At 35.5% G+C, this 72,089-nt stretch overlaps 2 protein-coding genes and 2 long non-coding RNA genes across 4 annotated transcripts; 1 reads left to right on the plus strand and 3 right to left on the minus strand.

Moving 5' to 3' along the window:
- Nucleotides 1-18,496: 18,496 nt before the first annotated feature.
- LOC110864328 (cytochrome P450 76T24-like) lies at nucleotides 18,497-22,049 on the minus strand. Its single transcript, XM_022113379.2, has 2 exons — nucleotides 21,144-22,049; nucleotides 18,497-19,283 (listed from the first exon to the last, which is right to left on the minus strand). Exons 1-2 carry the CDS (start codon nucleotides 22,017-22,019, stop codon nucleotides 18,672-18,674), a joined length of 1,488 nt encoding a protein of 495 aa, XP_021969071.1. The 5' UTR covers nucleotides 22,020-22,049; the 3' UTR covers nucleotides 18,497-18,671.
- A 6,477-nt stretch (nucleotides 22,050-28,526) lies between these two features.
- LOC110864327 (cytochrome P450 76T24-like) lies at nucleotides 28,527-44,243 on the minus strand. Its single transcript, XM_022113378.2, has 2 exons — nucleotides 43,339-44,243; nucleotides 28,527-29,313 (listed from the first exon to the last, which is right to left on the minus strand). The coding sequence occupies exons 1-2, from the start codon at nucleotides 44,212-44,214 to the stop codon at nucleotides 28,702-28,704; spliced, it is 1,488 nt and encodes a 495-aa protein (XP_021969070.1). The 5' UTR covers nucleotides 44,215-44,243; the 3' UTR covers nucleotides 28,527-28,701.
- Nucleotides 44,244-55,081: 10,838 nt separating this feature from the next.
- On the minus strand, nucleotides 55,082-56,518 carry LOC110945134. Its single transcript, XR_002595052.2, has 2 exons — nucleotides 56,313-56,518; nucleotides 55,082-55,288 (listed from the first exon to the last, which is right to left on the minus strand). It is a non-coding gene; the product is annotated as an uncharacterized LOC110945134 (long non-coding RNA).
- Nucleotides 56,519-61,343: 4,825 nt separating this feature from the next.
- Nucleotides 61,344-63,565, plus strand: LOC110866050. The gene is made up of 4 exons (XR_004859883.1): nucleotides 61,344-62,351; nucleotides 62,427-62,605; nucleotides 62,887-63,110; nucleotides 63,195-63,565. It is a non-coding gene; the product is annotated as an uncharacterized LOC110866050 (long non-coding RNA).
- Nucleotides 63,566-72,089: the final 8,524 nt, after the last annotated feature.

The following is a 72,089-nucleotide window of genomic DNA, read 5'->3' on the forward strand; positions in this document are numbered from 1 at the left end:
AAACCTCAGGCGGGCCGCGTGAGGTCCCTGATCTGCAGAAAGTTGGATGGTCGCGACCAGCCTCCATTTTTGAGCGGGATTTCGAGTTTAAACCGAGTTTAGGCTCTTGTAAACACCTCTAAACAACCCTAAACACCTCCCTATAAGTACCCAAGCTTCCCCAAGCACTTGGACACTTTCACCACTCTCAAACTTCACCAAAATACTCCCAAATTCAAGCACAAAGCTGCATTTTCGGGCAGATTGATACATCTACACTAAAAGTGGTATAACTTGCTCATTTCTTAACGAAATCACTTGATTCTTTTTCCTACATGCTTGGTTAATCATGTAGTTTGATTCCTTGACTTCTCCTTGGAGAAATCAGACCTGGAATTGCTCCGAAATTGACCAAAAACTTTCTGTTTTGTTTCATCTTATGCAAACTTCATCCAACTTGTGTTTAACACAACTCAAACCAATGTCCTAATGCTTACAACCCCTCTTATGGTTGGTTAGGCTTAAAAACATGGTTGAGACATCTAAATCAGAGGTTAAAACCTCATAAACTTTCTGTTTTTAATTAGGGTTTTACCCACAAGTAGTGTTCAAGTATGAAACTTGATGAATGTGTGATGGTTGGACTAGCTTGGGCTATCCTTCCTAAGAATCCACTCATTACTTGATGTTTTCCATAGATTAGTTGTTGTTACTTCCTTAATGCTTGTATGTTCATGACCCTCCTTGTTGTTTATAACAACAAGTGTAGTGGTGAACAATAGAGGTGCCTAAATGAAAGCTTGTTCTTCCTACCTCCTGTATGAACTCCATGTCACCAAGAGGTACCTAAATGGAGACATTAATCTCCTACCTCATGCTTGAATCGTAAGGCTTGTAAACTATAATATTTAAGCTATTCTATATACATATATACCTAAGTAACTAAACTTGATAATAACTTAATAGTTACTTGTCAAGAATATGTTACATCATCTATGACCATGCTCTTGTTACGACTCTAATGGACCTTTAAATCCATGAAATCATACCAACTCTTTCGAGTTCTAATAGTGTCAAGAACAAGGGTTATGTGTACAAGATGATTATTTTACTTATGCTATTTTCTATACCATTTAAACTCCGAATCTATAATCTTCCGTAAACGCCAAACTCACACACCTTGTTTGCCTCGTGTAGAAGGACAAGGTGCTCCGAACTAATTCATCCACCAACTTGCTCTCGGAACTTCAAGTCACGACTTGTAAACCGTGAGTATACTCGCATTTTTCCTCTTTTTACTTTTACCACTTTTGGGGTGTAACATGTTTACCTATTGAAACTTACACATGAACTTTTGTCTAAACACATGAACATTCCTATAACATGCTTGTATATGTGATGGCTTGATACTTTAAATTTGGGTGATTCTTATGTGTTGAACTTATCATTAACTTCGTACGAGCCAAACCTTGACATATGTAGCGCTATAGGATTAACGACCCGCCTCTACTGAAACTTTGGTTATGTCATGAGCAAGTTGCGTTTTCTTGGTTTGATATGTTAGACACATGCCATATTTAATGTTTATCTTGAATCGCATGCTTGCTATGAGGAATTGTTCACACTTTTATCTTATGCTATGTATGTACCAAACTTGTATACTCGCCTTTGCTTTTGCATTGAATTGTATTTTAAACATGTTACAGGTTGATGATGATGAAATGAAAGAGGTAGCACGATGCCTAGATACACACTTTAGACGTTAGGTTTAATATGTTGTATCGAATTTTGGTTATGTGGGTTTGTTATTTTGATTAAACTTGTTGTTATTTGGATCTGGTATTGATGACTACTTGAAGTTTGGAAATGAAATTTGGATTATTAAATTATTGTCACAAATAGCGTTATGATGTCTCGAGCAATCTTCACACTTCGTCTCATCCCGATGTTTCCGCCATTGGTTGGGGTGTGACAGCGGTACTTGGTATGGTATTTTAGTGGTTAAATTTGGTGTAGATGTGGGGATCTACACCAAAGAGGAGGTTGGCGAACTCGTCTTCACGGATAGCATTTTTTAGTTGCCCGACTATACAAGAAGCACATTTTGGGAACAGATAGGAGATGGAATATACAACCCGAGTCACACTAAGAGTACCAAAAAACGGGACCCGCTCATTCGCTACATACATCAGGAACTAAGCGGTACACTGTGTCAGAGGAAAGATAGCGGGGGCGTTGTTAATCTTCAGGAGCTCACTTGCCTTTACTGCATCCTGAACCAACAACCCCTCAACATCGCCTTCATGTTGTTGAAGAATATGGCAACAAATGCTAGAGCCACACATTCGACGCCTATATTCTTCAGTGGCTGGATCGCCCGGGTCTACAGGACCTATGTCGGACACACCCCACGAAGCTTCTCAAAAGGGGTTAGCGTCACCCAAGCCGACATCATGGTATGCCACAGCTTGAACCTCATCGCTGACTGCAACAACAGGCTTCTACGCTTCATGGAAAACAAAGGAAAAGATTGGAGCCCGAACGATCCGGATCAAGTCCTCACAATCGAAGACGACCCCAACCGTCCTCCACAATACTTCTATTGTTTCTCTCCATGATCTTCCTCCAAAGGGGGGAGCGACTTTCCTAACATGCATAATTTGTATAATCTCATGCATGAAACGCTCCAAGTCTTCAGAAACGCCTTCACCACAGGGCAAAGCCTCAACACTCGAGTTATAATTAAAATACTTCAAAATAGGGTTGTAAGCAAACCGAACGAACTCGAAAAAAACCTTGTTTATGTTCGCTCATTAAGGAAATAAATGTGTTCACGAACTGTTTATAAACACTTACCGAGCTAGCTTTTTGTTCGTGTTCATTCTTTAAGGAAATGAAAGTGTTCGTGTTCGTGTTCGTTTGGTAACGAACGCAAACGAATACAAACAAACGTTTATGAATAGAACAAACACAAACGAAGCTGGATGTGGTCGAGAAGAAGAAGCCAATGAAGGTTGTGTACCCTAATGGTTGAGAAGACGAAACCAGTGGTCCTCGAGAAGATAACGTCGACGATGAGAAATTTTGAAGGGTACAATTTGTGAAGGTTGTGACCCTTAAATTCTTAAAAGGTATGCAATATACAATAAACTAGTATTTATTAAATATTTTATTAATGTGAATTTTGAAGTTTTCAAATATAATAAAAGTTAAAAATCCTATTATCGTAAACAAATGAATATGTTACCAAACGTTCAAGATCATAAAGGAACAAACACGACCCCGATTCATGTTCGTTCATTTATCCAAACAAACGAATTAAATTTTCGTTCGTGTTCGTTCATTTATTAAACGAACGAACTTTTCGTCGAACGTTTACGAACTGTCGCTGAACGTTCGATTCATTTGCAACCCTAGTTCATATACTTAATTTAGCGATTTGGACACGTGGACGTTGGATCTTTGTTCAAACTAGGGTTAAGACTCGCCCGCGTTGCGGCGCGGCTACATCGTAAACATTGAATGGATTTATCCAAACGTTATATGATGTATTAACCATATGAAAACACACATTTCGACGTATCCAGTTGAGCTCAGTGTAACCTGTATAAGCATTGTGATTGGATCAAACATAAAGTAAATGGAATTCATATTGAACAATCATAACGTATTATATGTGACCCAACTCATACATAGAAAATGTAACGTGTATGAAGGAAAATATGCACATGTAATCGAAATGGATTAATTAGAGCTTTCGGAAAAAGGGGAGAAAGAGAAACCATAATTTGACTCCACTCGGTTCGAAAAAACACTTTATGAAACATACATAAAATAAATACGAAAACATATTATATTTGACCTGAATCATTTCCCAAAAAAGTTTAGCCGAAACGTAGAACAACTTGAATTTATACCAAAACGTACATAAAAATAAGCACGTAAAAATGGCTTCTTTAAAAGGAAACGTATTATATTTGACCTTACTCGTCTATAAAAAAAGTTTACGTCGGAATGTAGAACAAATCATATTTATACATACCCGTACATAAAATATGCACGTAAAAAATAGTTTTTAAATAAGGAAGTATAGGGGTAAACCGAAACAAAATATTAGTAAAAAAGTTAATAGGTTAAAAACGTTCGTAAAACCGTGCCAAGTAGCACCAATGCCCCAACGACATCAACTCTCAACATCGTAAAAATAAAATAGATAAAATGGTAAAAATTACACTGAACGAAAAGGAGACTAAAATCGTTGAACTACGCACACCCATTACAGTGTCTTAATGCGAAGAAATTAATCAGAAATGTAAAACGTACAAAATAATAACTTAGTCGATCTAGGACCCGCCCGTTGCGGGGAAGTTTTCAAAAGGGAAAAAATGGATGCGTTGTGACGTGTCTATCAAATATGAAAAAATAGAGCAAAAACGTTGAAACTCACATGCACACTACGACATGTTAACTCGCAAAATTTAGAACGAAACGTAAAACGAAAAACTTGCGAAAGACAAAAAAGTATGGGGGAACAAAGTTGTAAATAATAAAGTGTTGTGGTAAATTACAAAAGATAAAAAAGTTTGAGTTAAAAGTAAAAATTTCAATTTTAAATGGGTTAAAAAAAGTAAAAGAAAAAACTTTAAGGTTGAAAGTGGAAAATAAAGTTTTTTTTTTGAAAAAGACCCCAAGCGTAAGTTACAAGTCATAATGCACAAGAAAGTTGTTAATTTATATATGGAATAATAATTTTAAATGAGTTAAAAAAAGTAAAAGAAAAAACTTTAAGGTTAAAAGTGGAAAATAAATTTTTTTTTTTGAAAAAGACCCCAAGAATAAGTTACAAGTCATAATGCACAAGAAAATTGTTAATTTATATATATGGAATGGAATGGAATAATTGACTAGTTATTCTTCCATGAAACCGTATCAAACTCCAAAAGACTTTGACCTCTCATATAAAGAAAAAAAATAAAGACTTTGACCTCCAGTCTACGGGCGGCTATGACGAGACACGACTAACATTAAAGTCCATGTGAACAAAAAGAAATGGTGGACCCCTCAGGAAATTGAAAACCTAAACATGAAAACGAGTGTCTTGATCATAAGTGGAGTTATCTTTTTCCATGAATATGTTTTAGTGTTATTTATTAATCAGAAGCTATGTTTTTGCTGATTAATCTAGAAGGTAGCCTAAAATTGTTGTTGATTTTTTCGTTCCAGTTACCCTGTATACGACCCAGTTATACGACTTCTCCTTTATGTCATCAAGTAGTTTATGCCCGGACTTGCTCGCATCATTTGTAATTGTGTATGATCCAGTTATACGACTCCTTTATAAGTAGATTATGCACCGACTTGCTCGCATCATTAAAAATACACATCGATTATAACTAGATGATTGCAGGGACTCGAGCGACACTATTTGTTCGGTTCATTACAATACCATAAATGATATGGCAAACGAAAAAGAAAGATCAAAAAATAAAGTCGTAACATAACTAAAACGGTATCTACATGTGTATGGATATTCATATCTTTTTCATTTATCTCAATTTTAATCTTAATTTTCAGTAATTAAATAAAAATTATATAGGATTAGAACACCTACTAATTGCTCAAGTTTTAATTTGCACTATTTACCAAAAAAAAAAATTCTTAAGTTATCTAACAGGATTAGAAGATAGATCAATAAAAAAATATACCTCATATGTACACATGTTCGATTCATTAATTTTTTAAACCGAATTATAATTTATTATCTTAATGTTTTATTGAAAGCCCAATATGAAATATTGTAATCAACAATTCAATCCAACTAATTATTGGACGAGTAATTAACGACCAAATCCAACAAAATATTGAGCTTGATTGCTCACCAAAACACACAGGGAAAAACCTACAAAAAAACAATTGGAAAAATGGCACCCATCCTAACGTCGAACATGTGCCAACACTTTAATAGGAGCAGCTTACCGCTTCACCAGTAGTCTTTTTTGTGTAATCTTCTTCTGATTAGGATTGTACATCTGCTATAAAACAAACGAAAAAACAAAAACAAGAAAGCATCGGCCCCTAAACCAATCAGAGGGGACGCCGCATGTAATTAGCATAACCCCACTATTCAAAACCATATGTATTTTGTGTGTGTATATAATTGAAAAGGCAATTAGCTTTGGGGTAGGCTAAATATATCCCCTCTTATTACTTTTTATACACCCTTTCTATAAAATCACATTAAAACTTTTAATATTTACCCCCTATACAAATCATCATTTTAAAAAATATTCTTTTTGTTACAAAACAAATTCAAAAGTGTAAAAAAAGATTACTGACATTTTTTAAATATTTATTTTTAAATTTTTATTTAAATCATATTTTTTAAAAGTTTTCATATATTGTTTCTAAAGACATTTTCTCAATTAGTATTTTGATTATGTTTTTTTATTGAACATCTTTACAAATAAATAATAACATATTTTCTTATAAAAATAATAAAAAAGGTTTTGAACTTTCTTTTTGAAAAAAAAGTCTATATTATGTTTTTTCCTCGTCTACTTTGTATTTTAAAGGTCTTACTTTTATATTTTTTAATAATTTAGACGTGTTTATAAAATAATTAACAAGAGTGAATTTCAAGTTTTGTCCTTTATCTTTAGGCCACTTTGCAAGTTTTGTCCTTTATGTTTAAATTTGACGAGTTTTGTCCTTTATGTTTAAAAATCAAGCACGTTTTGTCCTTTATGCTTGATTTTTAAGGACAAAACGTGCTTGATTTTTTAAACATAAAGGACAAAACGTGTTTGATTTTTAAACATAAAGGGTAAAACGTACTTGATTTTTAAACATAAAGGACAAAACTCGTCAAATTTAAACATAAAGGACAAAACTTGCAAAGTGCCCTAAAGATAAAGGACAAAACTTGAAATTCACTCTAATTAACAATTTTTATTTATCAAAAAAGTAAAAAAAATTCTTTTAAAATAGCGTTTACAGCCCATCTATGTAAGTGAACAAATAAACAATAGATACTAAAATTATTTTTATCAAACTATAAATTAACAGTCTATATAAATTCAAATTTAATTAGTGTAAAGAATATGTTATAAACAAGCTAAAACCAGTTTAAGACTTGGATCGAAGTGAACACTTTTCTAAAGTAAAACAAATGGATAGTGTTGATTCACAAATATTTTTCTCTTCTTCATTTAAAAAATATATCAAACTGGTTGATTTCAAAAATATATGTGGATTTTTTTTGTAATCAAAAGTAGGTCATTTGAAACCAAAAGTCATGTAAAAGCATAAACTTAATTACGAATAATCATCGGTTTTCGACCACACATCAAATACCCACTTCAAGTAGTTCCAAAATAAAAAAAAACATTTTAAAATATTAAAAATAATAAATATAAGACATTTAAAATACAAACTAGACGATGAAAAAAATATAATGTAGACTTTTTTCAAAAATAAAATTCAAAACTCTTTTATTATTGTTTTTATATGAAAAACGTTATTAGTAATATGTAAAGATGTTCAATAAAAGAAAACATAATCAAAATACTATTTGAGAAAGTGTAAAAGATATCTGAAAACCTTTTAAAATATATGGTTTTTTAAATAAACATAAAAATAAACATTTTTTAAAAAAAACGTCTATAATATATTTTTACACTTTTAAATTTGTTTTGTAACAAAAAAGAATACTTTAAAAAAAAATATGACTTGTTTAGGAGATAAATATGACAAGTTTAAATGTGATTTTATGGAAAGAGGATATAAAAAATAACAAGTGGAGGTACGTTTAGTAGCCCCCTTAGCTTTTTGGTATCTTGGTTTGTTTAATGAATCCGCCTCTCCTAGAGGTTGAAGGTTTGCATATCGCTTTGAACATGACGTAGAATTAGGGATAGATTAGATGAGTGTCTAATTTGCTATTCTAAAACAACATAATGGTTATAACATTAACGTATGATATAATAATACTTTTAAATTACACATGTGTCCACTCTAGGACTAAAACCATCAACCACAAAAAGAGGCACAACTTTACTATACAGTGCTTCCCGACAAGCCTTTTTACTTAATAACTATTTACAAGAAAATTTGATGATGTATTTAAAACTCTTATCAATTTTTGTGGGAAATAATTTGGGTTTTTATTTAAAAACAATAATCAGAACTCTTTCTTAAGATCAATTTCTTTTGTCCAAATACTATAAGATGGATATCTTCTTCACTTTTTATATTTCTCTAATCACTCACAGCTTCTTCATTAACTTCATTTCCTTCTCCACTATGGCCTTAAGAGTATGCTAAAATCTTTCTTAACTCTACTAAGTGTCACATTACTCATTTTTCCCCGTTTCACTCCATCTCACTTTAAGAAAATAGTTTAATCCCATTAACTCTATCTAATCATATTTTTAGAGGTTTTTGGTTTAAAAACGAAAAAAATAATTAATTCAATATTTTAACATATGGTTAACATATTAACAAATAACTTTTTAACGCCCTTTAACACAAAGAGAGAGTGGTGTATAACGCCGGTTAACATGTCATGTCACTGTTAACACCTCAAACGTTAGGATACACCATATGGCCTAAACACTTTGTTATTATTAAGCATCTAAATGGTCCTTTTTATAGTAACTTTATGCTGGGGTGTTGAAACCGAGTTAAACACATATTAAGGTCGCTCCATCAACAAAAAAATGTCTTCATCGATGGTTATGCACAAATACACGTGATATCACTATCATGATGATGTTCGCAAGTAATCTTAAAAAAACACATTTTTAAAAAGTTCATACTTAGGACATATTTATGTTACTCTCAATATATATTGTTCACACATGGCTTTGTAACATCAAAATCACTATCCACCGGAGTGGGGCCATATCACATGTCGATGTGTGGTGTTAGGGCCGTTGATGAGAGGATGTGATTGGTGTGACCGTATTCCTTTTCTAATGAAAACATATCAAATATTAATATCATTGTATTGGAATTTGTTAAGATTTAAAGTGATGCTTATCGAACTCACCATCTAGACCGAATTGAAAAGATTTTATGGGCATGTTAACTAATGGAAAGTATGGAATTCAAAAGTGATCATTGCTTTGACCAATGGGTCCATATAAGGCCGTGGGGTATGGGACTTGGGTTGGGGCGTGGGTTGGGGTAAAACACCCAAGACACCACCCCGGGTGGGCTTGGGTTGGAGCGTGGCCCCTTGGGGCTTGGGTTTCAAGCCGGGCGTGGGGCGGGGGACCAAGGTGACATGGCGGTTTGTGAATGGGCAAAAGAAAAGATCCGTTTGGCTAGCCGTTGGCCAATGGCTATATTTAAAAAAAAAAAAATCTTCTATTTTTTCACTATAAAAATCACATTTTACTTCCATTTTTTACCACATTCAACCATATCTTCTATACATCTTCAATTCTCCTACTACAAAACGAAAAAATGCATCCTTACAACCGTCCTTTTGACCCGAGCAACCCGTATGGATTCCAAGAAAATAATCCTAGCCCACCACCCACTCGTCCAGTAGCTCGTCCGTTTTTCATACACTCTCCTATGCCCGACATAGCAGGTTATGCATCGTATATTGGGAATCGTTGATATACTAACTTCCCACACACCGAAGATTCAATACCTACCCCGTTTTCACAATCGCCCGTCGACCTTTCACCAACCTCCATCGACCTTTCACAAAACGAATCCGTTCCCGAAACTCAACCACCCAAAGAGGGTCCTTCCGCATCGAAACCATCAAAAAAAGAAGTCATAAGAAAAAAACCGAGGAGGATAAAGTAGTTGAAACCGCTAAAAGAAAACAACAAAAATGGAGCTACGCTGAAGAACTTGCATTGGCGAGGGCTTGGTGTGAACAATCTCAACATTCAACTTTAAGTATTCTTAACCTTTGTTTATATTAATGGAATGGTTATTTTTTATATAATTTTGTACTATATTAATATTTTTTTATTAAAATAGGAAATTCGCAACATCGAACCGCCCTGTGGGAATCGGTTAGTAGACTATTCCATGAAGAAATGGGTAGGGGGACTTATCGTGAAAACGATAGCTTATCCTCAAAGTGGAGCGAGATAAGCTCCCAACTTACAAAATTTAGTGGTTATTTAAATAAAGCAAAGCAAAACCCTAAAAGTGGTGAAACCGAAGCCGACGTTTTGGCAAATGTAGTAAATGCATTCAAATCAAATGTGGGGACCGACTTCCGTTTCATGCATTGTTGGGAGATTTGTAAATTCCATCCAAAGTGGGCGACTATCCCCATTGGTAGCGAAACTAACTCGTCCTCCAAAAGGTCAAGGGCCTCGTCCCAAGCCCAATCTGATGCACGAGATCAAGAGTTTGAGGACCTTTTGGATGATTCGCCAAGCCCAAACCAGCCTGAGCATGGAAGAAATGCCTCAAGAAGGCGTGCTCAAAAACAAACGGCGTCGCCTTTAGCTGGGAGTTCTGGCTCGCGTAGGGGAATATACAGCGACCAGTTGGATGACATTTCATGCAAGTTGGATACATTCAACGTATTCCAACAACAAAGGGCCGAAATACGAAGGAGCAAAGAAGCTAGAGATGCCGCTAGAGATGCCCTGAAACAAAGACGGGATGATTTGAAAATTTTATCCCAGCCAATTGATCACCTACAGGGTGACAAGTTAGAAATAGTTTTGGCGTTGAGAGAAGAGATAAAAAAACAAATATAAAAGTTAGGAATTTTTTTTTTTGTAATCTTCTTTTTTTGTAATTTTCTTTATTTAAAATTATTAAAAAAATTAAATTTGTGTTATTGGGTCTGCCCAGCGGGTCAGCCCACAAGCCCACCAAACCCACGCCCCCCAAACCCCCGCCCACCATACCGTGTGTTATTATGGGTTTCCCATGTCTGCCACCTCATTCCACATGTCAACCAATGCCCAACCCAAGCCCCAACCCCCGCCCCACCATACCCCATGATCTAATCATATATACATAAAATAGGAAATAATCTAGCCTAGAAATCAGCTAACTAGGAGGCTATTATTGAGTCTATCAAGCCTAAAACATCAGCAAACCAAACACACATAGAACTCGATATTCATTTTGTTTGGGAAAAGTGTGCATTGGAGCAGTTCAGGATCTACACAATCCTGACGATTTTCAGTACGCAGATATATTCACTAAATGACTACCGTATCAACTATTCACTCACTTCTGATCCAGTCTACTCTACGCATTCGTTCTTCTCCCGCTTAAACTGAGGGGGCATATCAAATATAAATATATCATTGTCTTTGAGTTTGTCAAGAAGTGTAGGCCTAATAGACTTCTTGATAATCTCATAGTTTGCTGATTTCTGGGCAAGATTGTTTCCTATTTTGTGTATATATGGATCCCTTGGTCAAGAGCAATGCACACTTTTGAATTCCATACTTCCCATCCGTTAACAAAACTAACCTAATTAAACAAAGTTTTATAGCCTATTAACCTTAATCGTTATAATTTGAGCTATGACTTATCTAAATCCAATGGTCATATACCCATTTAAACTAATTTGGCCAAATTTAAAACCTAATTAAAAATAACTAATAAAATAGTGTGACAATTAAAGAAAGGGTTATTGGATTTTATCACCCTTAACTATTGGCCATTGGCCGCTGCCACCTACAACTATCACTTTGACACCTACCATCCCCAACTTAACACTTAGTGTGTTCTGTCACCAGATCTCTAACTTTTGATCCTGTTACTATACTTTTGGGGGTGTCCTGAGATCCCTAAAACATTCCCAAGATCCCTATGACACCCCAAAAAGTGTAGTAACATGCTCAAAAGTTAGTGATCGGTTAACGCGTGGTGGCAGAACACACTAAGTGTTAAGTTAGGGGTGACGAGCGTCAAAGTGATAGTTGAGGGTGGCAGTGGCCAATAGCCAATAGTTGGGGGTGATAAAATCTAATAACCCTTAAAAAAAGTAAAAGAAACTTGCGAACTGCGAATTGCAATTAGGGACGATTCCAGTTCTACTGTTCTAGGTTATTCACTAATGTCTTCTTCATTCAGAGTATCTGAGAATTACCACCCAGACAGGAGTAAGGACGATTCCGTCTAGTCGTTCATCATTCACGGTGTAAGGACGGTAGCCGGGAAGACATTAGTAAGGACGTTCATTTAAGTATGTAAATAGATGGTTTTGCTATGATATTATGTTTTTTTATTGGTATTGCAATCATCTCCATATTATATATGTATATATATACATATATATTTATATTCTAGGGGTCTATTTTTTTCTACTCACACAAAGCATCCGAATTCTAAGAGACGACCCTGGTGCCACCTTTCACGATATCATAACCTTCTATAAACACATACTTGATCTAATTGCACTTCCCCAAGGAAAACATTGTGTTATTTGTTGAATCAAGACATAGTTTCGTTCATGGGCGAAGCTTAGGTAGGGCGGGAGGAGGCGGCCAATCCCCCGAACTTTTTGCTTAGTAGTAGAGAGTATGAAGTTTTCGTATAGAAATTTTTGGGTATATACATTTTCGAACCCCCGGTTTTATAGAAAATTTTAGGTCCGGTGACTTCCGCCCCCTTTGTCGGAAATCTCAAGCTTCGCCACTCATTTTGTTTCCCTCCCATTCAATCCAAATAGACTAATTGCTATTAGAATAAGTTTTCTCCACTTGAGTACATGCTCAGTGTTATTGTTATTGAGACACTTGAATACCTTGATAATCTGCAGCTAACGAGTCAAATGAAAAGGGCAGGGTATCTTATTGTGGCTACAGCCTGCTGGTCTATTTGGCTAGCACGAAACCAGCCAATATTCAAAGGAATAGTTTCGCAACTGTCAGAAATAATAGGCTAAATAAAGGCCCTATCTTTTTTACGGATTAACTCAAGGGTGGAATCAATTAAGCTGGACCGGAAGGAATGGAAATAGTTCAAGGTGGCCTGGGTATCTAAAGTGTAATTGAGTTTGTATGTTTTGAAGCTTTCTTTTCTAGTGTGTTATCTCATTTTCACGTACTTGTTTTAATATCTTGAGCAAGAACTTTTAATATATCGCCTTAAAAAAACAAAGAGTGAGTTGCAATTTACAAGCTTGCTGCTTTACACATGTTAAGTATATATCTATAAGGGGAGGCGGGGTGGGAACATTTTTTCCCGTGATAAACATGTTCAACGCGTGGAAGATTTGCACAAACCACCGCCACCCATAAAAGTTCATGCGTGAATGTAAATTTGCGTGATAAAATTAACGCCGTGATAAATGGAACATGTGAGTGGGTGTGAGGGTTTATTGTTGGGTGTTGTGAGCGATGGGCATTTCCACTAAAAAAGTTGTGAGTGATGGAATAATGGTTGATGATATGACGGAACTTGATTGGATATTGTGAGTAATGGAATTTTTGCAAGTGATAACCACCCCCTCCTCTAAGTCTGGCTAGATGAACGGACTTTATTTTTTAATAGAAAGAATAAATCATGGTTACCATATGTAGGTAGAGGATACTGTAAAAAGTGCTCAAAGTGTGAGAAGTGTATTATAACACTATATATAATACTATATAAACACCGTATAACAATATGCAACACCATATAATACCATATAACACTATGTAACACTATATATCATTATATAACAAATATAACACTATAGGTTGTCTGATAGCATGTCTATGATAGATGTATAGTGTTATATTTGTTATATAATGTTATATAGTGTTATATGGTATTATATGGTATTACATATTGTTATACGGTGTTTATATGGTGTTATATAGTATTATATATAGTGTTATAATACACTTCTTACACTTCTTATACTTTAGGCTCTTTTTACACTATCCTTACCCACCATATATATATATATATAGAGAGACATATAGTTGCTACGTAAATGTAAAAATATTATTAATTAGGTTGTTGCGTTTTACTATTATAAAATACTATTTGTGTTTGATAAGTCTTTTTTTTTTTAATAGTTCGTTATGTATATATCCATTTTTAGGTATTGCGCAATTTTCAAGAATGAGATACACTGTACGCGACGTTGTGTGATCCATCCATTACCAGGGTGGAAGGGATGAATATGAAATTAATACAGAATAAAATAAACAATACTATACGTGAAAATAAAAAATATATCAGTAACTTTGATTTACGTCATCCACAATTATATAAGAATTACTATTACATCTTCTTATATAATCAGTCTTTAAATTCCTTATAAATAATAAGAACTAAAAAGGTATGCTCATCTTCTCAAGCCAGGTTGTATTTATGACAATTAACATTAAGAGACCAGGATTAGAGAGATAGCGGTTGAGAAAGAAAGAGACTATTGAAGCGTGATACCTACCCGTCATGGATAGATAAACCGTGGAAATTCTTCTCATGTATTGAAAATATCACGGGTGATGGGCAAACCTAATATAGTGTGTTAGGTTAACCGGTCCTGCATAATTTTGTGTATATTACAGTGTATAAGATTTTTGCTCTTAGAAAATATCAATCTATACATGTTGTATTTGTAAAAAAAGAAAGTTAAATAAATGTAGGCTTAGCCGTGTCAGCTGCCTCGCAAATAGTGTAGGCTAAATTCTGGTCATCTCTCATCTGTCTCACTAAAAGTGTAGGCAAAACCCTGATCAACCGAGCCTACAAAGCTGATGTAGCAACTTCTGAATCGTGAATTTGAGGTTGACTACTTGTTGAAGGCTGAAAACAAATGTCTATATTATAAACCTTTTATTCAACTATGTCTATTAATTTTCGTAATCTTCTATTATGATTTTTATATCTTTTCCAAATTATTTATTTCTAACTATAGACTAGTGGGTTTTCCAGTGCTTCGCATCGAGTTTTTGGTGGGTATCGGTTCGGTTCAAAATGAAACTGAGACGATATGGACACTCAATATAACAATCGAAAGAAAAAAAAACAAATACATGGGCTAATACAACTCCGTCTTTGTCAAAACTTATACCGGTTATGAATAGTAAAAACTGAAAATGGTTTTACCAGTACCTTATTCGATCGGAATCAAATCGGTTCATCATGAAATCCGTAGAACATCGAGAAAAAAACGAATATGAGCGTCTATGTTATTTGTATGGTGTCGATTCGATTGGTCACGGAAAGGAAAACATCAATTACATATATAACTTATTTATAATTGGAAAAAAGATTATAATTCAACTAAAATAAAAGTATTCAATTTAAGTAAAAAATATTTTCAAGAATGAACAAAAACAAAACATTAAGACACTACTACTTGGTATTCATAACTCTTTGACAATTATTTGTTTATTCGCAGGAACATTGAGAAAAGTATAAAAACAAATACAGGTATGTATGTTGTTCGTATAGTATTGGTTCGATTCGTCACGGTAAGAAATGGTTACGAAAGTGAAACCACAGGGACTGAAATCGCAAATTTTAAACTAATGGACTAAAATAGTGATTTTTGACAAACTGTAGGAACGAAAACAGTAATAATAACTTATTTATAACTGAACCAAAAGATTATAATTATACTGAAATAAAAATATTTGGTTTAGGTAAAAGATATTTTCAAGGATGAACAAAAAAACAAAAAACTAAGACACCACTACTTGTTAATAACAATAATGTTTTTATGGTTATATTTTAATAAATTTAGAAAAAGAATCTAACGTCCATTAGTGTTAAGGATTAAATGTGTTGTGTCGGCATCACAATAAAAGTTAAACCTCTAGTTTTCAAAAACATTATCAAACTATTTTTTTAGCGGCAAGAAATGATGTGTCAATCATCGTGACACCGGTCGATGTGGTCAAGGTCAACTACTCGACCGCCAACAACCCCTTGGCTCTCCCAGATGCGTAGAAACCCGACCTCCACCCGCTCGAAGGCACGACAGTGGAATAATCGGTAAAACCTTGCCTCCCATCCGACAAACCGGCGCCACCCGTATTCGCCCTTCACCTGGATGCCGAAGAAAATAATGAGGAGAGTGAGAGTCGAACCTAGGTCACAAGAAACACCAAATCTTTCCCCAACCACTTCACCACTATCTCATTGGTTTCTCAAACTATTAAAAGGATGTGTTGGTGGATATACCCTTTTAATGTTTTGATTAATTTATTTTTACCAAGAATTTTTACATATTATCTATATGTCTTAAAAGACAAAGGCGGTGGCTTTTACGCCACCGACACCTAACATTTAAAAAGTGACAAAACCACCCCTAATTTTGAATTTTCATAATTATACCTCTTACATCTTTGTCACAAATCAAAACACTCCATACTTTGAGATTGCACACTTTCACCCCTTACATTTTTTAAATTTTAATGAAATGTCATATTCACCCATTTTAGCTTCTAACGTTTAAAGTTCCTCCGTATTTTCGTTCTTTTACTTGAAAAAAACCGATTTCCTAAGGTGCTTATTTTTATATACGTGTCGGTATCAATTCACGTTTCAACCTAAAGTTTTAGAAATAAGTAGGGTCAAATATAACATGCGTCTTTAGTTTCTAACGTTTCAAGTTCACACTGTATCTTCATTCTTTTACTTAAAAAAGAACGATTTCCTCACGTGTTTTTTATGTATGTATCAGTATAAATTCACGTTTGGACCTAAAGTTTTCGGAAATGATTCAGATCAATTAGAAAATGTTTATGTTCATGACACGTGCTTATTTTTATGTACGAAATCTAAAGTTTTCGGAAATAAGTCGGGTCAGATATAATACGTTTTAAGCTAATTTTTGTGTACGATTTAAGCTGGTCCATGTTTTGAAACGATTTCCTCATGTGCTTATTTTTATATACGTCGGGTTAGATATAATATGTTTTCATTTAAACTGGTCAATGTGTTGACGTAAATATAAAAAACGCTATTTCCACACGTGCTAATTTTTACGTACGATACCTAAAGTTTTTGAAAATGATACGGGTCAAATATAATACGTTTTCATACTTATTTTTATGTACGGTTAAGTTGGTCTATGTTTTGACGTGGATTAAAAAAAACCATTTACTCACGTGCCTATTTTTACGTACTTTTCGGGTTAAATTCACGTTTTGCCGTAAACGGTATAAATTCACTTTTTGACTTTTTTTTTTCAGAAACCAGTCGGGTCAATTATAATACGGTTTCAGTTGGTCTATATTTTGACGTAAGAATTATTGTAACTTTTCACACTTCTAAGTCTTTATACAAAAGTAACGGTGGTATAGTGGTTAGATCGAGCCTATTAAACGAACCAACTCGGGTTTAATTTCGTTTTTTATACGGTATAAATTCGATTTACTTCACTTATTAATCCAACTATAATGCTCATATAGGTTACATTAAGTTATATCGGATACGACGAAACACGTGGTTTTACATGGATAACGCATTACATAACGCTTTGACTAATCAATTCGACGTTTACGATGTGCCTGCGCCGCAACACGCGCGGGTCTTATTGATAGTTTTATTTTATTACTATAAATAATTTTGAGTATATTTTGTTTTTCTAGTTATAATTTTTAGATACAATGTTTTTTTTTTTAATTTCGAGTATGTCATTGTGAGGTAGCAATTTTTATTATTTCGATATAATTTGTTTTCCAAAACCGAGTTGTGAGTAGTAATGTTCAAGTAACCAATACACAGCCGTACATGTTATCAAAGCTACCTCGATGTACGTATTTTATCCGCGTTTCGATACAAGTTTTGTTCAAGATCAAACGGGTCAAATATAATTGATTTTTTTGTTCTTTACCGTGATGAACTGAACCGAAAACATTCAAACAACTTCGGTAACACTGACATTATTCGTTTTTTCATGGTTTCTATTATGAATTTCGTTGAAAAGGTGTATTTACGATTGATAATCTATTTTTGTTTTAAGAAATAGTGGGCATCGGTACCGGTTATGAACCGTACCGATACCGTCCCAACAATGGTATGACATCAATTCCGAATGAACAAAATCGAGAAACTATAAACATGTTATAAATATAATATTTGTCGTTTCTCACATTTGAATTCAAAAAATATTATGAGAAACTTTCGCTAATTATATAATATATGCACAAGTGTAAACTATGTGTTGGGAAAAATATAAATGTAAAAGCATATAACAAATAATTTAATTGTTTGCTTATCTATCTATTTATCTATCTAAATGTAAGACTCGTAAAGTTGAAAATATATGAACAATTAATCAAAATAAGTAATTTAAAGCTGTTTTTTTTGTTTTTGCAATAATTCAGTTTTCTGTAACGTTTACATATCTTATAACTTGTAACATATAAAAATAAAACTAGTATCATTGTAGCTTATATATCGTGTTACAATTACAACTAGTATCATTATACCTTTTATAGTAAATCTAGATGTCTTGGTTTAAAAGCATTACAGAATAATCAAATTATATAAAGTAATAAAACATTAGGGGAGACATAATTAAATAAAAAGCAAGTATTGTATATGTAGTACCATATAAAAGAGAGACGGATACAAACTTTGCCACTTATAAAATTTATAGAAAATACATATTCTAAAATAATATGTAAAGGATTACAAACTTAATATTATACTTATCATTTATTTTGTATATTGTTTCAGAATAAAAACAATGGTATTATTCGCACTTATTAACTAAAAGTGCATGTGATCTTCAAGCTCTATGCCTGTTGTGTGACTGGAACAGGAGTAGCAACGAGAGGTGTTGCTCTAAGCAATGTAAGGCCATAAATGTCGTCCATATCCATTTCTTCTGTAGCATGAGGTAAATTCCAGTCACAATGATACACAAATGTCGCCACCATTAAACTAACCACCCTCTGAGCTAAGGGTATCCCAGGACACATCCTTCGACCTGATCCAAAAGGTATAAACTCAAAATGTTGACCTTTGTATTCGAGCTCATTTTCTAGAAACCTCTCTGGCTTGAACGTCATCGGGTTTTCCCAATACTTAGGATCTCGCGCCATGGCCCATGCGTTCACCAGAATTTGTGTATTTTTTGGCACGATATATTCACCTAGTTTAACTTCGGTTTCAGTTTTATGAGGCACCAACAAAGGCACAGCCAAATGAAGTCGCATGGTTTCTTTGATGACGGCTTGTAGATAAGGCAGGTCAAGAAGTTTGACTTCTTGAATTTTTCCATTTTCTCCCACCGTTGTGGAGACTTCTTCGCGGACTCTTGAGAACATATCAGGGTTAAGCAATAGTTCTGTCATTGCCCATTCTATTGTGTTTGAACTAGTTTCTGTTCCCGCTAGAAGCAATTCCTGTAATTGTACAAAATATTGTTTATCAAAAGTTTTTCTTAGCATTAACTAATTTTTTAACTAATTTTTTATTATACTTTTAGTTCAGGACAATGTAGTGTAGCTCTTATGATTCTTAACTTTATTTCATATTTTATGTTAAACTTCTTTACGAAAGTCATACGATTTAAGCGTCTAGTTTATTTGTAGTCATGTCTCTTATAAAGTATGTGAATATCTTACGGAACATCTTTAATTTTAATGTTTTCTTACTAGAAATAATTTGTAAAATATGAAATGATCAGTCTCGTTTTTTTTTATGCAAATTGCAAAGGCTTTGAATTATTGATTGACAATACCATATCCATACCCATACCCATACCCATACCCATATGCAAATTGCAAAGGCTTTGAATTATTGATCGACAATGCCATTTCCATATCTATACCCATACCCAAATTCACACGTTTTCTTTTTAATTAATCGCATCCATTGTCGGCCGCCCGCATAATCCAAATATCTGTCTTGAATATTTATGTTTTTTTGTCTGTATTCGAGATTTATTCCATTCCTAGTTTAAAAACAATATAATATGCCTTAGTTATCGATGCTTTATCTATTTTATTTAACGGAATACTCAGGTGGTAAAGTGATATAGTTCTTAATTAACTGGTTATGGGTTCAAATCTTGTAAAAGGCAGATGTGATGATTTTAACTCTTGTCGACTTTGGTTGGTTTGGTGTGACCTACACCACAGGGCAACTTCTGGTCTCGTGTCCTTTCGTGAAAATGGTGTGAACCATCATCGCCCAATGGTGTACGTTTGATGCTTTTTTTTGTTTTTGATATTAAAGATTTGTTGGGAGTGCATTCTTTTCTCAAGGCTCCAAGAAGAAAAAGAAGGCGTTTCACGCGATTGTTCTCATCGCTTCGTGGTGCATATGGAACATACGAAATGATGTAATCTTCAAACGGAAAGAGGTGTCTCTGTCTAAAGTTATTAAAGACACTAAAACCTTAGGTTTTCTATGGGTGAAAGGCAGATCGAGAGATGGGGAGATAAACTGGGAAAGATGGAGGACTTTTGATGTTTTTTGATTGTTTTGTTCTTATTTGTTATCTTTCTTTCTGTTGTATTTTGGTGGATCTTTATTTGGTGTATGTTTTGTTTCTAGCACCTTCTAGTTTGGTTTAATACAATGTTTTTGGCTTGCTAGGAAAAACAAAAAATCTATTTCATTAATGCCATTCATAAAAAAATCTATTAGTTTTATTTAATGAAATTTTGCGTTCTATAAAATTTTCATTGAATATAGAATTTAGTAGAGTAATTTATCACTGTTTATTGAGTTTACAATTCTAGTATTTTTTTTATTTTTTTAATATAATATAAATAATTTAAAAAAATGTTAATTATTATTCTTAACCTCAGGAGATATTCTGGTGGTAAGTTGTGTAACACAATTTAAATGTTAGGAGTTCAAATTCTCAAGAAAGCATCTATGGTGTATTTATCCTAAAAAAAAATCGAAAAGTTGTTGTTAAAAAATACCATAATGTTATAAAAATATTATCAAGATCTTTAATCTGAGTTCAATGTATTAAAATTAATATTTGCATATTTAAAAAACATGTAATTAGTACATAAGAAATTGAATATCATGAATTACATCATGACCTAGCTAAACATTTATGAATTTATATGCTGGCCAGAAAAAAAAACAAAAATCAAAGCGTCAAAATTTAAAAAAAAAAAATATAAGATCAACCGTTTAAATAAAACAAAAATCAAAGCGTCAAAATTTTCTTTTTCAAAATGAAATTTTGTGCTTATGCATGCATGGTAATGAAATAGAGTAAACTAAAGAGAGTAACTTACCACAATTAGAATCCTGATATGTTTGAGAGTAAACTCAGCTTCATTACTCTCACTATAATCCAGCAATGAATCCAACATATCACCAAACCTCGGTAGTTTGGACTCTCGATTCTTTAACCTCTCGGTTATGAACCCTTCTGTCACCTTATCGAGCCAGCCATAAGCAGCCTTCCCATGCTTCCGTATGTTCTGAGGGTCCAAAGGCTTCAACACCTGAAATAAGTCTGCTATGTTGAACTTACCGGTCATTTTCATTACTGTCTTCACAGCTGTCTTAAACCCCCCGACATCATCCGACTCGTAGCTGGTCACGTTTTGCGACACGCAAGTGTTGGACATCTGGTTGAGCGCAACCGCGAATGACAACTTCCCTATGTCCACGCCCACCTTCTTGCGCCCGCACTCATGTAGAAACTCCAGCATGCCGTCCAACACGTTTTGTCGTAGATCGCGAAGGGTGTCGAGTTTGTGTTGGTGTGTGAGGTATGTGCCGAGGGCTTTTCTCATGGTTCGCCACACGTCGTTTGTTGGAATCCACGCCATTGCCACGTCATTGTCGGGCAAGGAGGCGGCCGCGTCGGGGACAAGACGACCAGAGCACGCCTCATCATTGCGTTGGAGGATTTCTCTAGCCGCGTCAGGTGTGGACGCCACCACGCAAGTGATGGTTCCCAATCGGATGGTCATAAGTGGACCGTGTTTCTTGGAGAGTTTGGCTAGGGACTCGTGGGGTTTCGGGCCAAGGTCGAGAAGGTTTCCGATGATCGGGAGGCCCGCAGGGCCCGGTGGTAGTCTCCGGTTACGATGGAGGCTGATGCCATGAAGGAGGAAGAAGATTAGGGTAATGGAAGAGAGAACTAGATAAAGAAGTTCCATTGTTCCCTATGTTTTTTGTTATGTGTTCAATATATCCTAAGGGTCTCTGTCTATTTATAGATGAACCAACATTTGAATGGGACAATATAGTAACAGAAAAAATATTTCAATTTAAAAAGGTTGGTCGTCGGCTATTAAATTAAAACAGAAAAAAATAGAAAATTGTGACACAAAAAATATTTCATTTAAAAATATTGTTCGTCAGCTATTAAATTAAAACAGAAAAAAAATAGAAAAGGGGTATTGAATTTTAATAATCCCAAGTTTCACTAATTGGCCGGTAATAATCCTAACTTCAAAAATTGCCTACAACAGTCTCAACTTGTAAGATGTTAGCCACCAATGATCCTTGTCTAACTGGGTTATAACCTTGTTGGGCTGGTGACCTGCAACTTATTCCGGCGACCCGTTTTACCCCTGAAACCACCAAACAAGACCACCACCAATCATCTCCAACCTCCTGTAATCTTCCCCGCTTCTCAAAAAGTTTAAAATTTCCACCATCTACGCAACTCCGGTGACCTGCAACTTATTCCGACGACCTTCTTTACCCCTGAAACCACCAAAGGAGACCACCACTTGTCATCTCCAACCTCTAGTGACCTTCTCCGCCGCTCAAAACTTCAAAAAACTAACTGGGTTATAACCCAGTTAGACAAGGATCATTGGTGGCCAAAATCTTACAAGTTGGGACTGTTGTAGGCAATTTTTGAAGTTGGGATTATTACCGGCCAATCAGTGAAACTTGGGATTATTAAAATCCAATACCCCAATAGAAAATTAATTAGGTTAGATCTAACCATTAGAAGAGTCAGTCAAGTCATGTAGATAGACCCAAGCTTAAGTAAAGTTGATCTCGTAAACCGAAGCCTTTCTATAAACAGCACGAGCCCGGATTTTATATATAAAGCTTGAAACAAGCCATATTTGTGAACTTTTAAACTAAACGAATCAATGGATGAAGTGAGGGACACGACTCGGATTATAAGGCTACACGGTATGGTAATGGTCCTCCCTTGAAGGATGGTCCGTCACGTAAGCGCCACGTAGGATGAGTATGAGGATGGGGCAAAGAGGATGAAGGTATGGAAATGAGGTATGTACCTAAAATGTATATGTATATATTTTTTGTATAGGTGTGTGAGAGAGGAGGGGGGAGTAATTTTTGTCTTCTTGTGAGCGTCCCCAACGTCCAGAAGAGGACACCAAGGACGAAGCCGGGAGGGGGCGGGATGGTGTTGGACCGACGCCGGACCGAGGACGGAGGAGGACGACCCTCCATACCGTCTAGCCTAATCAACATCACTTTTTACATGTAAAACCAATCAAAATTAGGTTGTTTTTATCTGAGACTTCATTAAAAGTTATAGTTAATTCAATTAAAACCCTATTCTAGTAGGCTTCAATTTAGTATTTTAGCTTTTAGTTGAAGATATAAATTTAAGTTAGTCGGGTCGCATATAATATGTTATTATTATACGGTATAAGATTTACTTTACGTTTTGATCTAACCGTAATACTATATAGGTAACATTGACTTCAATTGAAACGTTTTCATATGGTTATTTAAAAAAAAACTCAGACATAACGCTCGAACTAATCTGTGCAACATATACGATATACACGCACCACATCGAGTGCAAGTATTATTACTAGTCACTACTAGAAAAGTGTTCATTTTGCTACGGAAATTTTCTACGCAAAAAAATGCGTCGCAAATTCTGATAAATTTACTACGCATTTCCTACGGAAAAAAAATCTTGATTTTTTTGGGCAATTTGTGACACAATAGTGACAAATATACTAATTATAAGTATTGTGTCGTAAATGCGTAGCAACTTGCTACGCATTTCCGACGGAACCATAACTTGCTACACATTTATGACGAATTGTTTATTATTATACTTAGATTATATTTTGATGTTTAATCAACATTATTATTAATTATTGCGTAGGAAATGTGTAGCAACTTGTTACGCATTTGTGATGGAAAATTTATTGTGTAGGAAATGTGTAGCAACTTGCTACGCATTTGTGATGGAAAATTTATTACCATATTGTGTAGGAAACGTGTAGCAACTAGCTACGCATTTGTGATGGAAAATTTATTATGTAGGAAATGTATAGCTACTTGCTACGCATTTGTGATGGAAAATTTATTACCATATTGTGTAGGAAATGTGTAGCAACTAGCTACGCATTTGTGATGGAAAGTTTATTATGTAGGAAATGTATAGCTACTTGCTACGCATTTGTGATGGAAAATTTATTACCATATTGTGTAGGAAATGTGTAGCAACTAGCTACGCATTTGTGATGGAAAATTTATTGTGTAGGAACCGTTCATTTGAGATACTTCCAGATCGATTCAGGTTTAGTTAAAATAGATGACGTCAGCTTCATGATGGTTCCGGTTTTGTTTCGGCTCGGGTCACGGTTCGGTTCGGGTCAGATTTAACACGGGTCAATCTGTGTATACCCGTGTTATACATATGTATTGTTAACCTGGTCAATATCAAGCTTCTTCAACTCAGCCGGTCAAAGACGTGATGGAGGCATGTGGTAAATAAATCACTTTCAAATATAAATACGTGAGCCAATCAAAATGCTGTGACAATCGATAATTTACGGCTTTTAATTTCTCGCAAAACAAGCATTAGAACGATAAAAAACTGGATATAATTTATGTGCCACCATATTAAAAATATAACTTTTTTTATTATTTGGTATATAAAATCATTACATTTATTCAACCCGTGTAATACAATGGTAAAGATATATTTTTTTTATTATTTGGTATATAATATTACATTTATTCAACCCGTACAATATATATGGTTCTTATAGATATAACTTATTTTATTATTTAACATATAAAATTACATTTCTTCAACCCGTGTAATAAAGAAGGTTTTTAAAAAGATAATGTTTTATTATTTGGTATATAAAAGATGATTCGATTCAGACGAGAGAGAGAAGCAGGATAGAAGATGATTCGGTATATAAACGTAAAAACCGGTGCCAACTGCAACGCGGCGATATTTTTTATAACTAGTTTAAGATTTAAAATCTAATTACATCACGTATAGTTTACGAAAAATGTGATTTATAAAAAAAACTAGATATAATTTCTGTGCCACCATATTAATAATAATATTTTTTCATTAATTAACAAGTTAATAATAATATAAGTAATATATTCTCATTTTCTATTTTATGAAAAGGATAATGAAGACATAATTAACTAGCCAATCAAAAGCTTTAGTTAAGCTTCACATGGATCACCATCCAATGGCCATTGTTCACCATATATTTAATCTAACGGCTTAAAATCCTCTAGAAACAAAAGCATTAGTTAAAACCTAAATTCCTTTTAGTTGCAGCAGCACACCACAAACCCACACAAACAAACAAACCATCACCTCCTTGCACCTTGTTCCCCCACCCGAACTGAAAACAACCGGCCGCCACACTATGGTGGTGGCATACGGCGGCTGAAAAACACCGTAGAGAGGTAGAGTGTTGACGAAGGGGCTATACTACTCCCGGCTACGGTGACTCCGGTCACACACATCCACAGATTCCGGTGGTGGTCGGATGATGAGGATGTCAATGTTTGTTGGTGGTGAACAGTGGATTGTATTAAAGTATCAGGCTTCAAAAGGAGGTAGCCGTCACTGATGAACAATCAGACAAAGGTCTCAGTAACAAGTCACGTGGCTCCTAATCCTCATCTGTCACTCCACCAAACAAAACATTCATTCCATCCTTCAGACACATCACCTTGGGTATATGATAAACTTATATCTCTATAACTTTAAAATTTTATTATGACCATTATCCAAATGTTAAATATTTTAACTTTAAAGTCAACTTTATATCCATGTTTACATCTACAATCAGTGGCGTATTCAGAGACGGTGGTGGTCGGATGATGAGGATGTCGATGTTTGTTGGTGGTGAACAGTGGATTCAGATTTAGATTTCGATTTCGATTGGGAATGCGATTCAGATTTAGATTTAGATTTATGTTTGTAAATTTGTGAATGCAATTTAGATTTATGTTTGTAAATTTGTGAATGCGATTCCGATTTAGATTTCGATTGGGAATGCGATTCAGATTTGTTTGTAAATTTGTATAAATTTATGATTAATGTTATTGAATTTTTTTAGTTTTTAGTTTTATTTGCTTTTGTATCCGATCTCTCAGATGTTTTATAAATAGAATAAAACTAGAAAAAACATTAAATTTCGTGACAATTGTGTAGCAAAAATAAAAAATTAACTTTCGTTAAATGGGTAGAAAAATGCGTAGGAAATGTGTAGCAATTTGTGACAGCCCTTTTTTGTCAGAAATGAGTAGGAAAATGCGTAGAAAATGCGTAAAGAAACCAGTTTCCTACGAGTGGTTTAACTACATATGCATTTCGTCACAAATTCGTAGAAAATTAAATTTCGTGACAATTGTGTAGCAAAAATTAAAAATTAACTTCCGTTAAATGGGTAGGAAAATGCGTAGAAAATGTGTAGCAATTTGTGACAACCCTTTTCTGTCAGAAATGGGTAGGAAAATGCGTAGAAAATGCGTAAGAAACTAGTTTCCTACGAGTGGTTTTCCTACATATGCAGTTCGTCACAAATTCGTAGAAAATCGCGAGTTGTGACGCATTTCCTACGAAAAATGGTGTCAGAAATTTTAATTTTTCTAGTAGTGAGTTATGTATAAATAAACTGTCATTGATTGTACTTTTGTGTATCTTCTTTCTTTCTTTTTGTTCTTGTTTTGTGTAGTTTTTCTTTTCTCAAGTTACAATCTAGCCCGCATAGTTTATATGAGTTAAGTTCACGTAAAAATAAAATAAACGTATGAAACGTACGAATTGAAAGAAAAGTCAAAAAAGTGGCGGTGTCATTTTGGTAATTATCAGCAACTTCAAAATTACTCTAGTAGAGTAAATTTGTAAATATTCATGTAGAGTAATTTTGGTCGTGTAGGGTAATTATCAAAATTGTAGGGTAATTAACAAAATTACACTACCCCCCCCCACAAAAAAAAAAAACATAAAAAAACCTAAACCATTGTAAATGTTTATGTAGAGTAATTTTGGTCGTGTATGGTAATTATCAAAATTGTAGGGTAATTATCAAAATTACACTAACCACCCCCCATCCCCCAAAAACCTAAAACCCCCCCACCCCCCCCCCCCAAAAAAAAAAACATAAAAAAACCTAAACAACCCCCCCCCCCCCAACTAAAAGCTAAAAACTAAACCATAAAGCTAAACACCATAACTAAATGGTAACAAAATTACTCTAACAAGACATTTTCCAAAATTACTCTACAGAAGTCAAAATTCTCTACTAGAGTAATTTGATAATTACCCTACATTTCCCAAAATTACTCTACACATGCTCAAAATTACTCTACAGATGCTCAAAATTACTCTACAAGACACTTTTTGCTTTTTCCCCAGTAATTTAGAAGTTGCTGATAATTACCAAAATGACACCGCCACGTTTTGCTTTTTCCCTCGATGCGTACGTTTCGTACATTAATATTATTTTTATTTGATCCTTTACCTACTTTATATAGCATATAGTTTTGGCCTAATAGTTTTATTTTCATTTTATACTTTTCGTTCGTTAGTTTTTTTAGAATAGGTATTATCAGAACCGGTAACACAATTCATTTTATCGTTTCCGATCAATATAAACACGACTTTATTTTGAGTTTCAACATCCAACTTTTGTGTAATGAAACCATCGTGATGAACTGAACCGAAACCATTCGAACAACTTCGGAAACACTGACATTATTCGTTTTTTCATGATTTCTATTATGAATTTCGTTGAAAAGGTGTATTTACGATTGATAATTAATCTATTTTTGTTTTAAGATATAGTGGGCATCCGTACCGGTTATGAACCATACCGATACCGTCCCAACAATGGTATGACATCAATTCCGAATGAACAAAATCGAGAAACTATAAACATGTTATAAATATAATATTTGTCTCTTCTCACATTTGAATTCAAAAAATATTATGAGAAACTTTCGCTAATTATATAATATATGCACAAGTGTAAACTATGTGTTGGGAAAAATATAAATGTAAAAAGCATATAAAAAATAATTTAATTGTTTGCTTATCTATCTATTTATCTATCAAAATGTAAGACTCGTAAAGTTGAAAATATATGAACAATTAATCAAACTAAGTAATTTAAAGTTGTTCTTTTTGTTCTTGCAATAATTCGGTTTTCTATAACGTTTACATATCTTGTAACTTATAACATATAAAAACAAAACTAGTATCATTGTAACTTATATATCGTGTTACAATTACAACTAGTATCATTATACGTTTTATAGTAAATCTAGATGTCTTAGTTTATAAGCATTACAGAATAATCAAATTATATAAACATGTGTAGTAATAAAACAATAGGGGAGACATAATTAAATAAAAAGCAAGTAATATATATAGTATCATATAAAAGAGAGACGGATACAAACTTTACCACGTATAAAATTTATAGAAAATACATATTCTAAAATATAATGTAAAGGATTACAAACTTAATATCATACTTATCATTTATTTTGTATATTGTTTCAGAATAAAAACAATGGTATTATTCGCACTTATTAACTACAAGTGCATGTGAACTTCAAGCTCTATGCCTGTTGTGTGACTGGAACAGGAGTAGCAACGAGAGGTGTTGCTCTAAGCAATGTAAGGCCATAAATGTCGTCCATATCCATTTCTTCTGTAGCATGAGGTAAATTCCAATCACAATGATACACAAATGTCGCCAACATTAAACTAACCACCCTCTGAGCTAAGGGTATCCCAGGACACATCCTTCGACCTGATCCAAAAGGTATAAACTCAAAATGTTGACCTTTGTATTCGAGCTCATTTTCTAGAAACCTCTCTGGCTTGAACGTCATCGGGTTTTCCCAATACTTAGGATCTCGCGCCATGGCCCATGCGTTCACCAGAATTTGTGTATTTTTTGGCACGATATATTCGCCTAGTTTAACTTCGATTTCAGTTTTATGAGGCACCAACAAAGGCACAGCCAAATGAAGTCGCATGGTTTCTTTGATGACGGCTTGTAGATAAGGCAGGTCAAGAAGTTTGGCTTCTTGAATTTTTCCATTTTCTCCCACCGTTGTGGAGACTTCTTCGCGTACTCTTGAGAACATATCAGGGTTAAGCAATAGTTCTGTCATTGCCCATTCTGTTGTATTTGAACTAGTTTCTGTTCCCGCTAGAAACAATTCCTGTAATTGTACAAAATGTTGTTTATCAAAAGTTTTTCTTAGAATTAACTAATTTTAGAAATAATTTTATATCACACTTTTAGTTCAGGACAATGTAGTGTAGCTCTTAAGATTCTTAACTTTATTTCATATTTTATGTCAAACTTCTTTACGAAAGTCATACGATTTAGGCGTCTAGTTTATTTGTAGTCATGTCTCTTATAAAGTATGTGAATATCTTACGGAACATCTTTAATTTAATGTTTTCTTACTAGAAATAAGAGTTAAATGCCATTTTAGACCATATGGTTTGGGTTATTTTGTCAGATTAGTCCAAATGTTTCATTTTTCCCTCAATGGGTCCAAAAAGATTTCACCGTTGCCATTTTAGTCCAATAGGTTAACTTCATCCTTTTTTTCTGTTAACCAGAATGACAATTCGGTTATTTTATATGTAATTGTGATAACTAGAAAAGCAATTCTGCCATATAAAATGACCTAATCGCCCATCTCGTTAATAGAAATAATGGATGAAGTTAACCTAGTGAACTAAAATGGCAACAATGAAACCTTTTTGAACCCACAGGCAAAAAATGAAACATTTGGACTAAACTGACAAAATTGCCCAAACTACAGGAACTAAAATGACATTTAACTCTAGAAATAATTTGTAAAATATGAAATGATCAGTCTCGTGTTTTTATGCAAATTGCAAAGGCTTTGAATTATTGATTGATAATACCATATCCATACCCATACCCATATGCAAATTGCAAAGGCTTTGAATTATTGATCGACAATGCCATTTCCATATCTATACCCATACCCAAATTCACACGTTTTCTTTTTTATTAATCGCATCCGTTGTCGGCCGCCCAAATATCTGTCTTGAATATTTATGTTTTTTTGTTTGTATTCGAGATTTATTCCATCCCTAGTTTAAAAAAAATATAATATGCCTTAGTTAGCGATGCTTTATCTATTTTATTTAACGGAATACTCGGTGGTAAAGTGATATAGTTCCTAATTAACTGGTTATGGGTTCAAATCTTGTAAAAGGCAGGTGTGATGATTTTAACTCTTGTCGACTTTGATTGGTTTGGCGTGACGCAATATTCCAGTACCATCTCTGATGTGTGTTTTTTTTGTGGAGACTGCCCCTAAACCACATAGCAACTTCTGGTCTCGTGTCCTTTCGCGAACATGGTGTGGACCATCATCGCCCAATGGTGTACGTTTGATGCTTTTTTTTTTTGTTTTTGACATTATAGATTTGTTGGGAGTGCATTTTTTCTCAAGGCTCCAAGAAGAAAAAGAAGGCGTTTCACGCGATTGTTCTCATCGCTTCGTGGTGCATATGGAGCATGCGAAATGATGTAATCTTCAAACGGAAAGAGGTGTCTCTGTCAAAAGTTATTGAAGACGCTAAAACCTTGGTTTTCTATGGGTGAAAGGCAGATCGAGAGATGGGGAGATAACCTGGGAATGATGCAGGACTTTTGATGTTTTTTAATTGTTTTGTTCTTAGTTGCTGTCTTTCTTGCTGTTGTATTTTGGTGGATCTTTATTTGATACAATTTTTTGTTGGCTTGTTAAAAAAAAAAAACAAAAAATCTATTTCATTGAATACAAAATTTAGAAGAAAAAAAATCTCTTTAATTGAATACAGAATTTAGAAGAGTAATTTATCAGCCCAACTGTTTACTGAGTTTACAATTCTTATATTTTTTTAATCTAGACTATATAATATAAATAATTTATAAAAATGTCAAATATTATTCTTAACCTCAAGGAGATATTCTGGTGATAAGTTGTGTAACACAATTTAAATGTTAGGAGTTAAAATTCTGAAGAATGTGTATTTATCTTAAAAAATCTAAAAATTGTTGTTAAAAATGTTGGTGCACTTGTGTCTGTACTTTGTCTGTATTCGGTCTGATATAAACGATGTCCTGATTTGTATTGTAAGTTGACCAAGTCAACCATCCTCAGGTTTGACTTGGACAACAGTTGAAAGATGTTCTGATCGAAGGATAGCCTCGAAGGATACACCTGATCCTTCGAGGTGATCGAAAGATATGGTTCGACCATGGTTCGACCATTAGACCTCGAAGGATGATCCTTCGAGGTCCATGCTGATCTTTCGTGTAACATGTGGTCGACAGATGATCCTTCGGACCATCTGTCGAATCCTTCGATCCAGACCTGCTGAGCTGGGTATATATACCGATGCATGTGTTGAGTGTGAGAGGGTTCTGGAGTTCTGCCATTTTCACACACCCGAGAGATAGAAGCTTAGAGAGCATTCTGCCCAGAACTCACACACACACTTAGAGAGTTTATAGAACACTTCTATAAACATTGAGCTTGTAACCGAACCTTCATTTGCATTAATACGACTAGTGTTAATCGGTGAATCTTTGTGTGTTTGTTTCTCTACTTGCTACTAACTCGGTTTGCTTGCTAGCTTGGATTCCGCACTCGCTAGTAGGTTTGTATAACAAGGTTTAGGTTCGTAATCCTCCGCGAAACAGGGACATACAAGTGGTATCAGAGCTAAGGCTCTTAACCTTGTTTAAAACCGAGTTTTTACAAGTTGTGGTGTGTTGAAACACTTGGTTTTGCACCTGTTTTTACCAAGTTTCTTGCTTTTTCTTTAAGTAAAAACGTGTCTAAACTAACCGGGAGTGTTCAAGTTTTGGTTGGGTAACATAAAAATTGGTTTTTAGAAAACTTTGTGTTTTCCGGTGGTATTCCGGTGTGTTTCCGGTGACTGGCTTAAGGATAAGGTTATCCTTTTTGGGCAATCTTTCAAAAGTTGGTGGGAAAGTTGATCTGACATCCCCTTTTGCCGAAAGTTTGACCTTACCAACCTGTCACCTTTTTCACCAACCTTTCACATCAAAGTCAGTTGTGTCAGAGCCTCTCGAAAGATATCTTTCGACATCGAAAGATCATCCTTCGATATCTTTCGATCAAGGAGGGCTCGAAAGATTTATATCCTTCGACCCATCCTTCGAAGTCTGAAACATATCCTTCGACAGAGGAATCTTTTCGAAAGACTAGTGTCCGAAAGATTAGGATCCTTCGTATTGGTGAATCTTTCGAGATCTGTTGTTCGAAAGATAAGGATTTGGCTCGAAAGATAAGGATCTTTCAAAGGGAATCTTTCGAGTTCTTGAATCTTTCGAAATCATTGTTCGAGAGTCAACAGTAATCTTTCGAGTACTGTTGATCCTTCGAACAAGGTTATATCTTTCGATTGAGGTTTGTTTATTGTTAACAAGTTTCTGTGATTTCAGATCTTTCGACCAGGATCTTTCGGTTGTGTTATCTTTCGGATCTTTCTTACTTAGCATTTATTTTGCTTATCTATCATGAATCCGAGTTGGTGGGGAAGTCCGGCTCCAGACAGTGGAAAATACATGAATACCAGTCAATCTCCATCATGGGCCGAATCTCCAGTTTCTACATCCTCACAAGCAAATGCCACTCCAGCTGGTCAATGGGCGTTTGTTTCAAATCAAACTCCGAGTATTCAAAGTCTTCTACTAAGCGAAAGTGAAACCGGAAGTTTAAACAGGCCTCCAAAGTTGATGCATCTTCATGAATATCCGGGATGGGTTGATCGTTTCCATACATATATTCTTGGTCAAAATACAGAGTTGTGGTTACGGTTCATTACGGAATTCGATCAAACTATCGAGGTTGCTGCTTCTTCGACAGCTACATTTGCCGACAAGAGAATCCATTCTTTTGGAATTTTGAAGCCGGGTTTTTCGACAGCTACATTTGCCGATCTTCCTGATGAACAAAAGAAGACGTATGACTTAGAAAAGAAAGCATACGCTATCCTCACTCAAGCACTGAGCAAGGATATTTATCATCAGTTCGTCAGTTTCAAGACTACGAAGAAGTTGTGGGATGCATTGAAGACAAGAGGAGTGGGTAATGAAGCCACACGTCAACTACGACGAGATCTACTGAAGAAAGAATTTGATGGCTTCACATGTATGGATAAGGAGTCCTTAGGAGATATGACAAGCCGTTTCTATCACCTACTTACTGAGCTGACCAACTTTGAAGTCACAACGACTCCAACAGAGGTGGTAAAGAAGTTTGCCGATGCATTGCCTCCTCAATGGAACAACTTCCTGGAAATCTTGAAGTACAACGGAACGTTGAGAACTACCAATATCAACGATTTCGTGCAGCTTCTGGAGAACAAGGATCAGGAAGAAACGTTGAAGGCAAAGAGAGTTGCAGTGCCACAGAATCCAGAGATGTATTATGGCACCTCCACTACTTCATCTGCAAAAGCTGGATCACATGCTCCACTTCAAACGGCGTTTGTCACAAGCACGGATATGTATGGCAATCCAGTGCAAGTTCCTGTAAAGCCGCCTCCAACCACAGATCTGTATGGAAATCCAATACAACCACCTCATCCTCCTCCTGCTCAACAACCTCAATATGCGTGTTATGGAGGAACATCATCTGCTGCAGGTCAACAATCAAAGTCAAGTACAGTACAGCTCGACACGTCAAGCTTCTCTAAAATCAGTGTAGAAGTAGCTAAGGAACACATGGAGCTGCTTAACACTGTAGTGAGCGCGTACTGTGGGTTGATAGAAGGTCAGATTGGAAACATTAATCTGACACAAGAAGATTACAGGCAGATTGATAAGGAGGAGATGGACTTGATGGACATCAAGTGGGCCTTTGCGAGTGCTGTGAGAAGAGCAAAGGATTGGATGGAAAGTACTGGAAGAACCAGCTTGGAAAGTAAGCGAGACACCAAGTATGGGTTCGATAAGCAAGCTGTTAAGTGCTTCAACTGTGGTGAACGGGGCCACTTTAAACGGGAATGTACAAAGCCAGCCCAGCACGGGAATCAAAACCCCTTCAGGAACCAAGGCAACCAGCAGAACAGAAACAATGATCGTACATTGGTGCCTGTCAACAACCAAACCAACCGAGCACTTGCAGTTCAGGTGGATGAAGGTTGTGACTGGTCAATCCAGTTGGGTGGTGATGCTCCTGATGGAACAGCATGTTTTGCTCAGATTGTGAAGGAGCTGGTTCACACCAATGGTGGAGAATCTTCTGCCAGTGGTGATGAATCGTCTGAAGATGAAGACTCCTCTGGATACAGCAGGAGTGTTGATGAAGAATCATCCAACTCTGGTGATGATCATGTGGGTGAGACATCTAATGTTTCAGATGATATTGACATTGATGAACTCTTGGGGGAAGCTGTAGCAGAAACTCAAAGAAGATCTATTCTGGTGGATCAAGCTGCTTACTCTTCGTCTTCTCTCCATTCAGCCTTTATGGCTAATGTCGACGGTTCATCAAGTCAGGTATGTGTCGATGAACCCACTGCTGTTAATTGTGATGAATGTGCTAGGTTGCATGCTAGATGTGCTGATCTTGAGAAAAGTATGTCTGAGTTGCAAGGCAAACATGATGCTTTACAAGCTAGTTTGTTTGACTTGCAAGACAAACATACTACTGTGAATGAGAATTTGAGTGACTTGCAAAGTAAGCATGACGCTTTGCAAGAAAAATATGATGTGACCTTTCTCCACAATCAGAAGTTGACTGTGGATCTCTCTAAATGCACAGAAGCCAACATGTTTTATGAAAACCATGAAAAAGAATTTAAGTCAGTAATTGAAACATTAAAGAAGGATAAAACTGAACTGACTAAAATGGTTTCAAGAAAACAAACTGATATTAATTTGTATATATCTCGCCTTGAGAGTATGCAAAAAGAGATGGCTTGTGTGAAAACCGAAAGTGATGCGATCCAACTCAAGCTAGACAGTTATTTGAGTTCTAGCTATGTGTTAGATCACATCATTGACGTTCAGAAGGAAAAGAGAGATGTCACATGCATTGGCTACAAGAAGTGTCCACCACCAGTGAGACATAATTATGATGCCATGCCTGATGAAGAGGACAGGGTTTTCTTTGAACCTACTGTGCCTCTAGATGTTAAGGAGTTTGCTGCAGGACTCGGATACCAAAAGGAAGTATCCTCAGATTCAGATGTGTCAGCAGATACATTTGTGAGTGCTGAACAGAATCAAGATCCTCCAGTTGTGATTGAGGATGCTGATTCGTCTGATGATGAATCTGATGATACTGTCCCAGCAAAGTCTGATGCGGTAGTCAAAAATGAGGACATACCTCTTGAGAATCACATTCTATGTGATCCCCCTGTCAAACCCGCTAAGACTGTTGCAACTGAGTCCTCATCTGCAGGAGAGCCGGAGAGTGTGAATTTGCTGTACACTCTAGTTGGTGATGATAAAATTTACTCAGACAAAGATTTTCCCATTAAGAATGTTAATCAATCCTTAATCTGCAAAGTCTTTGAGAATTCGACAAGTAAGTTCTTGGGAAAGGCAGGACCTAAAGTTACAGTCACACAGTGTCCTCCAATCCCAAAGGCTGAAGTTCGAAAGCAATTTGGCAACAAGAAATTGCCAACAGTGCCAACTCAGCAAAATCACACCAAACCCAAAGGTAAAGTACCGGCTCCAGTGCAAAAGAAGCCGAATCAACAGAAGAAGCAGAATGTTAACTTTGTGAAATCGACGGGAACAGACAAAATTGAAAAGTTTGAAAATCAATCTAACTTAGATTTTGTCAAGAAAGCTATTGTCGAGAAAAGAAATGAACCAAGCAGTTCTAAGCCTAGTACCTCGGGTTCACAAAGTTCAACATCATCGGCTAGACGATCACATGATTCTTCGGGGTTTGTAGAACGAAGATCATGTTTTGAGTGTGGTACCATTGGGCACATTATTAGAAACTGCCCATATCTTCATAAGCAGAAAGGAAAGGTTGATGATCCCCGTGGTAAGACTGACCGTAAGCCATCTGTTTCCACAAAACAAGATCCCCGACTTGTAAAAGAAAGGGAAAAGAAACAGAAACGGCAACAGGTCAAGAAAATTGAAAAAGCGATTAAAACCGATGTGGTTCATAAACAATCTGTTGTTGTAAAACCAGAAAATTCTAAAACTTCAAATCATCAAGAAGTTAAAATTTTAAAGAAAAACACTGGTGAAACCAAACAGACTTGGAAACCAAAAACGGTTGTTGAATCAGGGGGACCATCACAATTCACCAACCATCAAAGACAAGAAGTTATTGTCATTGATGAAAATGGAAGACCCAAGACCACAATGGCTTGGGTCCCCATCTCCAACTAATTCATTTGAGTTCATGTGCAGGGTGCTTCAGGAGGAACTATCAGTAGTCATTGGATTGTTGATAGTGGGGCATCCAGGCACATGACAGGCGACATGAAGCTTCTCTACGACGTTAAATCTATTAGAGGAGGTTATGTTGCTTTTGCTGGAGATAAAGGTGGATACATAACGGGAGAAGGAATGATATCTAACGGGATTGTCAGCTTTGACAAGATCAATTTTGTGCAACAACTTGATCACAATCTTCTCAGTGTTTCTCAAATTTGTGACAAGAAATTTTCAGTACACTTTGATGCTAATGGATGTTATGTGCTGAAACCCGGCTTCAAAATTCCAAAAGAATGGATTCTCTTGTCGGCTCCAAGGATAAATGATTTGTACGTCCTTGATATGAGCCAGGCTATTACTACGTCTGCACAAGCAACTTGTTTCGTTTCCAAAGCCACAGAAAAAGACACTATCTCTTGGCACAGACGAATGGGTCACATTCACTTACGCAAAATGAATCATTTGGTTTCAAATGAATTGGTGAATGGTGTTCCCCTCAAAAATTTCCATCTTCAAGACATCTGTGTTTCGTGCCAGAAAGGAAAGCAAACAAAGAAGAAGCACCCTACAAAGAAGATCAACACAGTGGCAGTTCCTCTTGAACGTTTGCACATGGATTTGTTCGGTCCTGTCAAGCACAAGAGTATTCGGGGTGATCAATACTGCCTCGTGGTTACTGATGATTATTCAAGATTTTCTTGGGTTGCGTTCATGGCACACAAGAGTGAAACCTTCGGCATTATCAAAAACTTGATCATTCAGATTGAGAATTTATATAAGTTGAAGGTTAGGCGGATACGTAGCGACAATGGTACTGAATTTAAAAATCATTCCATGACGGAGTTCTGCACTTCAAAAGGTATTCTTCATGAGTTTAGTGCAGCTTATACTCCTCAACAGAATGGTGTCGCTGAACGTAAGAACCGCACATTGATCGAGACTGCTAGGACAATGTTGGTAGAGTCACAGTTACCCATTCCATTCTGGACTGAAGCTGTGGCCTCTGCATGTTACACATTGAACAGAGTCCTTACAGTCAAAAGACACAACAAGACCTGCTTTGAGCTTCTTCAAAAACGGAAACCAGATTTGTCTTATCTCGAACCGTTTGGAGCTCCATGCACAATCATCGATCCTAATGGAAAGTTTGGAGCAAGAGCAATTGATGGATACTTTCTTGGGTATGCCACCCCTAACTTACGAGTCTGGAATCTAGAGACTAAAAGGGTTGAAGAATGGTCTGAGGTCAGAGTACAAAGGCACACCTTGCCAGTCAAAAATCCGGGTCAACCTTGGATGTTTGAGTACGATGACTTTTTCAATTCGATCAATGTTGAAGTCGCTGAAGAAAATGCTGCGGCTAGGATGTTTTTCGAGAGTGACAATGCAACAGTTTCACCGGTGGTTCGTCCAATTCTTGTGAATCAAGAACCATCGTCTTCGGTGAACAACAATACTCTCAACAATGAGGATTTTCATGATGCAAACGAATTGAACGAATCTTCAGAGGATGATGAATTTCTAGATGCAGATCAAGAATCTCCTACAACAGCAGTTCATGGTACTTCAGAGGGTACTCCTCCAGTAGATGCTCATAGAACAGCTGAGGCTACTGCATCATCCTCTTCGTCAATTCCGGGTCTTGAATTGGTTGTTGATCTTAATCTTAACAACCTGGGTATAAATGTTCCAGTTCCAGACAATCCAGAAACAAGGATTCATAATACCCATCCTCAACAAAACATCATTGGAAATGTGCAAAGTGGCGTACAAACAAGAAACATGTTGCGAAACAACAACAATGCAGGCTTGTATGCAGCCATTCGAGAATCCGGGCAACAAAACGACTGGTCCTTCGCGTGTTATGTCTCACAAGAAGAACCAAGAACGTGGAAAGAAGCCTTGAAAGATAATGCTTGGGTTGAAGCAATGCAGGAAGAACTGCAACAATTCCAGAAGCTGGGTGTCTGGAAACTTGTAGAGAAACCTGCTGGATACAAGAAGATTGGTACCCGTTGGGTTTTCAAATGCAAAAAGGATGACCGCGGAGTTGTTATCCGAAACAAAGCTCGTTTAGTCGTTCAAGGTTTTCGTCAGATTGAAGGGATCGACTACAACGAAGTCTATGCACCAGTGGCACGTCTCGAAGCAATTCGAATCTTTCTAGCCTATGCGTCCTTCAAAGGATTCAAGGTTTATCAGATGGACGTGAAAAGTGCATTTTTACATGGTGTGGTTGAAGAAGAGGTGTACGTCGAACAGCCTCCAGGCTTTGAAGATCCTATCCATCCCGATCGGGTTTGTTTGCTCAACAAAGCTCTTTATGGTCTTCATCAAGCACCACGAGCTTGGTATGCAACCTTATCTCACTATCTGCTGGAGAACGGTTTTCGTAGAGGTCTTATCGACTGTACTCTCTTCATCAAAGAACAAGATGGAGATCTTCTTCTGGTACAGGTATACGTTGATGACATTATTTTTGGTTCTACTAATGATGTCTTGTGTAGGGAATTCGAGCGCATTATGCAGGATAAATTCGAGATGAGTGCTATGGGGGAGATGACTTTCTTCTTGGGCCTACAAGTACAACAAACGGAGTCTGGGATATTCATCCATCAGACTAAATATGTTGGTGACATCTTGAGCCGGTTCCAGATGTCTGATGCAACGCCCATTGGTACCCCATTGCCAACTAATCACGGAATTACTCCAGACTTGAAGGGAGAAGCTGTTAGCCCTTCAATCTATCGCGCCATGATCGGATCTCTTATGTACCTCACAGCATCAAGGCCAGACATAATGTACCCAACGTGCCTGCTTGCCAGATATCAAGTTAATCCGAAGGCCTCACATCTCGCTGCTGTTAAAAGGATTTTTCGTTATTTGAAGGCGTACCCTGACACCGGTCTGTGGTACCCTAGGGATAATAACTTTGAATTGGTAGCTTTCAGTGATTCTGATTTTGGCGGATGCAAAATCGACGGCAAATCCACAACGGCTGGATGTCAGTTTTTGGGAAATCGCCTAGTTACATGGCAGTGCAAGAAGCAGACGTGTGTAGCTACATCAACATGCGAAGCTGAATACATTGCTGCCTCCAGTTGTTGCTCCCAAGTTCTTTGGATCCAACAACAAATGCGGGACTACGGTTTTGAATTCCTAACTACTCCTATTTACGTTGATAATTCTGCTGCTTTAGATATCACTAGAAATCCTGTGCAGCATTCAAAGACCAAACACATCGAAATCAAATATCACTTCATACGTGATTGCTTTGAGAAAAGGCTAATCGATGTTGTTAAGGTCCACACCGATGACCAACGTGCCGACTTATTTACCAAAGCTTTTGACAAATCAAGATTTGACTTTTTATTATTGGTAAACGGCATTAAGGTCAAGCAAGAGTAAAACCAACATCGGAAAATCATTTTTGTAAATATCTTTGTGTGTTCTTTAAATTTATCTTAGTTTGTTGATTTTAGGGGGAGTAAATCCAAAATTCTGAAAATCCAAAAACATCGAAAAATTTCAAAAACACAAAAACAATAGAAAAACAAAAATGAGTTTCCTGGCGAGCAAAAGAGAAAATGATAGTACATCAGTGGTCTATCCAAACCTCTTTAAACCTTAAATGAAAAACGATAAGCAGCTCTATATAAGATGTATCGGTAGGCTCACAATCATTTTAAAGTGTGCAGGGTGATATAAATCTTAATCGACTGAAGACCAGGTGGGAACCATTCATTGGCATATGGTCTTAGTACCGAAATTTCGTTTGATAGATTGCCGAGGTTCTGAGATATTCGGTCTTTATGCTGCTTATCATCTGGGTATCATGGTTGTATCTTTTACCGAAAAATAACGGGGACGCAAGTCTAGATCTTCCATGATACTATACATACGTGTACATATTGCATACTGCATTCGACCTCAATAAGTGATAAACAATCACATGTCCAAATAAAATAAGTGATAAAATATCACATTTTTCCGGGTGTCAAGTTCGTCTCTCTGCTGTACGGAAGTACTGACCTGTTCACGGACTTGCACCTGTGCCCTCATGCATACGAAAATCAAGTTCCTCCTCAATAAGTGATTATATCACATAGGACTTGTTTTCAAATCAAAATAAGTGAGTATCTCACAATTTATACGGTCAAACAGATGATAATCGGTATACTCACCGGTAAGATGAACTCTCGTGCATACCTTGATACGGGAATGTGTCGTGATGTGGATGAACACCGGTCGGTAAGTATAAATCATACCTTAACGTATCCTCTAAACATGATTACATCTGATAAGTTGAGCTTAAGTGGACAACAATACCGATAATTGTTATAGGATGCTTATCTTAATGTTAACTAACTGAACAACAAGAGTGTTTTGGCATGACCGTACACTGATATGATTCTCTTACCCTCGAAACTCGCAAAAAGAATGTTTGTATATATTTATTTATTTACTGTTTAACTTTTATTATTTCTTTTAAACAGTTTCGTCGTTTGGTGCATATCAGCACGACATTAGCGGTGATGTCGTTTGATAACACTCAAAGGATTTTAAATTGTTGTCTTTTAATTTCAAAAATACCAAAAAGATTTTAGGCGTGTTTTAATATAAACTTTATAAAAGCCAAAAAGATTTTATTTCTGCTTTATTTTCGATCGTACGATGTTGGAGCTCAAGTCTTCGTTACCTGAAACCTGACTGAAAACCGAACTGACTAAATCTTCATAAACGGTCAAAATTTGCAGATTTTGAAAGTTAGAATTTAAAATTGATAAATTTATTAAACTTTCAAACTGTCGGACGGTGTTTGATTTTGACATGGTCACTCGTGTGTCATTTGTTTATACTATTCCAAGCAGTTGTTCTCATTACGCGTTTAGATTTCTTGCATGTGCAGATTCTAAAGGCTAGGAGAACATGGTCGATGACAAGCCTTGGAATGAAGACACGACGAGAAGGCGCTCAAAAGATGAAGATGATCGAGTTGCCGCTGGCCATCATCAACACCACAAGGATCTTACTTCATAAAGTTAAAGTATTTCACGAGCATAACTCAAGGGGGAGCTTATGTTAAGGGGGAGTTTGTCAACACACTTCCTACATGATACGGGTAGTTTGTTGATACACTTTCTACTTTCAAGACGTGAAGACTTTGAAGACCCTCCGACATTGAAGACATGATAGGACATCAGAGTCTTGAAGACTTGAAGACCAAAGACCGTCGAAGTTCCAGACAAGTCTACACTTTTAGAAGAACAAGACAAAGATTAGAGATCAAAGACAAAGCTACAGCCAAGGGGGAGTTTGTTGGTGCACTTGTGTCTGTACTTTGTCTGTATTCGGTCTGATATAAACGATGTCCTGATTTGTATTGTAAGTTGACCAAGTCAACCATCCTCAGGTTTGACTTGGACAACAGTTGAAAGATGTTCTGATCGAAGGATAGCCTCGAAGGATACACCTGATCCTTCGAGGTGATCGAAAGATATGGTTCGACCATGGTTCGACCATTAGACCTCGAAGGATGATCCTTCGAGGTCCATGCTGATCTTTCGTGTAACATGTGGTCGACAGATGATCCTTCGGACCATCTGTCGAATCCTTCGATCCAGACCTGCTGAGCTGGGTATATATACCGATGCATGTGTTGAGTGTGAGAGGGTTCTGGAGTTCTGCCATTTTCACACACCCGAGAGATAGAAGCTTAGAGAGCATTCTGCCCAGAACTCACACACACACTTAGAGAGTTTATAGAACACTTCTATAAACATTGAGCTTGTAACCGAACCTTCATTTGCATTAATACGACTAGTGTTAATCGGTGAATCTTTGTGTGTTTGTTTCTCTACTTGCTACTAACTCGGTTTGCTTGCTAGCTTGGATTCCGCACTCGCTAGTAGGTTTGTATAACAAGGTTTAGGTTCGTAATCCTCCGCGAAACAGGGACATACAAAAAAATACCATAATATTATAAAAATATTATCAAGATCTTTAATCTGAGTTAAATGTATTAAAATTTATGTTTGCATTTAAAAAAAAAAAAAGATATAATTAGTACATAACAAATTGAATATCATGAACTTCATCATGACCAAGCTAAACATCGAAGAATTTATATGCTGGCCCATAAAATAAAACAAAAATCAAAGCGTCAAAATTTTAATAAAAAATTAGATCATCGGTTTAAGTTACTAACTTTTATTATAACTTTATAAATTATATGTATCTATACAAGATTTAGCTTATTTAACTCCAAAAAAAAATAATTTTATATATAAATTTGGAAAACAATATACTATAACAAAATTAAAGTATTTTATAAAGATATACATTGATGTAATTATAAGTTGTAAAAACTTGGTTTTTAGTGGGGATAGGTTGAGAAAACAATTAATTTAACCGAGTAATAATATATCCATAAAACAGTATCTAGACAAAAATATAGATTTTTAAAATCATAATCATTAGATACACTAAGATTTATCTACGTGGCCGGGTAATAGTCGTATATTTTTTGTCAATATTATTAATTAGTTCTCTAGAAGTTATTAGATTGTACCAAATAAAATTATTAACTATTTGTCTAAAGATATATCATCAACTTTGGATAAATGTATAGTTGAAATGTAAAAGATTTGAACATACGATCTCGGAGCATTTATAACTCTACATGATTGTTTGAGATTTTTCTTTTTTAAAATGAAATTTTGTGCTTATGCATGGTAATGAAATAGAGTAAAACCTAAAGAGAGTAACTTACCACAAGTAGAATCTTGATATGTTTGAGAGTAAACTCAGCTTCATTACTCTCACTATAATCCAGCAATGAATCCAACATATCACCAAACCTCGGAAGTTTCGACTCTCGATTCTTTAACCTCTCGGTTATGAACCCTTCTGTCACCTTATCGAGCCAACCATAAGCAGCCTTCCCATGCTTCCGTATGTTCTGAGGGTCCAAAGGCTTCAACACCGGAAATAAGTCTGCTATGTTGAACTTACCGGTCATTTTCATTACTGTCTTCACAGCTGTCTTAAACCCCCCGACATCATCCGACTCGTAGCTGGTCACGTTTTGCGACACGCAAGTGTTGGACATCTGGTTGAGCGCAACCGCGAATGACAACTTCCCTATGTCCACGCCCACCTTCTTGCGCCCGCACTCATGTAGAAACTCCAGCATGCCGTCCAACACGTTTTGTCGTAGATCGCGAAGGGTGTCGAGTTTGTGTTGGTGTGTGAGGTATGTGCCGAGGGCTTTTCTCATGGTTCGCCACACGTCGTTTGTTGGAATCCACGCCATTGCCACGTCATTGTCGGGCAAGGAGGCGGCCGCGTCGGGGACAAGACGACCAGAGCACGCCTCATCATTGCGTTGGAGGATTTCTCTAGCCGCGTCAGGTGTGGACGCCACCACGCAAGTGATGGTTCCCAATCGGATGGTCATAAGTGGACCGTGTTTCTTGGAGAGTTTGGCTAGGGACTCGTGGGGTTTCGGGCCAAGGTCGAGAAGGTTTCCGATGATCGGGAGGCCCGCAGGGCCCGGTGGTAGTCTCCGGTTACGGTGGAGGCTGATGCCATGAAGGAGGAAGAAGATTAGGGTAATGGAAGAGAGAACTAGATATAGAAGTTCCATTGTTCCCTATGTTTTTTGTTATGTGTTCAATATATCCTAAGGGTCTCTGTCTATTTATAGATGAACCAACATTTGAATGGGACAATATAGTAACAGAAAATATATTTCATTTAAAAAGACTGGTCGTCGGCTATTAAATTAAAACAGCAAAAAATAGAAAATAGTGACGGAAAAAATATTTCATTTAGAAAGATTGTTCGTCGGCTATTAAATTAATAAAACAGAAAAAAAATAGAAAATTAATTAGGTTAGATCTAACCATTAGAAGAGTCAGTCAAGTCATGTAGATAGACCCAAGCTTAAGTAAAGTTAATCTCGTAAACCGAAGCCTTTCTATAAACCAGCACGAGCCCGGATTTTATATATAAAGCTTGAAACTAAGCCATATTTGTGAACTTTTAAACTAAACGAATCAATGGATGAAGTGAGGAACACGACTCGGATTATAATCAACATCACTTTTTACATGTAAAACCAATTAAAATTAGGTCGTTTTTATCTGACCCTTCATCAAAAGTTATAGTTAATTCAATTAAAACCGTATTCTAGTTTTTAGTTGAAGATATAAATTTAAGTTAGTCGGGTTGCATATAATATTTTTTCTGTTTTAATTATACGATATAAGATTTACTTTACGTTTTGATCTAATTGTAATACTATATACGTAGGTAACATTGACTTCAATTGAAACGTTTTCATATGGTTATTTAAAAAAAACTCGGACATAACGCTCGGACTAATCTGTTCAACATTTATGATGTAACTGCGTCGTAACGTATACAGGTTTTATTAGTAGTTATATATAAATAAACTATGTCATTGATTGTGCTTTTGTGTATCTTGTTTCTTTCTTTTTGTTCTTGTTTTGTGTAGTTTTTCTTTTCTCAAGTTACAATCTAGCCCGTATACTTTATATAGCATACAGTTTTGGCCTAATAGTTTTATTTTCATTTTATACTTTTCGTTCGTTAGTTTTTTTAAAATAGGTATTATCAGAACCGGTAACACAATTCATTTTATCGTTTCCGATCAATATAAACATGACTTTAGTTTGAGTTTCAACATCCAACTTTTGTGTAATGAAACCATCGTAACACTTTTTTTTAGTCCTAGAAACCGAGCCTTACAAATCGTAATATCCCCCCACAACGCAGTTTTTTCTCCAACGAACCTAACATGCGTATATATATATGTATGTATATGTATATGTGTGTATAAAGAAGAAAGAGGAGGACCGGCACAACCGTCGGAGGGGTGATGGAGAGGACGGGGGCGGCCCGAGTGGGGCGGTGTGCCGAAACAGCGCCGCTCCTGAACGGCCCAGAACGTTCCCACACCGTGCAGCCTTATGTATTACCTACGAAACGTGATAAAAGATACTGACCGTTGACGTGTTATTCTTCACACCAAACCCTTCTTTTAGTTTGGCACAAAAACATCTCACGTTTGGTCAAAATGACCGACCATAAATAGTTTTTCTTTCTGACCGACCATAAACCAGTGGCGGATTCATGCATAGAGTTGGGTGGGCCTGTGCCCACCGTCCAGATCCAGCCCACACTACATATTTACAGGTAAAAAAGATAAACACGAAAAGAAGAATCAAGAAAGTGTTAATCGGATTTTCAGATGATATTGGAGACGGCACAGAAGATGCAAAAGTAGAGAAGATACAATTCAGTAAGGTTTATTTTGGCCATTAGTCGATTTAAATCCAACACTTTCATTGAATTTACATAAACTCCCCTTTAAATTTGTTCACTTTTCACTAAAAAGGACATTTCTTTCGTACCTTGCCACATAATCTGTAATTATTTTATTACTTTATCTAATGTGAGATTTAGTAATAATATACATTATTTTGAGTTTTATCACAAGTTCTGTAAGTACATTTTTATCGATAAAAGTCACAAATTAAATTAATTCCACTTTAACATTGTTAAAAGTAGTAGCTAAACTTGGTGACAAAATTTAACACAATTTTAATATCATTTAATTATTAACTAGTGGTAGTCTGCCGCCGCGTTGTGGCGGAAATTCGATATAACTCACTCGGAATTGAATTGGTTCATTACCATATTGGCATGGTACCGATACATGCTAGAAATCAAATGATACTATGATATTAAATTTATTGTTCATGTTGTTGGATATATGTATGTCCGGCCTTAATTAAAGTCAACGTAACTAACTCGGTACGATCCGAAGAGTTACACGTTGGTACACGAATCGTATATGTTCACGAGTAGGTAGATTATTATTTATGAAATAATAATAGTTTAAACCTGAGGGACTTAATATTAATTAGCTTATTATTAAGAGGATTATAATTGTATAATCTTAAAGGGCCTTAATGTAAGATTGAGTTTTATAAAAAGATGTTTAAGGTGGAAACCTTAGACACACTTTTATAAAAACACAAAACCCTAGCCACCCTCCTAAGCTTGGCCGCCATCCTCTTGCCGACAACCAAGCATCGCCGCCGCCTCCTTCTTGGCCGGTTCTACTCTCGGGTATCTTGTGCTCGGTTGTGAACTTCCTACTAGCGAGGATTCGTTGTAACCCGCGTGTTACAATTCCGGTGTAGTCGTCAAAGGTTGATTACTAAAACCCTCTATGGTTGTTTATTCCGTTTACTTGTTTATACGCGTATAACCTTGATCCAGATTGGGAATATTTATTAATCGGATTAATAAATCAAATTTATATAATCGGCTTTTGGTAAATTATATAAACCGCTTCCACTAATATTTTGATACCATGATTCCCAACAGTGGTATCAGAGCCACGGTTACACGCGTATAGATGGTAAAGTTACAATTTTGATCTATGTTTTATTTATCAAAAATTATTTGTTTTGACAAAAGATCAAAAGCTTTTGGTTGTCTATGGATTGTGATGTGAATCGAGCCCTAGGTTATGACCTTTGTCATGGTTGTGTTGGTTATGGTTTTATTTTGATTTGTATTTTTTTTTCGGATATTGGATCCGATGTAATAGTATTTTTTATTTGTATTTTGTTGCGGATATTGGATCCGATGTAATAGATAGGATTAGAATAGATTTGGTTTTATTGTATTTTCAAATTTATTATTGTAATCCTTCGAGTACAAGATCAAGATCAAGATAAATGGCGAACAGGTACCATGAAGATAGAGATCGCGGGTCAAGTGGGAGCTTTCAAAAAATTAGCTTTTGAAACCCTTTTTGACTAGTTCGTTTCGTTTCTGGCTAAAACGAAACGGCCAACCTATTAGGGGCTCGATTCGTTTTTTTATTGTGTTTTGTGGTTGTGTTTTATTTATTGTAAATAATCTAGATAACCCAAAATAAATAAAATTTTCACAATCAAGACAACGGTTTTATTAAAACAAGTTTTATAAAACTGAAAAGTATAATTAATAAAAGGTTTTTATTAATATTTAAAACAAGATCATTCGCGATAAAACGACCGACATAGTTTAATAGGGTATTTAAAACTATATCGTGCGAGCGTGGAAAGGAGTTTCTATTATCATGAATTATATAAAATCGGATTTTATAAACTATTGTGTAACTCGCCTCATGCTACGAGTTATTCAAAATATTTTTGGTAAATATTAAAATAAATCCCAAATTTTAAATTGATGTTTTATGCCACCCTTAACGAGTTAACACTTCATTCTAAATCGAATCCAAATGTTAGTGCTATACCCTGCATCTGGGCGTCCATCATGAAAGAAGGTAATCATCGCATTTCCTGTGTAACATAGGCCAGAGTTACAGTTAACAGTAAAGGACAAAACATCGCTTGTTCATCAAGTGGGCATAGTTGGAGTTAAACATACATCGTTTTAAGCGATAACCCCAAATGGAGAGTTGTGTAGTGGACATAATTAACAATCGTTGTTTACCTACATAATCATACCAGTGGATAGTGCTTAAGCCAATTCACTGTCATATGATGAATTGGGATCTCATCTTAATTAAAATTTTGTTTTTGGGTCATAAAATTAAATTAAGATATTAAAAACATAAAATACTAATTAATTAATTTTGAATTTTGTAGATGTCAACTGAAAACAATTCCTCCCAATTCTCTCTCAAGTCCATCTTAGAGAAGGACAAACTGAACCACTCCAACTTCATGGACTGGCACTGCAACTTGAAAATTGTTCTCAAGGCGGAGAACAAACTATATGTTCTTGAAACGCCAGTCCCTGATGAACCCATCAATCAGCAAACTGTTGCATATAGAAACTATGCAAAGCACTTTGATGATTCTATGAAAGTCTCATGTTTAATGTTAGCATCCATGCTTCCTGAACTTCAAAGGACCATGGATGACAAGATGGCATATGAGATGAATGAGCACCTGGTTTAAATGTTCCAACAGAAGGCTCGTCATGAGAGGTTTGATGTGATGAGATCACTCATAACCACTCGTATGCAAGAGGGTACATCAGTTAGCGCTCATGTGCTAAAAATGAAGGCATATGTTGATCACTTGGCTGGTCTGGAATCCCCCTTGAGTGATGAATTAGCTGGGGATATCATCCTCAACTCATTTCCTAAGTCATATGATCAGTTCACTATGAACTACAATATGAATGGGATGGAGAAGACACTTGCAGAGCTGCATCAGATGCTCAAAACTGCTGAGGTGAATATACCCAGCAAGACTGCACCAGTGTGGATGATCAAGAAAGGTCATGTTAAGAAACCTAACACCAAGAAAAGTGGCAATCAGGGCAAAGGTAAATTAGTTGCAAACAAGAAGCCTCAGAAGGATGCCAAGTGTTTTCATTGTAATGAAATTGGGCACTGGAAGAGGAACTGTGCTAAGTATTTAGCTGAACTGAAGCAAGCCAAGGCTTCAGGAGGAGAGTCCTCAGGTATATATGTTATTGAAATCTTTTCTTCTTCTGGCAAAACATGGGTGTTTGACACAGGTGTGGTTTTCACATTTGTCATGCTTTGCAGGGACTAAGAAAGATTAAGAAGCTGAAACAAGGCGACTTGGAGGTCCATGTTGGCAATGGACAAAGAGTTGCTGTGAAGGCGATTGGAGAATATGTTCTTTTACTTCCTTCTGGTTTAGAACTTGTTTTGAACAATGTTTATTTTATTCCTAATGTTACTAGAAATATTGTTTCGGTTTCTGCTTTGCATGGACAAGGTTTCAATTATCATTTTAATGGTGAATTTATTTCTGCTTATTTTAATGATGTATTTTACTTTGATGCAAAACCAAACAATGGAATCTATGAGATAGAAATCCAAAACAATAACATATTATGCAACATCTCCCATAAACGTAATAAGTTGGACTTTAACGATACGTATATGTGGCATTGTAGACTTGGTCACATAAGCGAGAACTGTGTTAAACAACTTAAAACCGCATGAATCTTAGATTCTAAGGGTTCGGAAACGTTTGGCAAATGCGAATCATGCTTAAGTGGAAAGTTAACAAAAGCACCTTTTTCAAATGTTGGAGAAAGAGCTAATGATCTGTTGGGACTTGTACATACAGATGTATGTGGTCCATTCAGAACAATGTCAAGACATGGAGAAAGATACTTTGTTACATTCACTGATGATTTCAGTAGATATGGTTATGTTTATCTTATGAAGCATAAACATGAGGCATTTGAAAAGTTCAAGGAGTACTAAAACGAAGTAGAGAATCAGCTAAATAGAACTATTAAGATGCTTCGATCAGATCGAGGCGGTGAATATCTTAGTCAGGAGTTCATCGACCATCTAAAGGATTGTGGAATAGTTTCACAGCTCACTCCACCTGGAACACCACAACATAATGGTGTGTCTGAACGGAGAAATCGAACTCTATTAGATATGGTTCGATCAATGATGTGTCGAACAACCCTCCCACGCTCCTTTTGGAGTTATGCTCTGGAAACTGCCGCAAAACTTGTGAATATAGCTCCAACGAAGAAGGTTGACAAAACGCCTTATGAGATATGGCATGGAAAGAAACCAAGAGTATCATATCTCAAGGTCTGGGGATGTAACACTTATGTCACTCTAGAATCTTCGGATAAACTAGATCCCAGAGGCGAAAAGGTGGTTTTCGTCGGATAAGCTAAAAGGATCGGTTACCTTTTCTACCACCCCAGTGAAAATAAGATTTTCACTAAACGCAGAGGCACTTTCTTGGAGGAAGAGCTTCTGGCATGAGGGATTAGAGAAAACCATGTGAATCTTGAAGAAATTCGAGAATCACAAGTGACTGAACCAGTTGTTCAGACAGAACTAGAAGTAACTGATCTAGTTGTTGAAGTTGAGCCTGAGAGGACTCAAGAAACAACAGAAACACCAAGTGTTCGAAGAAGTATTAGGGATCATCGTGCCCCTGAAAGGTATGACGATATCTTCATGATTGATGAAGCTGAACCTGCTACTTACAAAGCTGCAATGTTGGATTCAGAATCCAAGAAATGGCAAGAAGCCATGAATGCAGAGATGCAATCCATGTATGATAACCAAGTCTGGGATTTGGTTGATCTTCCTACCGAAGGTTGGACTGTAGGAAACAAATGGATCTTCAAGAAAAAGACCGATATGGATGGAAATGTGCAAACCTACAAAGCAAGGCTCGTAGCGAAAGGGTTCACTCAGACTCAAGGAATTGATTATGAGGAAACTTTCTCGCCAGTAGCCATGCTTAAGTCTATTAGAATTCTACTTGCCATTGCTGCATATTATGACTATGAGATATGGCAAATGGATGTCAAGACCACGTTCCTTAATGGACACTAACTTGAAGATGTCTATATGGTTCAACCTAAAGGTTTTGTCGATCCAAATAATCCTAATAAGGTGTGCAAGCTAAATAAATCCATCTATGGATTGAAGCAAGCATCTCGCAGCTGGAATCTTCGTTTTGATCAGAAAATTAAAGAGTTTGGCTTCATTAAAAACGAAGATGAACCGTGTGTTTACAAGAAATCTAGTGGGAGCTATATCACTTTTCTAATTCTGTATGTAGATGACATACTAAACATTGGAAACAATATCCTTATGCTAAAAGATGTTAAGGTTTGGTTGGGAAAATTTTTCGCAATGAAAGATCTTGGTGAAGCCGCTTATATTCTAGGAATAAAGATTTATAGAGATAGATCAAAGCGGTTATTAGGTTTAAGTCAAAGTACATATATTGATAAGGTCATACGACACTTTTCAATGCAAGACTCAAAAAGGGGGCTCTTGCCCATGGCACATGGAACCATTCTTAATGGCAAGCAGTGTGCTAAGACCGAAGAGGAAAAGAAGAAAATGGAAAGAGTTCCATATGCTTCTGCTATCGGTTCCATCATGTACGCCATGTTATGTACCAGACCTGATGTCTCGTATGCTCTTAGCATGACGAGTAGATATCAACAGAATCCAGGAGAGAGTCATTGGGCTACAGTGAAGAACATTCTCAAGTACTTAAGAAGGACTAATGATATGTTCTTAATATATGGAGGACTGGATGAGGAGCTATCAGTTAAGTGTTATACTGATGCAAGTTTCCAGACTGATCGTGGTGATTCAAGATCACAGACGGGATATGTTTTCATTCTGAATGGTGGGGCTGTTACTTGGAAGAGCTCGAAGCAAAGTGTGGTTGCTCAATCCACCTGTGAATCAGAATACAATGCTGCATCGGATGCTGCTAAGGAGGCTGCCTGGATGAAGAAGTTCATTGCTAATCTCGACGTTGTGCCTAGCATAAAGAAACCAATCGAGATGTTGTGTGACAATACTGGTGCCATTGCTCTTGCAAAGGAACCAAGGTCGCATCAAACCACAAGGCATATACTTAGAAAATTCCACTATATTAGAGAGATAATAGAGCATGGAGACATCGTAATAAGCAAAGTTCATACGGATCTAAATCTGGCTGACCCCTTTACTAAGCCTCTACCTCAAGCTAAACATGAGGAGCATGCTGAAAAAATAGGGCTTAGATTTGCTAGACAGTGGGCATGATCTGTAGTTAGTATTGGTGTTTTAATTTTGAACTACAACAGTTACATTGAAATAGTTATTTGATTTATTGGTTAAATGCAAGTTTAATTATTTTGTAACTGTGTTCGTTATTTGTATGTTTATATCCTTGAATAAGTGTATTCTAAAATATCCGTAGTCGATCATATTACAATGGAATGAATTTGAATGTAAGACTATTGTGAATTGAGATGATTGTATTCATGAGATGAATAACTCAAGAGTTTGAGAATCAAAATTCACAGATATCACTAGGGAATGATATTGGATGTGACTCGCTTCAAAATGATCTCCATGGATCTAAGTCATGAGATGTTTTGATATTGATATGTTCAATCTGTCCTTTTTCCTTAGGCACATATTAAACTACATTGATCAAGGACAATCTTTGATGTTATCTAACACTGTCCTGAAACATGGGTAGTAATCCGGGTAGCGTTGGGAGGAATCCAAGGTTAAGTGGGAGTTGTATGATGCTGATGGAATTCTGTACTTCTATGGGATTAGAAGTTAGACATTATGGCACCCTCGTTAACTCAAACTGGAATAAACGCGTGGCCACGCTCGGACTAAAAATAGTTCGTAAGACCACTTTGAATTAAAGACGAGAATAGAGAATGGTTGATCACTATATAAGAATGAATGATCCATGTCTTATGATCAACGAATGTTCTATACAGAAGGGACTTATTGATAGAATTATCAGGGCTATAGTATTTGGTTAAGTAAAGTGTTACTTGAACGCAAAGAACTAGTTGACGACTGTAAAGTGTCATGCCGTGTTAATAGCAGTGCGATGCAACTAGGCGTCCAACTCTGCACACGTTGACTCATTTAATTAAAATCGTCCAAGTGGGAGATTGTTGGATATATGTATGTCCGACCTTAATTAAAGTCAACGTAACTAACTCGGTACGATCCGAAGAGTTACACGTTGGTACACGAATCGTGTATGTTCACGAGTAGGTAGATTATTATTTATGAAATAATAATAGTTTAAACCTGAGGGACTTAATATTAATTAGATTATTATTAAGAGGATTATAATTGTATAATCTTAAAGGGCCTTAATGTAAGATTGGGTTTTATAAAAGGATGTTTAAGGTGGAAACCCTAGACACACTTTTATAAAAACACAAAACCCTAGCCACCCTCCTAAGCTTGGCCGCCATCCTCTTCCCGTCAACCAAGCATCGTCGCCGCCTCCTTCTTGGCCGGTTCTACTCTCGGGTATCTTGTGCTCGGTTATGAACTTCCTACTAGCGAGGATTCGTTGTAACCTGCGTGTTACAATTCCGGTGTAGTCGTCAAAGGTTGATTACTAAAACCCTCTATGGTTGTTTATTCCGTTTATTTGTTTAACGCGTATAACCTTGATCCTGCTTGGGAATATTTATCAATCGGATTAATAAATCAAATTTATATAATCGGCTTTTGGTAAATTATATAAACCGCTTCCGCTAATATTTTGATACCATGATTCCCAACACATGTTTGGTGTACAATTTTTCTAGCATCATACTTATTTATTATTATCCTAAAATATTAAATTTATTATTCGATTAGTTTTTAGAAATTACTAATACAATTTTCTTGAAGAATTTCAAGTTATTATTATTTTTCATTGTTACAAGAGATTGATTTGAAGTATCTGAAAAGTTGTGTATAAACTGACATGTTATAAATGTTACATATTTACTTTAGCCCTGTTGGATCAAATCACTTTACAAATACATGTATACAACAATTGAAATATATTTTATTAAATCACATATAACTCACAATATAGTTAAAAAAAAATTAGTATCACAACCCAAAAATCTTTTCTCCCTCAACTTCTCTAACAAATACCCACATCTTATCACTCTCATTTCACCCTTCATCTTTTGCATTCATTTGTCTGCCATTGTCTCTAATTTTTCATAGCAAACATCCTACGTATTTGAATTAAACTTTTTTTCACCAAACCACCTTTTAGAGAGAGAGAATAGGGGTAAGGAGTTGTGAGAGGATTTCCGGCCGGCCGAGATGTCAGGCGACAACAACATCTTCGGCAACGGCTAAAGCAGCCTGTCAGTCTAAGAGGTGGAGGCGAAGCAAGCTAAGGCTGAGGTTAAGGCAACACAAGTGTTTAGGTGGGTACCTGCATGATCCGTCAATGATGGCTACGGTTCCGGCGAACGTTCCGGTCAATTACTTTGCACCTGCATGTTCCTTTTCCATGAAGATCGGCAACGTTTAAGGTGGCTACCGGTTTCCATTCGGCATACCGGTGGTTGGACCAAAGGACCCACCGGCCACCGCGATCGTTAATTCACTGTCTCTCTCTATAAATGAGGCGGGTAATACTTTTATTTGAGAATTGCACTAAGGGCATAACTGTAAATTGATAGGTGGCTACAAGGAGAAAATTGTCTTATAATTGAAAGTCGGGCGGTGACGCCGTTACCGTTTAGTCACTGTTCCTCGGTGATGTTTGAAATTAATAGTATAAAACAATTAACTAGGTTACAACCCTGTGTGTTATACGTACTGAATAAATTTAATTTTATATACTAAAGAATAAAACAATATATCTATTAAAACCTTGATACTATAAGAATAAAGAAAATCATAGATTCTAAAAATTATAAATGTAATTTTATATACGTTTCATCAAATTGTTTTAAGTTAGGCTCATTCGATGAACCACCATCAATTAAAAATGTTAGGCTCATTCGATGAACCACCATCAATTAAAAATGTTTTACTTTTATCTAAAGTTCATTTTCTATGGTGTCTTAATAATTCTAGCTATATACAATCTCCTTGTGAGTTAATTGTATGAAAAGAAAGGAAAAAAAGAGTCAATCTTTTTGTTGTGGAAGTTGCATATAAAAAGTTCAGTGCCTATATCGAAGCATGAAACAAAAAATATCAAGAATATCATAACATATCAAACATATCATGATATGTTTACAATATCTTCATGTAAAATGATGCACTTCCTGACATAAATATGATGTCAGATGAGCTTAGAAGATATGGAAGAACGCATCACATATATCATCTTCGACAATTCCAGTTTGTAAAATAGGAGCTGAAACATCAAGTTCAAATGTGATGTTGGGTAAGGCATTCAAAATAGGAGCTAAAACATCATTTTTGTTGGCTAGTTCAAGCTAACAGTAGTAGAACCATAACAAAAACATATCATAATTTTAAATGTGTTTCTTTGTACACACGAACCATCCAAATTCATATTTAAATTGAATCACATATGCAAAGCACAATAAATGCAAAGTCTTATTAATAGCAATCAAATAGAACCCAAATATTGCATCTTTGCAGCATTTGAACTCTAGACCTTTTGGTGTTAAAGTACTACACAACTTTCCACCAGGATGTCCAATTGGGGACATAATTCTTAACCAAATGACACAATTCAATACAAAGAATTGTTTTTTAGATTGTTTTCGTAATCAACATAATGTTAAGAACGCATGGGTTTGATTATCGATTAATTCAATTTTGATATTTATTCGGTCGTAACCTAAAACTAAATTGAACCATATTAAAGAAATACATAGTCGAACCGCATATGAATTCGGTTACGGTTTCTGTTAAACAACTCCATTAACTGATTTTAACCGATTTCAATAAAGAAAAAACCATAAGCACATCAAAATCATTTAAAAAATTCGACTATAACCAAATACTCAAATACTAATATACAGTAATAAGAAGATATAATTAATTAAATCTGGTGTCAAGATACCTAAAGGAATAAAACTGAATGCACTTAAAGAACAAAAACCCCATAAATTAAAATGCAAAACATCAAATCTTGAGTGAAGAATCTAGTGCATATGAGAATAACTTAAAGCCCTATAAATTTTAGTGTTCTGCCAATAATTCAGACATAGGCTGACTAAAAACAAAATATTAACCAATAAACCTAAGTAAAATTATATAAAAACACAAACTTCAAATTAAAATTAAACTTGACATACCTATCAACATCTCAAGAAGTTCTAATCTTAAATCTAGATGCTTAGCAATTTAAAAAGAAATACGTACGGACAAAGCGGAGATCAAATTAAGAAGGAAAAAACACAAAATACCTGCTGCGATTGAATGAAGTTCAAAGGTTCAATGAGAACTACGAAACGAAGAAGTGAACCTTAATTGCAGGGGTGAGAATCTGTGAGAAATCGAGAATGACGGTGAAGAAGAAAGAGGCGTCTTAGGGTTTTGAGGGAAAGGGAAAAGGATTAATTAGAAACGGGTATGGATAGATTCACATGTTTACAGCATGGGTCATTGGGTTTAGCGGGAAATCAATTGTGAGAATGCATGGCAATGCAACACGTGTCCCTAATGTAGTTTCTTTTATTATAAAATATAATATATATATATATATATATATATATATAGGGTCAGGATTTAGAGAAAACGCCCAAAAGTGTGAGAACAGTGAGAACGCTTATGGATCGTCAAATCAAAACAATCTATGGACTAGATGACGCAGTGGCGTTTTCGTAAATAAAATCACTTTTATTAATTTGGCGCGCTTCATTAAGGGTAAAAGTGTCTTTTGACTTAACATAAAACGCTAAACTCACGCTATTAAAATCCCGCCTTAACACACATAGCACCCTTCATCATAATATAACGCCATAGATATAAAACGCAAAACTTTGTTTTTAACCGATAAAGCTGAACAAACAGTACTGAAACGACGGAACTTAATTACTAGCATTTACTGTAATAAAAATCGCGCCTAAAATATGCGCCAAAAACTTCCTATATAAAAAAACTCTCAGAACTACTATAATCCACACCAAAACCCCAAAAACCTATATTTTCCTCTATACCATTCATCTTATAAACGCCAAAAAAACCAAAATATCAAAGATTCCAATCCATATTTCTTTGATATACACTATTTTCTCAATAAACTTTCACTCTATGTAACGAGCAAGATCCTCAATATAAACGCCAAAACATACAAAAACCACAAAACTTCAAAAACGTCATTTCATGGGGATTCAGTTTTTGTTCTCAATAAAGTTTAGCTAAACAGGATGGATAACATTGTTACACATCTTTCTTGACTGAGGATTAACAATGTTATCCATCTAGTTCAGCAAAACATTATTGAGTTTAGCACGACCAAAATTAGAAGTTTATGGTAGTTTTTAGTGGCGTTATTGTTATTTTTTTGGCGTTTGATTTCCTTGTCCGATCTTATATTGTTTGTTATGTAACTTCGAAGTAGCATGTTATGAACAAATAGGTAGAAAAAAAGATGCAAAAAAATGATGTATAAAAATGATGTAAAACGCCAAACTGAGATCTGTCTATGTTCTACAGGATTGAAATATACAAAACGCCAAACTACTCTACACTGGCTCTCGAGGACCATCTGTATGTGTTCTGGAAGAATGAAAAATACAAAACGTCAAACTACTTTCATTGGCTCTCGAAGACCTTATCGATCTTCTTTTAATTACGGCTTGTTTGCATGTCGATGCGTAGTGTCCATAGCCTTTGCAGTTCTGACACAGTCTTTCTTTGGCCCCGGGTTTCGACTTTGATTTCTTTTTGTCGATTGCTATCTTCTGTTTAGATTTCAGGCGCTTCCGAGAACCAGAACCTTTGGATTTATACCCAACAGGGACTCTTATCGGATTCTTCTCGTTTTTATATTGACCGGTTATCTCGGCAAATCTATCCCTAGAACTAGCTGGAGGAGCAACAATCTGCATATCTTGAACCTTCTTCATATAAGATTGAACATGATCCTTGTATAAGGATAGCTCCTCTTTATTACCAGATAAACGGTTCAAAGTTCGGTTGAAAAAATAATATCTCGCATCATACTTTGCACATCAGTATCAAGCTCGGTCATATATTCATGACTAATTGAGTATTCAGGAGAGCAGTTTGGAGAAGCCTCTTTGTGCCATCTATTCAGAATGTATTGTTTTGGAAATTCCCTAATGTCCATAATTCTCAAAACATAGAATATATGTCTACATAGCAAACCAAACTGTTCAAAACGCCTGCATGAGCAACTGCATGTGCAATCAGACTTACGGAACATTACCTGAAAAACGCCAAAAACAATAAATCTATAACGCCATGCATAGAATGTTTGTCTAAAAAGTAAAAAAAAAAAAAAAAACACATTGCATATGATAAAACGCCATTAACAGAAAACGCCATAAAAACCAAAACGCCATTATTTACCTAAAATAAGGATGTACAAGGCTGTTGGAAGTCATTTACATAAAACTTAACAAACCCATCAGGCTGATCTTCGTAACGTTGATTTATGCAATCTGCAACTCCAATAATCTCAGCTTGAACGTCACAAAAAATACTTTTTGTGTATATGTCAACAGCTTGCCCTTCCAACAATTTGTAACTACTCTTCAACTGGGGTCTTTTGTATCGAGATTCATAATCATTTTTCCGATGTGTGTGACGCTGAGCTTCTATTGCAGTCTCGTAATGCGTCATGAACTCAACAAGAGTAGCTTTCGAATTGCACACTTGACCAAAAAAATGATTCTCACTCTCCGACCTGGACGTCGTTCGCATAAGACCAGACATCTCCTCCATTCTATAGTATGCAGGGATCCAAGATTCCCTAAGTGCAAAAATATCAAATAGCCAGTCATTATCTTCTAAATTGAACTCTGCGATAACCGCTTCCCATTCTGATTCAAACTCTTCAGGTGTGAGAATATCCGTCCACACAACACCACAAATACGTTCTTTAAAATTGGTGGAATTGCATAGCCTAACACCAACCTATGTATAACATGAAAACACCATGCATAAAAAAACACAAAGACAAAACTTGATTAAAAAAACACTAACAAGGTAAAGAACGCCATGTATTTTAAAACGCAGTGTATCCTAAAACGCCAAAGGTAAAAAAGCATAACAACCTTCAGAGAAAGTTTATGCATCACATGCCACATGCATAACCGATGCCTCGTGTCAACAAATACAACAGAAATAGCCTTCTTCATTGTTGGATCTTGGTCAGTGACAACAACTTTTGGTTGAGAACCAACAACTTTTAGAAAAACTCTCAACAACCAAATATACGTATCAGCAGTTTCTGACGCCAATAATGTTGCACCAAATGTAACATTGCAGTGATGATTGTCTATACCAGTGAACGCTACAAACACCATAGAGTATCTGCATATGAAAACGCCATGAGAACTGAAACAATAATAAACACCATTGCATGTAAACTAATAAAATGCCATTGCATGTAAAATAATAAAACATCATTGCATGTAAACTAATAAAACGCCATTGCATGTAAAATAATAAAACGCCATTGCATGTAAACTAATAAACGCCAAAAATAGAAGAAGTTGAATTATAAAATATTACTTGTTGGAACGATACGTGGCGTCAAACGAAATCACATCACCAAACACGTGGTAATTACGTTTGGCTTGATCTCACACCAAAAAATCCCCTTCAAACGATTCTCTTCGTCTGTAATGTAATCATACGAGAAATTAGGCTGGGAATGTTTTTTTTTTTCATTCAAATGCCTTACAACCATGTCGGCGTCATATTCCCCTATAAACAAGTTAATTTGCCTCTTATAGTTCTTAAATTAACCTTTACTTGCACCCATGTCTTCAAAACCGCCAAAACAAGTCTTCATAACATTAAACGCCTTGACGGGACCCAAATTCAACTTAGACATGTTGTGTATAACATGCTTCTGGAGCTGAGTGAGGTGTCGTTCAGTTGGAAGAAAATGCTTATCGGGACGTTCAACAAGTTCATGATTGTGATCCTCGACAAACGTATCCACCTTCCATGATCCAACCTCAAAAAGTACACATAACAGTGCACCACATTCAGTCCTCTTTGAAAAGTTCGATCGCACTACTCGCTCCTTTTGATTGGGGTCCAACGTATCAACCTTCTTATCCTTGTATAACCCAGATCTCGTACACAAGTAATACTTAATATGTAAGACACCTTTAGAGTTTGTCTTTGTAGTCTCTTTCCTGACTGAAAACCCACACTCCTTGGCATACTTAACATACATTGAATAACAATCATCGAGGCTTGAGAATACCATGTCCATTGTGGGCTTTAATTCTTCACAAACGTCAGGAATGATAATTGGTAATCCAGTTTTAGGGCAAAGCCTTTGACTCGAGGAAGAAACTTCGTCTGAGAAAACACAGTGAGAAACAGAAAAATCAGAAAAACAGAGTGATGTCTCGTAATAACATTGTATATTAAAACACCATTAATTGAATAATAAACAAGACATAATAAACATATAACTTAAAAACGACATGATAAAAAGGCCATGGGATGAATAATTAAAAACACTTAACAACATAAATAATTAACAAAATATAACATCATAATGAAAACGCCATAATTAACAAAACAAATGTTTACACAAATTAACAAAATAGTAATAAGTGATGTTCACAAATACTACTAAATAAAATTCAAAACAAATCAAATAGATGTAAAACGACAATGATCGAAAAAACATAAGAAATATACTAGAACGTAAACGACAATCAAAAACTAATATTGAAAACTCCAATATCAGTTCTTAATAATTGTTTAAATACCAATTAAATTGCATAATTGAATAACGCTATTGAAAATCACATAACACATTATAAAAATAATAATACAAAAAAAAGACATATAACAATGATAAAAGAACAACACGCCATATCTGTTGCATGATTTGCTGGAACGAAAAAAGAAAAACGCCAACGAAGTTTACTTTGTCGAACAGAATCCACGTTAAACGCCATAGATCTGAGAAAGCTTGCAAAGGAGGTAACAGCTAACAATAAATCTTTGGAGTTTTAATTTGAAATAGATTTATAACGCGAATAAGGAGGAAACGTATAAAAGGACAATCGCACCCCCGCATAACAATTAGGGCCCCTGCCACGTGTTGGGCCAGGATCCGTTCTCACCGTTCTCACACTTTTTACCATTCTCTCCTGAACCCGTTTCTATATATATATATATATATATATATATATATAGATAGATAGATATCTATAATACTATGTAAAGCAAATGTGATGGACAAGATGGTAATCTTACCATACGTATAAATTTTGAAGCATAATGTACAAGAGATATCAAGCCATTTTAGAGGGGGTAAATTGAGACAATGTCCAAACTTTTAAGACACCTTGAGGGCAATATAGAGATTTCATCCATGGAATTTAAAAAAAAAACACCACCGTCTGCCCTTTTATCTACCTCTTAAACCCCTACATCTACCTCTTAAACCTCTAAATCTACCTCTCAAACCCAGAAAGAAGCAGTTGATCGGTCCATCCTTTATCATGAACCTGCAGTCGCTCTTAAGGCTTAAGATGAAGAGGGTGGACGATAGCGACTTACCAACCCTGCAATTGAATCATTTGCCTTTTCATGTATTTCGATCCTCAAAACCCACCGCCAAATCGATTTCGTCTATAGTCGATCTATCTCTGTCGCTCTATCTTCAGATTCATCACACATCAAAACCCTTAAATGTGGTGGTGTAGGATCATAAACAGCCCCGATTAACCAACCAATCTGATGCAGCGGCGGTGGTTTCAGAGTACAATCAGTTTACCGGTGACTAAGGTAAGTCAGACCTCTTATTTTGTTTCTTTATTTTCAGAACTGGTGAACGTTTTTATGGTCTAGGGTTTTATTGGCTATGATTTGGTGAACTGTCGTTAAATCTATGGCGAGGACAAGGGTAAAAACGGCTACCAGTCAGTGATGACGTGTCTGGAAGTAGGTTTTCGGTCAGGAATAGCTGCTGCCATAATTAGGTTTTTGATTTACAATGAATTCTGGTATGTTTATGTGCAGGTTCATGACATTAGGATTCAAAGTTTTCTACAATTTTGGTTAGAGATGTAACTAAAGAACAATTTTTTTACTTCTGGAATCTGTTACATTTTGTTTTTGTTTTGTGTTTTGGTTGTTAAAGTGAATCTTTAGGTCACACATTCAAGATTGATGAGGTTTCAGATTTATATCATTGCAAGAAAAGCTTGAGTGTTTCTACACCGGTGGCCAGTCGGAATCAGAAACCCAAGCCGGAGCCATTTGTCATCGGCATTTAAGTAAGAGAAATTTATCCTCATATCTTGATGTATCTTTGTATTATGATATTAATCGTGTGATTTACTGATTTACAGACCATGATTTATATTGGGAGAGAGAACGACAAAGCGAGAGACAATGGAGATGGGAGACCTGCCTTCGGCCGGCCACCTTAAACCGGCAATCCTCCATTCATTCATCGCTCATTTAAAATGCGATGATATAGGGTATATGATTTCAAAACGTTCAATGAAACTCCTTTGGCGCCTCATCGGTTAGTCTTGGATCTCTGGAGTGTGTTAGTTTTATTTTTTTAGATCATCGTGTTAATGACTGATGAGAGTATGTTTTTCTACTTGTATTACTGTTCTAGAATAATATTGCAGTTTGTATATTTAAAAGGATAAAACAGGGAGATCTAAACATTTTTGTAGTTTAGGTGTTATAATCTCAGTAGTTAGATTTAGTTTTGCAATGTTTCTTGAAAAAAATCTCATATGGCATGAAAATGATTTCTCATTTTTTGGTAAAACCACTTTAATTATTTGGTTTCAGGGCTGAAGAGTAATTTGGTGAAATCGAATTTGTTTGGTATTGGAGTCGAGTATCATGAAGTTCAGTATCTTAATTATTACGATGAAATACAAACGGACATAAACAAACACGTTACTGAGCATTCACGTACGTAAATGAGCGAACGCGGCCTCTGTTCATGTTTCTTGATTTAACTAAACGAATGATTTTTTTTTCAAAAGTCCAATTCCAATACCTCTGATCAAGTAAGTCTTTTTGAAATTTTTAATATTGTTTTTAACTTTTTATGAATTATTTTGTTTGATTTAATTTGGTGTTTGTTTTTGTAGGAGAAGATTGGGGGTAACAAGAGTAGAACATGGAAGCTATGGAGGAGCCCGTCAGCCGGGTGTTCCTCGTCTTCAACGAGTTCATCTTCTAAGGCGATAAAAGGCGTGGGACAGTTGTCGACTTTGGATGCTTCTCGTTCGGATGAGGTGTCGTTTTCGGCTGCTGTGGCGACTGTGGTTAGAGCTCAGCCTAAAGATTTTATGTTTGTTAGGCAAGAATGGGCTGCGATTCGAATTCAGTCGGTTTTTCGCTCTTTTTTGGTAATTTCTAAACCTTGAATATCAAATTTTAACATGCTATGCTACTGAGAAAGAATATTAACTTGTCTATATTTTGTCTTTTGATATGATATAAAACTTGGGGCTTTGTCTTGATCATGAACTAAAATGACTAAATGGGTCATGCTGGTGTTAGGTTGACTAGTCAACTCTTGTACATTTTTGAATTACTTGTATAGTTTTTCTTAAGTAAAAAGATTCAACAGATTGTAAGATTTTGAGTTCTTTAGAGCAACTTTATATCTATTCTGACATATTTTTAATCACTTTAAAAAAAATTGACCCATTTGACATATGCTACAGACAAAAAAAAAAAATGGATGTCGAAATAACTATTTTTTTAATAAAGATTCCAAGTTTAGCAGTTTGGTTGCTGAGTCTGGGTCATTGTCAAAAAACAGTCACTTAACTGTTAAATCTGGAATTTTGACCATTTTTATTAACCTAACCTTAACCTGTGACAACCATGGTTGTAAAAGTCCCGCCTAGGCTCCGAGTACTCCCCGAGTACTCGCTACAAGGTAGGCTGCCGAGGCACGAGTACTGGTCTCACAGGCCAATTACTCCCCGAGTAATCCCCGCCTAAGCTGAGTACTTCCCGAGTACTCCCGAATCCGACTAGGGAGCGCCTAGCGACTTTTGCAACCATGGTGACAACTGTCAATTTTCCATGTAATTCTGTACATGTTAAATAGTAATTTGTGTCTTAATGATTGTGCTTGATTTAAATTAATGACATGAATGATTTCTGATTATTGTCATATACATACAAGTGCATTACATGTTGCATAATTATTTACCATTATTGCATGCAACACATTATGATTCAAACAATGCACGAAATAAAGTTAGCACAGTTATCAGACAAACTAGAAGTACTGACAGGAGTTCAGTACTCAGACAGACATGATGATAAGACACAGAATGAGCCCGAAGCCAAGAGTTACACTAGTATAATGTGTAGGAAAGTAAGGATCATAAAACTGCATTCTTAGTGATAGTTTAAGTGCCGGAAAGTGCCTAAAACTCACACAAACTGCAGAATTCTGCATTTTCAGCAAAAATCAGCATTTTAACACTAAAATATAATGCAGAATTATGGTTTAATGGTCCAGAATACTTTCCCAATTGTCGGGAATCAAAACTATAACAAAAGGGAACATAAAGCACACTGAACCACCACCACACCATCACCATCTTCAAGTCTCCTTCATAACAATCCAAAGTGACCCTAAGGTGCAAGAAGCAAGATTAAGAAGCTAGGAGGCATTGGAGTTTGAAGGACCATTCTCTAGAGCTTTTATCCACCTAGTTTATCATCTTCATCATCTTGAGTTCTTCCCTAGCCCTTGTGCTAGTAGTAAGCCTCTTGTAACTTGTTTTTTACTTATCATAATGATGGTTAAAAGATTGTGTACATGATTAATCATAAAGATCATGAAGAAACAAGAAGACGAACTATAACATAAAGCTTAAAATCATAAAATCTATGTTGTTTTAGTGTATGTGTATATCTTGATTGTTGATTTCTTGTGATTATGATGTTAATCATCATAAGAAACTTGCTAGATTGTGATCAAGCACATGATCTAGCAAGTGAGAGGATATCTTGTGAAAAATCAAAATGATCATCCTTTATGTGAACATGAACTTGAAGAATGAAGATGTTTTTGTGTAAGATGATGATGGATACATGTATTAAGTCTTGTAAATGGATGATTTCAAAAATGATTTTCTCAAGAAACTAAAGTTACTTGCAAGATTTACAAGATCATGATTTTTAAAGAAACTAACCATATTTTTAGTGATAAATCAAAGCTAGAAACATGTTTGTAACAAGAAAAATACAAAAGAATTATTTTTAGAAAAAACATCTTGTAAGTTGTAAAAGACTAAATTTTACAAGAAGGTGATTTATAAACAAGTAACCATATTTTTAAGGGTAACTAAGCCTACTAAATAACATACTAAGTTACTACAAGTTTTTACAAAACTTCAAGTTCATGATGTAGTGTAAATTGCATGATTTTGGCTCATGGTAAGTCTTGAATGATTTGTTGTTGATTGGTGATGATTTTAAAAGAAAATGATATGCTTTGAAAGCATGGAAACCTCCATTTTTAAGGGGAAACTATGGCAAATTTTTTTGTAGAATTTAAACACTTAGAAAAATATTTTTAAACAAGTGTTTATAAGTAAATTTTAACCATGGTTTTACATATAAAATTTGCCATAAATTTTGTTACAAAAATTACAAATATTGGAGGTTGTTTCTGATAACTAAAAGTGACTAAGTATATATTTAGGGAAATATATTTAGAGGTCACAATTTGTGTGCTACTTGTATATTATGTGTATTAGTTATATTATTCTAGGACTTGAAAATAATATAACTTACCAAAATACCAAAAATTGTAATACAAAAATAATGCCAAAATTCCAAGAAAACAAATAAATAATTTCTACCCGAAAATTGGACAAACTGAACACGGACATATGGACTACACTTATATATATTCCGGAAATAGATTTATATTTTGGCAAACGAGTTAAACGGTATTTGGGAAACCATAGAAACGGAAAGTATGATTTTTACAAATATTACAAACATGTCATATTTTATCAAGAAGAAAATATACTATTTTTGAGTAAAGAATATATGAGTGGGGATCCTACGGAAAGTGTGTTTTTCCTAAAAAGTGTAAAAAGTCATAAAACACAATAATTTCAGGCATAAAACACACCTAAAACTCACAAATAATAGAATGAATATTACTAAAACACCATATTCAAACTCTAATAGTCCATAAAAACTTCAAACACACCATCGTAGAACTATGAATATAAAACACACAATGCTAAACAACATAAAACACAATAATATTTGTCATTCCACAATCAGAGCCTTAACATCTAAAACACAACACAAAACCCACATACATGATGTTTTAGTAATCTTCATCATATTATTTGTGGGTTTTTGGTGTGTTTTATGGTTGACATTATGGTGTTTTATGACTTTTTACACTTTTTAGGAAATTTGGACTTTCTGGATAGGAGTTGGCCAGAAAGTCCAAATTTCCTAAAAAGTGTAAAAAGTCATAAAACACCATAATGTCAACCATAAAACACACCAAAAACCCACAAATAATATGATGAAGATTACTAAAACATCATGTATGTGGGTTTTGTGTTGTGTTTTAGATGTTAAGGCTCTGATTGTGGAATGACAAATATTATTGTGTTTTATGTTGTTTAGCATTGTGTGTTTTATATTCATAGTTCTACGATGGTGTGTTTGAAGTTTTTATGGACTATTAGAGTTTGAATATGGTGTTTTAGTAATATTCATTCTATTAATTGTGAGTTTTAGGTGTGTTTTATGCCTGAAATTATTGTGTTTTATGACTTTTTACACTTTTTAGGAAAAACACACTTTCCGTAGGATCCCCACTCATATATATATATATATATATATATATATATATATATATATATCTTCTTGAACAATTACAAGATATACTATTTTTGAAGAAAATATACATTTTCTTAAACAAATTAAGAATATTATTATTTTGGGTGAAAACGGATTTATAAATATTTTCTAGGTTAATCTTGAAAATATATTATTTTTGAGGTTTATATGAAAATATAATCATTTTTTGCCAAGAAAGATTTATGGATATTTTTCTGTAAAAGATTTCTTAAAATATATATATTTTAAGAATACAAATTGGTGATTTTATTTGATTAAAAATAATATTCCGGAAATTTAAATACAAATTAAGTATAAGAATACTTAATAAATACGATAAAAATACGTATTTTCATACATACATATACACACCGGAATACGCCACGAATACTTGGCAATACCCATCCTTGGGAGAATACATATGTATAAATACATAAGTTGAAATATATTATTTTAACAAATATTCCAATAATTAATAAATATAATTTAAGTTAAAATATTATTATTTTAACAACTAATTATATACTTTGGAATAATACTTAGCACATAAAAAACGTAACTCAAAGATACTAAGTCATAACAATTAAGACTAAAAGTCGTGGCACGACCTAGCCGTCTAATAAACCATAGCACGTGTGTAGGTAGTTGCACGACTCCAGGACAGGACCTTTGAGTTACTTCGGATAGCAGGACGCAAGACAGTGAGTTCATGTCCCCCTTTTTCTTTTAACTGTTTTCAGATTTACAACTTCAGGGGTGAAATACATGTTACAATATTTCAATGATTACAAATGGTATGGTTAGCTAAGGAATGAATTATTAGATCATGTGAATGGGTAGGCGTTAACTTAAGACCATTAATCCTTGTATAAGGACCGAGGGGCATGAGTGATAGATCTATTTGGGTGTTGCGAGCCCCACCCATGAGCCCGCGTGTTGGACCATGTGGTGACTATGTCGTTCCCGCCGGATGGCCCGGTACGAAATACGCAAAAGGGTTAAGCCTTCCTACACCGTTACACACATATTAATGTATTAGCTACATATTAATTGATCTGTTCATTAACGCTTTCATACCGGTTTACAAAGACATACATACAAATGTTTACAAGGTTATTCGTGCACACATACAAACACATGAACTCACTCAACTATTGTTGATGTTTTCAAACTACATGTATTTCAGGAAATTGATATGGATCAGGCAAGCGTTTAAAGTTTTCAAGAAGTATTTTCAAGAATTGATGTCATCCCATTTTGGAAGGGTTTGAATCGTATATCTTATCTTTGATAGATATATGAATCAAAGCCTCGATATATTTATGTATTTTGTCAAGTCCTTTATGGAACTTAAAACATTTGGTTGGTTTGTACTTTGAACTTGAAGTCTTGGTTGGTACTAAAACAATGTGGTTTGTAATGTTTTGAAACTTAGTAATGGATGAACATCATGGTTTCTATCATATAGTTGTTTGTTATAATTGAATGCAATGATATTAAGCAAGTCACGCATAATACGCTTCTGCAAAAGTCAGGGTGTGACATAACCTTCCCTCAAGATAATAGAATATTGATGATTTAGTTTAGTCACTTTTCAGGTATATTGTTTCCATTCTCAAAATGTATTTAATATATATTCTTCAAGCATGCTTTTACTTATATATGTATTTGACAGAAGGTTTGCCTCTGTCGAAAGATATAATGCAACAAATTTCTTTATATGGTCTGATATATATTTTAAGTATAATGTTTTGATTTCTGTTCCTGCAAACTCATGTCTATTTGTTTTAAGATGCGTAAGTCGGTTCTTGGGTTGGGAGTAATAAATGGAAACATTAACATTGTTGTTTTAGTTGTTCATATGTATATGTTGTTAGAGTTTGAAGATTCACAGATCCGGGATCGCCAATGCTTGACAAGGGGCATCAGATAGATGCGTTTCAAGTAACACAAGTTTAACTCTAACATTGTGTGCATACTACTATTTTACACTAAGGGGCTGTTTGGCAACTTTTGAATGGTTAAGTGCTGAACGAGCAAGAGGTCTGAACCATTAAGTGCTGAATCAATGAGAGGTCTGAACCATTAAGAGCCAGTATAATACCTAACCGTTCAGAGGCAAATGTCTGACCAATTCAGATTAGAGGTCTTAACCATTCAGAATCAGTTTAATGCTTAACCATTCAGAGGCAAATGTCTGAACCATTCAGACATTTGCTCGTGAAACAAACAGTCTGAACCATTAAGTGCTAAACCAGTAAGAGGTCTGAATCATTAAGAGCCTCATTAAGAGGTAAACAAACAGCCCCTAAAACATCATGTAAAATTCCACTACTAATTTAGTTTGCTACCTCTTTAACTTGAATGAAGTTATCATACGGTCGTTGAATTTTCGTTGTCACCACATGTTTTTCACTCCAGAAGTTCTGATCTTAAATCTAGATGCTTAGCTTTAAAAAGAAATACGTAAGGACAAAGCGAAGATCAAATTAAGAAGGAAAAAAAAACAAAATACCTGCTGCGATTGAATGAAGTTCAAAGGTTCAATGAGAACTGAGAAACGAAGAAGTGAACCTTGATTGCATGGGTGATAATCTGTGAGAAATCGAGAATGACGGCGAAGAAGAAAGAGGCGTCTTAGGGTTTTAAGGGAAAGGGAAAAGGATTAATTAGAAACGGGTATGGATAGATTCACATGTTTGCAACATGTAGGGGTGAGCAAGTTTAGGTCCGGACCGAAAATAACCGAGAACCGAACCGAAAATATACGCAACCTGACCCGAACCCAAGTACCTAGGTATTTAGATCGGTTCTAATTTTTCATTTAAAATCGGGTCGGGTCAGTTCTCGGTTCTTTTCATGGTGAAACCCGACTTGGACCTATGGACCGAAGTAAAGTGCTACATAAAAAAGACTAGGCCATAGCCCAATAGCGATTGGGGCTTGAATCCCTAAAATATATAACATACAACGGCTACATGATACTACCACAGATACATTTACATAGAGAAAGAAACCATCTGCATTGAATTTGCAATCAATTTCTTGGCTGCTAATGTGAATTACTCATATTTTTTGAATTCTTGGATGTCTAAGTTATGAATTTTTGGGTAGATGGTTTTATCTACGTTTGGTAGTGCAATTCATCAAAAACAACAACCTTTGTTAATATGTTTCGTCAATTTTTTCACTCGGACACTTTAACGAACACTTGGTGCGGAAATCTCAAGCTTCGCCACAGCTACTTAGTATACAACAAACATATTATACTTGCATGTTCAAATTAGCTCAAGTTAGGCATGACTATCAATAACATTTGAATGAAAATTAACAAAGAAATAACTCACCACTGTTAATGGATTGAAATAGAAACATAGATTGAAATGTATTTAAGGCCGAAATCAAGGAGAATGTTGTGTTTCTTCATCATTTGATGATTTATGAATGTACAATAGCCTTCCCAAGTTCATAACAAAACATGCTCAAAAATGAAATATGTCGGGTCAGTTCTTATACTTACTAGCCGACAAACCCGATTACATAAAAACCCGAAACTGACCCTATATTAAGGGTAGTGAATCAGTTCTGTATTTTATATTTGATCGGTTCTTGAATCGGGTAATGGTCGGGTAGGGTCGGGTTTTACCTTTTGCTCACCCCTGGCAGCATGGGTCATTGGGTTTAGCGGGAAATCAATTGTGAGAATGCATGGGAATGCAACAAGTGTCCCTAATTTAGTTTATTTTATTATAATATATATATATATATATAAAATTATTATGGTAATTAACATGTTTTAAAGATGAATTATTAATCAATTAATATGGTAATTATTAATTAGGTGCAATTTTCAATAAAAACTTGTCTAAAATAATTTAAATTATTAATCAATAATGAATTGGTTTTACTAGATCCATTTTAACCAGACTTGTTTTAACAAGTCTTTTTTTAACTCGTCTTTTTTCACCCAACCAATTTGTGCCCTCCATAAAAAAAAAATCCTGAATCCGTCACTGTCATAAACATTTTTCTTTTCTTTTACTTTGGTTAAAGAGGACAAAATATCTTTAGAAAATGCATCTTTGCTAAAGGTTAATCTATTATGGAAAAAACGATTGACTATAAATGTTTTAGAAATTTCGAATGGCTTGCTTGGGCGCCCAAAAAAGTTTGCTTCTTTGTTTGGAGAATTCTAAATGGCGGAATTGCGGTTAAAGGTAATCTGGAACGCAGGGGGTTTATTTGGAGGATAACAAATGTGTTTTGTGTGGTTTTGGTTATGAGTCAGTGGAGCATTTGACCATTTCTTGTGTGACCTCAACTGCAGTGTGGTGGTGTATATGGGTATGGATTAAACTTCCAACGAATGGGTTGTTTGGTTCTGTGAGGGAGTTATTAGATTGGATTTATAACTTGAAAGGGTCAAATAAGTGAAAAAAAATCATCACTGTTATCTCTTTCGCCACTCTATGGATCTTATGGAAATCGAGGAACGAATGTATTTTTGAAAGGAAACAGATTCGAGTGGAGGCCATGGTGGATAAGATCAAAGAAGAGTCGTTTCAGTGGGTTAAGTATAGGTCGCCCTTTGGAGATCTGGATTGGGAGCGGTGGAGAGATTTTAATGTCCGAGACATAATTATGTAATGTTTTCTTTTTCCGTTGTTTGGGATTTCCAGCGTCGTGCTGGCCCCTTTGTTCTATTTAATGATTGATATATAAAATAGTCGCGGTTCAAAAAAAATGTTTTAGAAATATTTGATTGTTATCTAATATCTTACTAATGTCTACTTCACTTATTAGCCCCATATGATGGGTTCCACATCAACCGGTTAAGGGGGAGCAGGGCACTCCCCGGGCAGCACCATTGATGGGTTCTACACTGTTGCTACCCTTGCGGGTAGGCTTGGCAGGTTCGCAAGGCTAGCATGGGTACCTGCTCGAGAAATGTTGATTTTGATGGTTTTTGTTGACCTACAACGGTTATATGACCGTTTCAAATAAAAAATATTATTTTATTTATTTTTTAAATCTTATAAATAATCATTTTCTTCCCAACCCATTTTCACTCTAAAACCATCTCATTTCACTCTAAACTTTTTACTCATTTTCATTCTCAATGGCTAATTATTAATACAAAT

Source organism: Helianthus annuus, chromosome 6 (assembly GCF_002127325.2).
Source record: "Helianthus annuus cultivar XRQ/B chromosome 6, HanXRQr2.0-SUNRISE, whole genome shotgun sequence".
NCBI classification, from domain to species: domain Eukaryota; kingdom Viridiplantae; phylum Streptophyta; class Magnoliopsida; order Asterales; family Asteraceae; genus Helianthus; species Helianthus annuus.

Excerpts from the sequence above, each read along its gene's own strand:
- LOC110864328 (XM_022113379.2), bottom strand. The coding sequence starts at position 22,019 with ATGGAACTTCTTTATCTAGTTCTCTCTTCCATTACCCTAATCTTCTTC. Across the intron at positions 19,284-21,143 it reads ATATCAGGATTCTAATTGTG|GAATTGCTTCTAGCGGGAAC; the intron begins GTAAGTTACTCT and ends GTACAATTACAG.
- LOC110864327 (XM_022113378.2), bottom strand. The coding sequence starts at position 44,214 with ATGGAACTTCTATATCTAGTTCTCTCTTCCATTACCCTAATCTTCTTC. Across the intron at positions 29,314-43,338 it reads ATATCAAGATTCTACTTGTG|GAATTGTTTCTAGCGGGAAC; the intron begins GTAAGTTACTCT and ends GTACAATTACAG.